This window comes from Rhamphochromis longiceps, linkage group LG5, assembly GCF_057381845.1.
Source record: "Rhamphochromis longiceps isolate RC_006_pf linkage group LG5, R_longiceps_female_GT1.1, whole genome shotgun sequence".
NCBI lineage: Eukaryota > Metazoa > Chordata > Actinopteri > Cichliformes > Cichlidae > Rhamphochromis > Rhamphochromis longiceps.
In genome coordinates this window covers 4,772,357-4,844,445 of record NC_140561.1, presented here as the reverse complement: position 1 = coordinate 4,844,445, position 72,089 = coordinate 4,772,357, and the positions used below count along the sequence as shown (strand labels likewise).

Sequence of the window (72,089 nt, the reverse complement as noted above, 5' to 3'; positions counted from 1 at the left end):
AGTGCCCATCACTCAAGGCCGCTGCCTGAAGAGCCTTTCCATCTTCTGATTTAATCAGTGACCATGAGTGAACTTTATTCAATAAGCAGATGCAATCACATGTCCATTCCTAAAGTGCTCATACAGAAGAGTCTTTGCCTTTACATATCCAGCACCATCAGGCGTATGTTGACAGCTTTTAACAAGTTCATTGGGCTGCCCCTTGGTGTACTGTGCAAGATAATGCAGGCAGTCGCCAGCATCGCCAGTCTTTGCTTCTATGACCTGTTCAAATAAACACATAAAATCCTAAAAATGTAAAGGATCGCCATCAAAGGTTTGAATCTCTCTTTTGGGCAGTGAAGAGAGACTTTGATGATGGGCCGACATACAAGTTAATTCATTTTATTTTTCCATAATGGACAGCAGGTTTTCATTGGCTACAGGATTAGCAGCTTGTTGCCGAGACAAAGGTTGGATTGGTCTAAAAGTGTCAGAAGGTCCCATAAGAGTGGGTGCAGGTCTTTCTCTTTTCATACTCCGTTGTGTTGTTTTTACTTGAAGCTCTGCATTCCCAGTGACTGTCTGTGGTAAGCGTCTGTGGAACAAAAGTCTCTGCATCCGCATTAAGGATTTCGACGCTGTTTCTTTTTGTTTTAAAATATGATTCCATTCCAATGGATTTCCGTGAAGCAACGCTCCGCACAGTGGATCCAGTTCTCAGCACATTCACTTTTTCAACAGTTGCAGCTATATCTGCTTCAAACTGCTCATATCTGCTTGAAGTTGTTCTTTCTTTCTCCTCAATTGCTCCTCCTATTCTTCAAGAGAGTGTTTTTCTTTGAGCATATGTTGACGTGCGAGCAAGGCAGTCATCTGCCCTGAGATGTGCAGATGAAGTGGATGATACACTTGAGTTGGACCTACTGCCTTGATTTGACACACTATCAGATGGCAACAAAGTGCTCAAAGTGCTTTGAGTGCTCAATCATCAGTTTATGGATCAAACTTAGCATCCATCACCAGCATACAACCTTCCTCTCTCTATTTATCCAAGTCAATTTCATGTTCACACATTTAACCATTGTTAATAATTCATGCAAATCTACTTCCCACTAAACAGCTTTATCTAATGTGTCTATATCTCTCTGGATAGCTGCATCATGCTTGAAGAACCCTGAACACTTGGCTGTTCACAGACTGCTCAGTGAACTGGCAAGTTGTTACTTTCTCTGTTATCTTGAGGATTGGTTTGGATTGTTTATTGTCCAATAGGAGAACAGCTAATATTTCTATCTTTCAAATTTCTAATGAGATTTTCACTCAGTATCCAAACATGTTTAGAATTGTTAAGTTTTGTTTTGATGTGTCAAATGTAGATTAAATAAAGGTTACTATAAGTCCCATAAGTAGAAATAGTAAGGGTGGCTTTAAACAACACTTTTCTTAAAGACGAACTGCAAAGTCTCATAAGTTTTATACTTCTGAGTGTATTGTAATTTATTTTGAGACAATTCTGCTTATAAAAGCGCTGTAAAGTGGTGTTGTGGTAAAAAAAACCCCATTGATGGCTAATTACACTGTAATTTATATAATAATAGTTTTACATCCGATATATAAATTAAACCTGCTACTGTAAATTGTTCTTATAAAATAGATACTTTAGATTGTTCGTTTTCAATTTTATCCATTTTCACCTAATCACATGAAGTTTAGATTGGTGAATCCATGTTCTAAGCTATTGTTATAAATGGTAGATTTTGTTGCGAAATCAATCAATGTAGAGCAGTGTCACAAACCACGGAGGCCCCAGAAAAGTGCAATCAAACGTTGAGTTTATTAACAGCCCGGAGAAAACATCAGCATATGTCTTCTGACCAAAATACATGTTGTGGATACTTATAAAGCAGTGGGGTACACGCCCCCCCATGGCGTCAATGACAGATTAAAATAGGTTCCAGACATTAGTCACAGTTAATCGTACATCTTTAATACCTATAAGCAGACATAGAACTTCTCTTTTCTATAACACCTTCCATACAAGGTAATACACTTCAAGCCCTCAGGGACTCTGAGGCTAATTATTGACTCTGATCATCAGCCCAAGGAGGATCAACGGAGGGGCAACTGTAGGGATGGGTACCGGTGTCCGGTGCCATCATGGCACCGGTTCTGACATAAACGGTAGTAACCAGACCGAAAAGCAGCGCACATTTCGGTGCTTTATTTCGGTGCTTTATTTCGGTGCTTTTTTTCCTGAGCTGTGATACACTTTAGATTCTAGCCAATCATTTTACGTTTCTGAGGATAGTAGGCGGGTCCAGGTACGTACGTTCTTTTAGAGCAGAGCTACAGATTAAAAATGCCCAAGGCAAAGCGGTCAAAGTCTGGCTGTACTTCACAGCAAAAGATGCAAACTCAGCAGCCTGCAACAAGTGCTTTAAGCTGATACTGTGATACTGTCAAAGGAGGTAACACCTCAAATCCGATGAAACACCTGGCGACACATAGCGTTTTTTTTAAAGCCGAGAAATGCGCCGTATTTGATAGCTTGCTGCGAGACCTCACACCGAGCACATCTACTGCGGGTGGGTTGCCTGTTATCGGACCCGGAGTTAGCAACATCCCCCAAAAACCCGAAGAGGAGAGTCCTGGCCCCTAGCCCTGCCAGTGTAGCAGAAATGATGACGGATGATGATGCAGCAGCAGCCGTTCTTCTCTGAGTGAGTAGCTTAATGTTGTTCGTGTGTAATTTACGTTGAGTAGGCTAACCACGTTATTACATTAATGCACGTAAGGTGAACTAGCAAACATCATCCTAGCTACATGCAGCTGTCTTCTTGTTTGATGGCAGATGCTCCCTTCACCCTGGCCAAAAAGGCTAAAATGACCAAAGAAAAAGTGGAAAACAGTTAAACATGAGAGGTTTTTGGACAAAGTTTATGTTTTTTCCATTGTTTAAGCACTGCTTCCAGCCAAGAGTGATACCATATATGCCCCATAGCTGCAGAAAAGGCTAACATTGTTATCTTTTTACAAAAAAACAGCTGAACATGAGAGGTTTTTGGACAAAGTTTGTGTTCTCCATTCTTTAAGCACCGGTTTGAGCACCGTTTAAGCACCGGCACCGTTTCAAAAGTACTGGTTTGGCACCGGTATCGGATAAAACCTAAACGATACCCATCCCTAGGCAACTGTGCCATCCTTCCGAAAAGCTTTGTTTCCAGTAAATTGCATGCTCAAACAATGTTTTGTCTCACTCCTATTTCTTCTTTTTGCATGTTGAAGCTCGACTTGGAACCTTGTTAAGATTCAACCATGCAAAATATGATTTTTGATCAGAATTCAATTCAATTCAATTTTATTTATATAGCGCCAAATCACAACAAAAGTCGCCTCAAGGCGCTTCATAGATACAGAGAAAAACCCAACAATCATATGACCCCCTATGAGCAGCACTTTGGCGACAGTGGGAAGGAAAAACTCCCTTTTAACAGGAAGAAACCTCTGGCAGAACCAGGCTCAGGGAGGGGCGGGGCCATCTGCTGCGACCGGTTGGGGTGAGAGAAGGAAGACAGGATAAAGACATGCTGTGGAAGAGAGACAGAGGTTAATAACAGATATGATTCAATGCAGAGAGGTCTATTAATACATAGTGAGTGAGAAAGGTGACTGGAAAGGAAAAACTCAATGCATCATGGGAATCCCCTGGCAGCCTATGTCTATTGCAGCATAACTAAGGGAGGATTCAGGGTCACCTGGTCCAGCCCTAACTATATGCTTTAGCAAAAAGGAAAATTTGAAGCCTGATCTTAAAAGTAGAGATAGTGTCTGTCTCCTGAATCCAAACTGGAAGCTGGTTCCACAGAAGAGGGGCCTGAAAACTGAAGGCTCTCCCTCCCATTCTACTTTTAAATACTCTAGGAACAACAAGTAGGCCTGCAGAGCGAGAGCGAAGTGCTCTAACAGGGTGATATGGTACTACAAGGTCATTAAGATAAGATGGGGCCTGATTATTTAAGACCTTGTATGTGAGGAGCAGGATTTTGAATTCAATTCTGGATTTAACAGGAAGCCAATGAAGGGAAGCCAAAACAGGAGAAATATGCTCTCTCTTTCTAGTCTCTGTCAGGACTCTTGCTGCAGCATTTTGGATTAGCTGAAGGCTTTTCAGTGAGTTTTTTGGACATCCTGATAATAATGAATTACAGTCGTCCAGCCTGGAAGTAATAAATGCATGAACTAGTTTTTCAGCGTCACTCTGAGACAGGATAGTTCTAATTTTAGAGATGTTGCGCAAATGGAAGAACGCAGTCTTACATATTTGTTTAATATGTGCGTTGAAGGACATGTCCTGGTGACCCTTCAAGCACGCTGTTGTTCAACCTCTCCTTAAAAAGCCTAATCTAGATCCATCCCTACTCTGTAACTATAGGCCCATTTCCAACCTCCCTTTTCTGTCCAAAGTACTGGAACGAGCCGCCCTCACGCAGCTCCAGCTATTTCTTGACAACAACAATCTCTATGAGAAGTTCCAGTCTGGTTTTAGAGCTCGGCATAGCACAGAAACCGCCCTACTGAGAGTTTTTAATGATTTGCTTTTAACTGTTGACTCTTGTGCTGCTGTCTTAGTAACCTTGGACCTGACAGCAGCCTTCGACACTGTAGATCACAACATACTGCTAGCCCGCCTTCAACATTGTGTCGGTTTAAAGGGCACTGTCTTAAAGTTTTTCCAGTCCTATTTGAATAATAGGAGTTTTTCTGTTCACCTTGGTGAACTGTCATCTCCCAGAGCTCCTTTAACCTGTGGCGTACCTCAGGGGTCCATACTAGGCCCCCTGTTGTTTATTCTGTACTTGCTCCCTCTGGGCGATGTGCTCCGTAAACATAATGTGTCCTTCCACATCTTTGCCGATGATATTCAGATCTACCTCCCTCTGAGGTTGAACTGCAATGTTTCTTTGCAGCCGCTACTCTCCTGCTTGTCTGACATTAAGACTTGGATGACTCTTAACTTCTTACACCTTAATGAAAGCAAAACTGAAGTCATTGTGTTTGGGCTTCCTAAAGATCCCAACTTCTCTCTTGACTTTTTGGGACCCCTAACCTCCGATTGCACTTCTTCCATTAAGAGTCTTGGAGTTATTTTTGACAATGCTTTTAAACTTGATAAACAAATCAGCTCTGGATCTTTTTATCATTTACGGATTTTAGCCAAAGTCAAGTCTTACCTTTGCAGGAACGATCTAGAAAGAGTGGTCCATGCTTTTATTACTTCACGGCTTCTATGCTGGCCTAGATCGTTCCTGTCTACATCGCCTTCAACTGGTGCAGAACGCTGCCGCTCGCCTGTTGACCGGTTCAAAAAAAAGAGACCACATCACTCCGGTTCTCTGCTCTCTCCACTGGCTCCCAGTTGCTTTTAGGATTGATTTTAAAATCTTACTGCTGGCTTTTAAGGTTTTAAATGGCACTGCACCTTCTTACCTGTCAGAACTCCTTAGTACTTATCGCCCTAGGAGATCTTTGAGGTCAGCCGATCTGATGCTTTTAGATGTTCCCAGGTATAAATTAAAGACAAAGGGAGAGAGGGCGTTTGCTGTGGCTGCACCCAGACTGTGGAACAGTTTACCTCCTCACGTCAGATTCTCCAAAAGCCTAGAAACTTTTAAAACTGCTCTTAAAACTCACCTCTTTTCATTGGCTTTTAGAAAGGTTTAATTTATTTGTTTATTTATTTTTTATTTGATCAGCGAGGTGTTTTACGAAATTGTGTTCTATTGTATTTTTATCTGTATTTACTGTACAGCACTTTGGTCAGCCTTGGTTGTTTTTAAATGTGCTCTATAAATAAACTTGACTTGACTTGACTTGACTGGTCAAAAATGACTCCAAGGTTCCTCACAGTGTTACTGGAGGCCAAGGTAATGCCATCCAGAGTAGGAATCTGGTTAGATACCATATTGCCGAGTACAATAATCTCAGTTTTATCTGAATTAAGAAGCAGAAAGTTAGCGGCCATCCAGGTCTTTATGTCTTTAAGACATTCCTGCAGTTTAACTAATTGGTGTGTGTTATCTGGCTTCATGGACAGATAGAGCTGGGTGTCATCAGCATAGCAGTGAAAATGGATGCTATGTCTTCTAATGATGCTGCCTAAGAGAAGCATGTATAATGTAAACAGAATTGGTCCTAGCACTGAACCCTGTGGAACTCCATAATTAACCTCAGTGTGTGAAGAGGACTCTCCATTTACATGCACAAATTGGAGTCTATTAGATAGATATGATGCAAACCACTGTAGCACAGTACCTGTAATACCTACAGCATGTTCTAATCGCTCTAATAGGATATTATGGTCGACAGTATCGAACGCTGCACTAAGGTCTAGCAGGACAAGCACAGAGATGAGTCCACTGTCAGAGCCCATAAGAAGATCATTTGTAACCTTCACTAAAGCTGTTTCTGTGCTGTGATGAGCTCTGAAACCTGACTGAAACTCTTCAAATAAGCCATTCCTCTGCAGATGATCTGTTAGCTGTTTGACAACTACTCTTTCAAGGATGCTTGATATGAAAGGAAGGTTGGAGATTGGCCTATAATTAGCTAAGACTGCTGGGTCTAGAGATGCTTTTTGAGTAAAGGTTTAACTACAGCCAGCTTGAAGGCCTGTGGTACATAGCTGATTATTAGAGATAGGTTGATCATATTTAAGATCGAAGCATTAATTAATGGCAGGACTTCTTTGAGCAGTTTTGTAGGAATGGGGTCTAAAAGACACGTTGATGGTTTGGAGGAAGTAATTATTGAAGTTAACTCAGAAAGATCAATCGGAGAAAAAGAGTCTAACTTAACATCAATGGTACTAAGAGTAGCTGTAGATAATATTACATCTGTGGGATGATTACTGGTAATTTTTCCTCTAATGATAAAAATTTTATTTGTGAAGAAGTTCATGAAGTCATTACTAGTTAACGTTAAAGGGATGGTTGGCTCAAAAGAGCTCTGACTATTTGTCAGCCTGGCTACAGTGCTGAAGAGAAACCTGGGGTTGTTCTTATTTTCTTCAATCAGTGATGAATAGTAAGATGTTCTGGCTTTGCGGAGGGCTTTCTTATAAAGCAGCAAACTATTTCTCCAGGCTAAATGATGATCCTCTAAATTTGTGACATGCCATTTCCTCTCCAGATTACGAGTCATCTGCTTTAGGCTACGTGTTTGAGAATTATACCACGGAGTCAGGTACTTCTGATTAGAGACCTTAGTTTTCACAGGAGCTACAGTATCCAGAGTCGTACGTAGTGAGGAGGTGAAATTAAAAACTGTACTACTACTAATAAAAATGAATTCACAGAGACTATAATGACAATAAATTAAATTTTTATTATATTTATAACTGAATATAATATAACAAGAAGTAATGATTAAAAAAAAAAACGAAGACATTTTAAACTTGTTAAACATACAAGAATAAAAAATTCACAATAATTCATTAAAATTTAATCTGATGGCAGTTGCTTGTTACCACAGAGACAGCAACAGTCTCTGTGGTATTATACATATTATACAAAACCATGCCCCACATATCCTGATTTGATTATTAGCTCATTAGCTATACAATTACAGTGAATTTATTCATTTACGTAATCTAACTAAAAAGTCAGACTAGATCATAGCAGAACCAGCTGCCCTCTCTCACAAAGAGTCAGGACTTCACTTTGGTCTATTTAACTTTCTGTTAAACAGACCATATGTGAAAGTTAGAAGTAGAGATGATTAACACTAATACAAGCTCATCAATGTGTCGTCTTTACTGTTTTAAGTGTACATCAAACAAATTCATATTCAAATGTATTGAGTATGTGTCAGGGCTCGTGTGCGGAGGCGAGGAAGGGATGACCCACATGCAGGACTCGTGGTGCAGAACGAGGTTTATTGAATATGTAGACAACAGATGATAGGATGGATGGCTGGCTGGCTGGACTTAGCGGACTGGTAGACTGGCTGGCTAACTGACTGACTGGACGGAACACACGACAGAAACAACATCATCAATGACCCGACACTGAGAAGTAGAACAGAGGGCTTAAATACACAGACTGGTGATAATGATGATAATGAGGGACCGGTGAGTACACAGCTGAACATAATGAACTAATGATAATGGGAAGAGGATTGAACATAATACACACAGACCAAGGCTAACACAATAAAACAGGAAGTGGAACAGGCAGTAGATAAACAGTGAGTGTGAACTGAAAACACTGGGTCACCGACCCAGGAACCCTGACAGGACCCCCCCCCTTCAAAGGCCGGCACCCAATGGCCAAACGAAAAACCAGAACAGGGCGGAGGGGGCCCAGGACGGAGGGACGGAGGCCACACAGAGACAGTTCGGGTGGGCGGCCACGTGGCCCGAGGCGAGACTGTTCCGGTGGACCGACCGTGCGGAAGGCAACGGCGGTGACGTGGACACAGTTCGGGAGGCCGGCAGTGCGGAAGGCAACGGCGGCCACTCAGGCGAAGGCGGTCCGGAGGCCGGCCGTGCGGAAGGCAACGGCGGCCACTCAGGCGAAGGCGGTCCGGGGGCCGGCCGCGCGGAAGGCAGCGGCGGCGGCGAAGGAGACGGAGCAGTTCAGGGGGCCGGCCGCGCGGAAGGCAGCGGCGGCTCTCCAGTTTTAGGCGTGCTGGCCATGGCCCGGTGGGCACAGGACCAGACGAGGCAGGATCAGGCGAAGCACAGGCCGGAGCTGCAGCAGGCGAAATAAAAGCCAAAGTCGAGGCCGGGCCAGACGAGGACGAAGGCTCCGAGGCCGGGCCAGACGAGGCAGAGGCAGGGTCCGAGGCCGGGCCAGGCGAGGCAGAGGCAGGGTCCGAGGCCGGGCCAGGCGAGGCAGAGGCAGGGTCCGAGGCCGGGCCAGGCGAGGCAGAAGCAGAGCTAGGTGACAGCGAGGCATGAGGCTGGTGCGGTTCCCCTGAACCCCCAGTTGACGAAGAAGGTTGCCGGACGGGCTCCTCGGGCCCTCCAGCTGACGAGGCATGAGGCTGGTGCGGTTCTCCTGAACCCCCAGCTGACGAGGAAGGTTGCCGGACGGGCTCCTCGGGCCCTCCAGCCGACGAGGCATGAGGCTAGTGCGGTTCTCCTGAACCCCCAGCTGACGAGGAAGGTGGCCGGACGGGCTCCTCGGGCCCTCCAGCTGACGAGGCATGAGGCTGGTGCGGTTCTCCTGAACCCCCAGCTGACGAGGAAGGTTGCCGGACGGGCTCCTCGGGCCCTCCAGCGGAAACGGTCTCAGAACCAGTGGGCACTGGAGCCCCTGGCACACACAGGACAGGGCCAGCGGGTGCGGAAACCCCTGGCTGAGGAGCGGCCGGGCCAGCGGGTGCGGAAACCCCTGGCTGGGCAGCAGGGTAGCTCACAGCAGGCTCTGGGTACTGAACAGGTTGGTGGACAGGAGGCGACTGGGCTACTGGTGACTGGACAGGAGGCGACTGGGCTACGGGTGACTGGACAGGAGGCGACTGGGCTACGGGTGACTGGACAGGAGGCGACTGGGCTACGGGTGACTGGACAGGAGACTGAGCTACGGGTGACTGGACAGGAGCGGACTGGAGAGCAGGTGAGTGAACTGACGGGGCTGGAAGCTGAACAGCAGGTGAGGCTGACGACGGAGCTGAGGTTGGTGTGGCTAATGGCTGGGCTACAGACTGAGCTAATGAGGGAGATAAAGCTACAGCCTGAGCTAGTAAGGCCGGTGCCTGAGCAGGGGACACTTCAGCCAGCCTAACCAGGGATAAAGCTAGTGCGTGAAAGGCTGGGTCAGGAGGTGGATGAAGTGGTGGACTGATTAGCTCTTCCGTGCCTCCAGAGCGTGAGGGCACTGGCTGGAGAGCCTCAGCTGAGTCTCTAGGGGGGGTCAGGCTGGATCCTGGCCGTCCTCAGCCTAGGTGCTGGGACAGGCACGGGAGGTGGCTGGACACCAGTCACCCCCACTCGAGAAACCGAAGCGGGTGTGGCGGTAGACTGGGTCGCAGCTGCCCTCCTCCTGGGAGCTGGCACTGGCGTGGGGGTAGACTGACTGACGGGAGTGGAGATAATGACTGGGTGTGTGATGTTAGCAGGTTTATTGGGGATTGTTCTGGTTTTCCTGCCACCACTATTTACAGTCTTTGGGAGAGCAGAGCAGAACAAATCTTCCCAGTCCACAGAATCTTCCAGGAGGGAAACATCCCACGAATCAGAGATGGGGTTATTGTGCGTTTTGAGTGAATAATCAGATGGTGAGTGCGAAAAACAGTCACTGGAGCTCACCATCGGGAGTGGCTGAAAGTGGTCCGTTTTATGGCGGCGTGTGCGCCGATTTCTCCGGGAGGAGGAAGCGGGCGGGGTACATGTCCGAGCCTCTGGCACGGGAGCCTCTGTTGAGCCGAGGTGGAAGACGGAGCCGCTGTGCCGTGGCGAGGTTGAAGGTCCGGTGAATGAGGCAGGTGATGTGTGAGCGTGGAGCAGAGTGGCGAGAGAGGGAGCGGCCGAAGCGCGGCGTGAAACGTCCACTCTCCGCGGCAGATGCTCCGGTGCAGGTGAGGCAGCAGGTGGGGGAACGCGGCGTCTCCGAGGCCCGCCCAGAGCCAAGCGAGTGCCCTCGAAGACGTGCTCTCGCTCCGCGAAGAGCCGCTGTCTCTCCTTGAGTTTTTCAGCCCACAAGGAGAGCGCTACCTCCTGCCGCTCGTAGAGGTCCGAGTCCGCTGGGTCAAAAGCGTGTCTTCTTGGCACGGGTCGGGTCATTCTGTCAGGGCTCGTGTGCGGAGGCGAGGAAGGGATGACCCACATGCAGGACTCGTGGTGCAGAACGAGGTTTATTGAATATGTAGACAACAGATGATAGGATGGATGGCTGGCTGGCTGGACTTAGCGGACTGGTAGACTGGCTGGCTAACTGACTGACTGGACGGAACACACGACAGAAACAACATCATCAATGACCCGACACTGAGAAGTAGAACAGAGGGCTTAAATACACAGACTGGTGATAATGATGATAATGAGGGACCGGTGAGTACACAGCTGAACATAATGAACTAATGATAATGGGAAGAGGATTGAACATAATACACACAGACCAAGGCTAACACAATAAAACAGGAAGTGGAACAGGCAGTAGATAAACAGTGAGTGTGAACTGAAAACACTGGGTCACCGACCCAGGAACCCTGACAGTATGCTTTATACATAACCATACATTTTCTTACACCCTTATCCAAATCTGGATCGCAAGGGTTGAACCCATCTGAGCTGATTTCTTTTTAGAAATGACAAATAGTCTGAATCTGGAAGAATTTTAAGTTCCAAAAAGATACCAAAAATGTGAAGCAGCAATATAACGAGGTCACAAGTGGACCATTTCTAATTTTCCAAAATATTTGCATGACAAATTTATTTGCTATCAGAATAAGAATACTTTATTAATCCCTAGGGAAATTATGTGGGTTACAGTTGCTTCAGTACAGTAACATTAAGAAAAAGAGAAACAAAAACAAAAACAAATTACCAAATAATAAATATCCAGGGTTGACAGATATAATTATAAATAAATATCAAGAAAAATAGACAGCAACATTACCAAGTAGAAAGGAGCGTGTGCAAAAAGATGTAGCTATTGCCGTGTTTACAGTGCATTAGATGGAGGAGTTGTACAGGGAGATGGCCACAGGGAGGAATGATTTCCTGTGTCGTTCAGTGGTGCTTTATGGTAATCGTAGTCTCTCACTGAACGTGTTCCTGTGGCATGTGGTCTCTGGCTGCAGCTGTATCATGTTGTTGCTACCTCTAACTTCTCCTACACATCCATCAGGCTGGTTTCTGTTTTTGTTACCAGACTCTGCTTACAGAATTAGAAATGATGTCCCAGGAAAAATCTGCCAGATGGTAATATTTATCTGTTGTAATAACATTCGTTTGTTTGGATCCTTCTCAAACACCAAAAGAACATAAAGTACACATTCAGAAAGAGGAATTTTTGTCTCTTGGTTTCTTTCCACATCATAATATTCAGTTTCAGATTCAGAGTGGGGAGATCCATTCAAATATATGCTTGAGATGGGAGAATCATGATGATTTGTAACCTCAAAGGAAAAAGATCCTCCATACTACAGCGATTTATTGCCATAAAGCAGACAATATATTACTTCCTACAGAGAGGTGTTTTACAAAATATTCTGGTGGGAAAGGAAGTTGTGCATGTTGTTTTTGCAGAATCAAGAAGCAGTTCACAATTCTTGTTTCAACTTTAGTCAAATATCTCAAGGCACTTGTGTCTTCTGTGTACACTTCAGTCCACCAGGAAAATGTTATACTGGGAAAATATAAATCCTCATTGTGTTATGTTCCTGTTTATAAAACAGTCCTGGTGTGATAGCAGCCAAAGCTCAAGTGGTTAGTCTAACAAGCCTGGTACGTACATACTGGCTGCTATGCGAGTATGGGTCACAGATCTGATAAGTCATTTAGTGAAATTCTTATACGAAAGCCAGACCCATGTTCCTTGCCCTTAACTTCCTATGTTATTGTGCTGCTTAAGATAGGAAGTTAGACCCCATTAACGTCGCAGTTCCAGAGAATACTTAACAATAGATGACATCAGCAGATGTAATGCTTACTGTCAGACCTTGTTAATTCATTTCTTCGCAACTTGTTTTTCTTTTGTTTTGTTTTTCTTTTTGTTCCTTAGACTCTCTTACGATAAGCTATAAATGTGTTTTTTTTATTCTACTGAGCTTTTGCATTGAAAACCATGCAAATGTTATACAGGCAAGGAATGTGCTGTTACTATGAAATTACGTGACCGAGCTGTTATAGGCTACATACAGTGGGGCAAAAAAGTATTTAGTCAGCCACCGATTGTGCAAGTTCCCCCACTTAAAATGATGACAGAGGTCAGTAATTTGCACCAGAGGTACACTTCAACTGTGAGAGACAGAATGTGAAAAAAAAAATCCATGAATTCACATGGTAGGATTTGTAAAGAATTTATTCGTAAATTAGGGTGGAAAATAAGTATTTGGTCACCTCAAACAAGGAAAATCTCTGGCTCTCACAGACCTGAAACGTCTTCTGTAAGAAGCTTTTCTGTCCCCCACTCGTTACCTGTATGAATGGCACCTGTTTGAACTCATCATCTGTATAAAAGACACCTGTCCACAGCCTCAAACAGTCAGACTCCAAACTCCGCCATGGCCAAGACCAAAGAGCTTTCGAAGGACACCAGGAAAAGTATTGTAGACCTGCACCAGACTGGGAAGAGTGAATCTACAATAGGCAAGCAGCTTGGTGTGAAAAAATCAACTGTGGGAGCAATCATCAGAAAATGGAAGACATACAAGACCACTGATAATCTCCCTCGATCTGGGGCTCCACGCAAGATCTCATCCCGTGGGGTCAAAATGATCATGAGAACGGTGAGCAAAGATCCCAGAACCACACGGGGGGACCTGGTGAATGACCAGCAGAGAGCTGGGACCAAAGTAACAAAGGTCACCATCAGTAACACACTACAACGGCAGGGAATCAAATCCCGCAGTGCCAGACGTGTTCCGCTGCTGAAGCCAGTGCATGTCCAGGCCCGTCTGAAGTTTGCCAGAGAGCACATGGATGATACAGCAGAGGATTGGGAGAATGTCATGTGGTCAGATGAAACCAAAGTAGAACTTTTTGGTATAAACTCAACTCGTCGTGTTTGGAGGAAGAAGAATACTGAGTTGCATCCCAAGAACACCATACCTACTGTGAAGCATGGGGGTGGAAACATCATGCTATGGGGCTGTTTTTCTGCCAAGGGGACAGGACGACTGATCCGTGTTAAGGACAGAATGAATGGGGCCATGTATCGTGAGATTTTGAGCCAAAACCTCCTTCCATCAGTGAGAACTTTGAAGATGAAACGAGGCTGGGTCTTCCAACATGACAATGATCCAAAATGAGGAATGGGCCAAAATACCAGCTACTGTGTGTGCAAACCTGGTAAAGACCTATAGTAAACGTTTGACCTCTGTTATTGCCAACAAAGGTTATGTTACAAAGTATTGAGTTGTATTTTTGTTATTGACCAAATACTTATTTTCCACCCTGATTTACGAATAAATTCTTTACAAATCCTACCATGTGGATTCATGGATTTTTTTTTTCACATTCTGTCTCTCACAGTTGAAGTGTACCTCTGGTACAAATTACTGACCTCTGTCATCATTTTAGGTGGGGGAACTTGCACAATCGGTGGCTGACTAAATACTTTTTTGCCCCACTGTAAGCACACCCTTTCCTGAAAATGTGCACATGACATAACTAGCAGCTGGGCTTACTGCCAAGTTGCTCCACATCTGGAAAGAAATGTATGGTGCGTTTGTGAAAGGCATTAAAGAAACAGGTATTTACTGAAGGACATCAAAAATACATTGAGACCACTGGATAAATGTAATTTATGTTTAATACAAACTTTCCTGCCAAATTATACAAATTTGAACACTCTTAGCTGAACATGTTAAAAATGTCAGGGTGTTGCAGTGGTTAGTGCTGTCACCTCACAGCAAACAGGTTCCTGGCTGGGCCCTTTCTCCAACTTGGACCTTCTCAGTGCGATAAATAAACTATTTTTTAAAATGGCTTAAAAATAGTATGCCTAAAGAGTGTACCTGTAACCCATCTCAATTTCCTTCTAATGCTTTGATGACAACAGCACTCAAGATGACTCAAGATTCATGGACTTCAACCTGACACATGGAGTCCAGCATGATCTGATAATGTTTGAAAGAGCTCTTTTATAATACGTTTCACGTTCTCAGAGATCCTCGGCAGAGCCAGGCTGTCTTTGTCCTAGCTGACTGACAAAACCTAAAACTCCAGTCAGAAATGGTGTGTATCACCACTGTGATTATCAAAACTGAAAATACAGACAATATCCTCACTCACTTTAAATTACTATCCCATTTGGCATTAGGTTAGTAATAATTTATTGATACAGATATTTTTCCTAAAGAAAGAAGCTACACTGGATCTGTAGCCTCAATGTTTATGGCAACCATCTTCAATACCATTCCTACAGCGTTGGCCAAAACAGATGAATAGGCAAAGCTGCACTGCAAACAGGAGATCCAGGGTTACCAATTGTGGTTAGTGTACAAATAGTACAATCCAGCAAAGACTGAAAGCGAGCTTACTGCAAACAGGCAACCTCATGTGCTCCAAGTGCGTACTCTGAAGAGCACAAACCCAGGACAGGTCCAGTATCAGCAAATGTCCAGTTTGTTAATTAAACATTGCTTTTAGACAGTGAAGACTTGGGTCACATTTTGAAGTTTAATGCTGGCTGCTTTGAGCGACCTGTTTTTTCACCAGTGTTTGTAGAAGCGCTCAGCATTGCCATTTAATTGATACAACATGCTCTGTTGTATCAACAGCCTCTGACCTCGCCTCCACCCTCTTTATTTCAGTTTGGCTTGGTCCAGGTGCACTTGCTCCTACCTGATGCCGAGCAGTAAGACGTTAGGATGGCTCAGTTAAAATTGAAGTCTGTATTTAAAGAAAGAAAAGAGACAGGGGGAAATGAAACAAATAAAGTCCACAGACACTGTTTGACTTAATTAGCTAATATATTTAATTTCTAACAAAAAATAACGTGTTTGAGTTATTTTAGCCAACACGTAATTGTACTAAATGTACTAAATCACTTATCTGCTACCTGCTGCGAGGCCAAACAGATCAAACCTCTGGCTCAGGCTGTTGTATCCTCACACCCACACTCCTGACACTGAACCAGCCCCACTGATATGTGAAGAATGAGGTAAGTTATTTTAAGTAAAAAAAACAAAACATGTCTAATTGCAGGATGTCATTTGGGACTTTTTTCCCCATGCACTATTAATGTTTTAATTTGATTAATTTAATTAATAATCCATTATCATTATAACATCACATAAAGTGCATTTTTGGACAAGTGTGCATTGCTCTGCATATGTTTTGCACACTGCCTGTGACTGCTGCAAAATCACATTTAAACTTATTTTGTTTGGCTATACTTTGTTTAATTATTACCCAAAGGATTATTTAAGTTATGTTTTCCAATACCTAATATTATAAAAAAAATACTTTCACCATTTTATAGATAAGAATTTAAATACTCTTCCATCCAAAAAGTTAACATATATTTGTATTTATATTTTATAGTTATATTTTGTGTAAAGTACCAATCACTGTAAAATAAATAAACAATAAATAAATGAATAAATAAATATTTTTAATGTAATGTTATCAATAAAAATATTAAAATGTAAAAAATGACTTGCACACATCTCATCAGTCATGCATAAAATAAAAATATCTATTTAAACAGAATATTGATCCTTGTCTGCAAAGTGTTACAGATTTAGGGCTGGCATGGTTTGCAATAGTAAAGTGGTCGGGCCAAAAGGGATTTTTTTTCTCTTATCTGGGCCCCAAACCTTAAAACAGTCCTGCTAACTAGATTTAAAGATAAGACATGCACAATTAATTAAACATAGAAAAAGCACAGGAGAGGCTACGTTCAACTAACACACAAAGAATCCATTATTATATTTCTAAAACACCAGACTAGAATAGTCCTAGAATAATCCTAGAAACATAATAATAAATCAAAACTAGAGCTCAAGAATAACAATGAAAAGTAAACTAAAAACTTGTAATACAATAACCTCACAATAATCACAATAACCAGGAAAGGACCCAACAAAAACCAGACCATGTCACACTTTCTTTTATTGTAAAGATGATCAAAATCCTGATTGTAATAAAGCAACCATTTGAAAAACAGAGGACTAGTGTTTAAAGTGCGTCTTTAAAAACGAAATAAAAATAATAATAATGCTATTATGTCTGTAGAATTGGGGGGGGGGGGGGGGGGGGGGTCTACAAGTTAGACCTTTGCAAATGTAATAACCAGACAGTTTCGCGTTTTTCAGTATAAAAATACTTGACTGTAGCCCATGTAGCCTATATTTGCCCGTATTCTTATTCCTGTGTAATGGTGGTTTCCCCATAGCAGAGATGGCAGTATATTCGTTATTAATTCTTCGCTGTGATTTTCAAATTTTGCAAAGCAACACAGTGGACCAGACTGAAACCCAGCAACTTTTATTCCCACGGTGCATGTTTGACACGCATACTTCAATGGAACCGCGTGAGGGTTCCGCATAATGTGCATCGCCTTTGCTACCCATCTGTATGAGATATAATTAGATTATTTCACCTTTGTGACACGCGGATTCATTTGATGATATTACTTTTTTATTTAGGTTAAAGAAAAAAAGAAGAAGAAATAAGAGAGCACTTGAAAAGTTTTAGTGGTATTTCTACTTCAGACTGTCCACTCCAGTTTCATACATAGCTGTTGCTGTATTGTGTCCGTTTTCTCTAAACAAACGGCAGTAATTAGGCTGTGCCAGACTCTTAAAACAAGTGCTGTTAAAATCCCTTTTATGGTTTGAGTCTGAGTCGGTTACATGTTGAGGTGAAAAATACAACTCATGGTGAAGTATATCAAAGCTTCATCTAACAGTCCAAAGCAGTGTAGCACATAACACAAATAAGTGTCAACAGCATACTTCCTGCTGCACTGTACAGAAGAAAGATTTGAGGCTTACTAAATACGCAGAAAATAAAAATATATAAGTTGTTACAATGCTTAACACTTGGAACAGTTCAAAAATAGAGGTATATGAGCTGGAGCTTCAGCTTTAAGTCTTTTCGGTAACATCCAGGGAACCATCCGGACACTTGACTTTCTCTGTGCACTGACACCTCAGTGACCTACCCCTCGCCAGTCCTCCCTTAAGCACAATCATCAGTCGCAGTCACGTACTTTGTTCACGGATCTGTGGAAGTGCTGGCGGTGCGTGACATGTATAGACGAGCAACTCGCGTAAACTGATTCTGCGCCCTATCCACTCCTCTTGTCGAAACTGGTGCACATGTCTGCGGGTAAATCCACGTCCGCTTCTATGGGTTTGCGGTAAATAATTGCGCTTTTGAGTCCGGCAAGAGACATCCTGGTCCGATTACTGAAGTCTTGAAACTTAGTCAGGAAATCATCATTTCCTACTATATAAATCAGCGGGTTTATCGCGCTGTTTAGACAAGCCAGGAATCTGCCGACCTGGTGTGCAATGTAGATGTCGTCGAAGAGGTGGTGACAAAGCCCATCTTGTTTCAAAATCCTGGTAGTGAGATTTACATTTCGAAATATATGGTAGGGAATGAAACAGACGGAGAAAAGTATGACCAGAATCACGACCAGTTTCAAACATCGCTGCTTCAGCAGTGGGTTGACATTGGCGTTCTTTCCCAGAACCACCACGATGTGTCCATAACAGCCCAAAATGATGACCAAAGGCAGGACAAACCCGGTGACCGTCCAGCTGATGCTGTATGGCAGGTAGTATCTGGTCAGGTTGGTTGAGGTGGTGTCAAAACACGAGTTTGGTTTTTTTTCATCATTCTTGTCAAAGAATATATCAGGAGTAATTTGAATAATGACCAAAACCCAGACCAGAGCGCTTATGGCCAGAGAGTGGCGACTGGTGATTTTCCCCATCACTTTCATCGGGTGCACAATGCCCAGGTACCTATAGATGCTTATGCAGGTAAGGAAGCCGATGCTGCCATAAAGGTTGAGGTTGAAGCAGAAGCGCGTCACCTTGCAGAAAGGCTGGCCAAACTGCCAGTCACTCTCACGCGCGTAATAGTAGACGAGGAACGGCAGGGTAAACAGATACAGCAGGTCCGCCACCCCGAGATTGAACATGAAGATGTTGATGTTTCCGTTTTTCTTCCAGCTCACACATACGCTTCTCAGTCCACAGATATTGGACACCGTCCCGACAATGAACACGGTGATAAAGACGGGCGGCAAAAAGCTGTGCGTAAAATTTAGATTGATTAGGTTGCCCTCACAAGGTCCTTTTGTGTTGTTTACAGACATCTCTCGCATTGATGTAAAACCTTTGTCATATAAAATCTCCTACAAAAACACAGCAGTCAGTGATCGGCTCGCTCAGAGCAATGACCTCCACTGAAAGCTAATCGTGGAAAAAAAAACAAAACCCACAAGTGAATATGCAATTTAAAAAAAGTATCCGCCCACTTTTTTCCAGCTATGGTAGCACACTCATAATGACGTAAAGAATGGGGGGGGAAGTAAAAATAAAAACAGACACGCACAAAGTACAAATTAAATCATGTATTGCTTTAAATCATTTGACATCACAGATGCAGTCAGCTCTCTGCTGTGTAAAACGACACTAAAGGATACAGCTAGCTATCTCACCGTACCTTATAATATTTAAATGACTTCGATGGTATGTGGCCCAACCAACTGAAACACATAAAAACAAATGAAATGAAATAATATTTAAACAAGCTACAGAAACGTTTTCAAAGATCAAAGAATATGGATTTATTAAAAGATTAATCAAAAAACTGTTCTGTTGTACAGAATGTCACAACATAGACATTCTGCTTTATGACATTAATTTCCCCAGGCGTCTCTACTCTGTCCCAGTTCCCCTTTTTTGTATGTACAGTCTCTATAATCCTTTGTCACACTGTCTGTGGAACCAGTCTGGCCATTCTATTCTGACCTCTGGTGCCAGCAAGCCACAAACTAGATAAGCAATCGTTAATCTACTTGATTTAATCAGGCTAAGATATAATATATGACACACTGGGTTCTTATATGTTCTTATTTCAGTTCTATTTACATGTGCGTATTGAAGTAGACCAATGACACAATGGAAGTCGAAGTACTATACTAGTAATGCTCATTATTTGTCGCCACCTAGTGGCTTACCCCAACACATACATACATGGTTGTTCTCATAAACAGGTAACGCTATAAAACGAGACAACATTCGAATTCACAGCAATTTAGAATACCTAAATAATCTAATAAGTATGTCTTGTGCTGTGGGAAGGCACAGTACATGAGATAACCCACATGGTACATGCATAATATGGAAATGCCACGCAGACCCCAGCTAGTTTGAGCTCAGGCCCTTCATGCAGTTATAGCACTGTGATCTGCACTGTTGCCTAAGTTTTGCCATGAACTGCTGAACCTTCTTGTTATTGTGTGTGTGTGTGTGTGTGTGTGTGTGTGTGTGTGTGTGTGTGTGTGTGTGTGTGTGTGTGTGTGTGTGTGTGTGTGTGTGTGTGTGTGGATAGATAGATGTATGGATGTATGGATAGATAGATGTATGTGTGTGAGTGACCTGTGACAGAAAGAGATTGCCTTCACATCACAGCCAAGACAGACTAAAAGGTCCTGATGTTAGTAAAAATGATCAGTGCTAAAACAGAGCTTCTCCCTGTTTCCTAATAACAAAGCACTGCTATTCTTAATCAAAGAAATCAAAATATAAGTTTGATCAATACATAAATGAGAAATGTAGTGTGAATAGTAAAAAATGACTGTTCTTATGTCTGGTCTTGTTGCAGTCTTGGGCAACTGCTTTGTCTACCAGTAGACAGTAGTAGTATTCATGCCCATTTCTTTCTGTGCCCCACTCTGCCATGTACCTGTTAAAGTGTCTCAACTGCTCTAGAATCAGTTAGTGGTGTGCCTTATAACTACTGCATCAGATGCTTTGCATTGTATTTGGTGATGTAAAGCTTGGATGCAACTGCCCAGCCAGTGAAACTCATTGCATGAAGCGCTCAATGAACTGTTCTTGAGCCAGTCTGTAGGCCACATGAACTTTGGAGGTCTGTAGTGATGTCGCTGACCCCGCTCTGTGATTTTACATCGCCTACTATTTTAATGACTGTTGCTGTCCTTCCCAGTTGTTTCCACTTTATTATAAAACTGCTAATAGTTGACTATTTGACTGATATTTAGTAATAAAGAAATTTCACAAGTGGACACAATTTCACAGCTGCACAGGTGGCATCCTGGCACTGAAATTCACTGAGCCCCAGAGAGCTATCCACCTAGGCATGTAGAAGCATGCTTGATTTTATACACCTGTAGCCATGGAAATGATGAACTCCTGTATTCAGTGAGTTGGATGGCTGAATGAATACTTTTGGCAATATAAGATTCCAGTTCACAACAGTATACCATGGTCATGGAGATGTTGACTATGTTTTAGTGCACATGGATAAGATGACATAATGCATATTTGTTTGTCTCCGCCCATTTAAAGATTATTGGTACACATGTAAGAAGAAACAGACAGCTGCTTTTCACATTCAATGTCCATTCTGGTTTTTCAGCCCATATGCAGTTTGTGTCTTAGCAAATGACGGTTACAAAACCTCAGATTGTGAAGATAAACATAATTACTGGGACCCTCTGGTGCACTGTGACAAAGTAGCTATGCTTGAACTCATTTATCACTTCTCCCTCTACCATATTGATAATTTATCCCTTGTTTGTTTGTTTGTTTTTTTACAGTTGACCATAATGCTTTAATTTAGACATTGCTGGTGTAACTTTGCTTTACATACTTTCCCGGGTTAGTTTGTGGTAGCATTGGTTACATCCATTACATCCATGCATATATTTCTAAAGCAAATACTATACTAACCATCAAGTCTTTTGAATTTTCTTCTGTTCACAGGTCAATTTCTAACAAATTATGTTTGCTTATGTTGCTTTGGTTATACTTACCATGTTTATCCATTTGTTCAGGTCCTAGATCTAAAACAGGTGCGTGGGAGGGGCCGCCCCAGTACTTGTTTATATAGGGTCATGATGTCATTGGTGCCCAACTGGGTACAACCAACTAGAGGGTTTTTAATTTTGTATAGTATTATTTATTTTATTTTTAGTTGTATTGTATGCAGTGTTTTACTTTTCAGGCCATTTAGCTGGGTAAATTAGTTTGTCGACTGGATGCATAATCGTATTCCTGTTTTTTGATTAGAATTGTAGTGTTTGTTCCAACCTATTTTTCAATGGTAGAGACTAATGAGGTTCAGGTGTGTGTAAAGTCCTGTTGAAAGCAAGTGAGATTTTGCCTACCAGTAGTGATGGCCAAATGAAGCTTTCTGAAGCACTGAAGCTTGTATTGAAAAACGGTTCATTACTCGAAGCTTTTCAACACAGTCCTCTCTGGTGACATCTGGTGGCCAAAAATACGAAGAGCAGCTTGAATCCACAAAATAAAACCAACTGCTTCATTATGACTGATATTGGGCCGCCGTTGCTTTGAAAGTTTATTTTTGGGAGGTTAAGAAAATGTGGTTTATTTGTTTAATAAATAATTTTGACCAGTAAACTCTTCTTGTTTAAACATGCACCATGGCGTGGTCTTTCTTTGCTTGTGACTTCTTGATGTTGGTAAATACAATAATTGAAAAATACCACGTTACATATAATATACATATGATAATGTACAACACATTGTGGAGTATGCTTCTGCTGTGAGCATATATAATATATATAATATTATATATTAGGGAAATTTTCCTAGACATATTTTTGACCTGGAGGTAGAATTGATTGTGAAATGGAAAGGGAAAATGCTTATGAACAAAAACATGATGCATTTAAAGTAGCTCTTTCTCATTTTTATTTAAGAAGAGAATTTGTTCCACTGTGCGATGGCCGAACCTGTTCCTTTTCGTGGAGATCATTTCTCCTGCCTTAAGGCAAATCCCTTCACATGGAACAGAGGAGGCTGGAGTGCAGAGAAACTGGTAGAGATGCAGTTATACAGTCTACCTGGGCCCCACAAACTATCAGCTGAAGAGAATAAATAGATTACATTGCTGCACATTTGGCAGACTAACATTTTCAGATTAATTAAACAATAAAATATATATTTTTATAACATTACATGTAAAGAGTCAAGTGGAAGTTTTTCTAAAGTTATTTAATGATATTTATACTATGAAAGCAGATTTTTTTTTGACATTTTAAGTTATTTCCCATTATAAGATATAATAAACACGCACAAAACAAAAGCAAACGGCCAGAACACAAAGCTGGAAAACCCACCCAACTGACCAAAATCAACTCAAAATTCTCCCACACAACAGAACCTCCTCTATTCCTCGCTGGCTCCAAATCTCTCAATGGAATGATCAGTGGTTTGCTATCTGTCACCATCAAAACACCACAAATCCCGCGAATGATTCGCTTCCTTATAAACCATTGAATCAGACACCGAAGCAGTTAGGTTCTAAATGAAGCTTCGGACGTCACTGATCACGTGACTCTGGCCAAACGAATCAAGCTTCGACACAGTGCTTCTGAAGCAGTGTGTTGATTTTTTTCACACACGCACCGGAGCTTCAGCTTCAAGCGGACCATCACTACCTACCAGGTTTTAAAATGGTATAATAGAGATGCCGAAAATAAAAGTACACTTAAAAGAAACTGATGTTGATGCTGTCTACTTATCGCCTTCCTAGCCACTTGGTCTACACTACCTCACATGCACACAGATGCGGAAAGTACAGTTGTGGTCAGAAGTTTACGTACAGTCATCACAAATACCGTCATAATTTGGGGCTTTTAGTGATTTTTTTGACTGTTTGGTTGTCCTTATCCTTGGGTGCTCCTTGGTTGTCCTTGGGCTCACTCACCAATTTCTTCTTATCTGAGGGTGACAGTTTGGGTCTTGCAGACCTTGGCATATAGTGGTGACATATCCAAATAACTTGTAAGCATTTATGTGCAATTGTTTGAACTGATGATCTTGGAATCTGTTTGGAAAGTGTTTGAACTGTCACATTCCAGCTGTGAAATGAGCACTGGTGTGCAACAGCTTGTCAATTTCAGATTCAGTTCAGGTTCAAAACAGAGTTCAGACAGAGGTCGGGCTCAAACTGCAGAAGACAGAGTGCCTTAGTAAGTGCCACATTTATAATGTGGCACACATCTTGTTGGTGCTGTCACTTGGTGTTCGCTTGCTTTGTGGTAGAGTATCACTTCCTGTTCCTGCTCAAACATAGTGGTGTTTCTGAGTAGTTTATCTGCTTAGCAATTTAATTAAAAACTTTTCCTTTTTCATAGTATAATCTAGTGATGGGCAGATGAAGCTCCATGAAGCACTGAAGCTTTTCATCCAATTGGTTCACCCCAGCGCAAAGCTTCTTGAAGCTTCATTTGCTCTAGCAGGACACCTACTGGACGTAAAAATATTAGTTGGCATGAATTTGAAGAGTGTGGCCTTTTGCACACAGCCTGTAAATGTCAACAACAAAAGGAGTGTGTAAAACATGTATATTGTAGTGATGGCATTATACTGTGTATATTTATACTAGCAGTATGGAAAATGATTATTTGGAAATGCTTAAAATGGAAATGATCATTTACTGTGAGGTGAGGTGTAGTTGGAGTGTGGACAGTGGTTGTGAGAGTTGCAGTCGTTCACACTGTAGGTCTTAAAGCTCAATTCCGATTTTTTGATCAAATCCGATTTTTTTGTCTGCTTGTTCACACTACAAATAAAATGTGACAGCAAACGTGCTCCTGTGTAAACCCTCAAAGCGGCCCGCTGTGCAAAAGAAGACGTCACACACAACGCGCTCTGTTCAGACCCAGACCAAACAGTATTGTTTGACTGATGTAATCAGTATTGTTTTACTGATTATATCTTTATATTAAGATATAAAGACTTGTTTCGGACTTTACGTTCCCCAATTTTGCTTTAAGTTATTTTGTTATTTACATATGGCCTAATGATCCTTATTGCTGTTTTAGAGGAGCGGTGCTTCAAAGGATAGTTGCAGATTTCTGTCAGAATCTGCAGATTATACAATATAAATAAAATGTTCACGTTGTCTTCCCAACAGTTTCACTGACACCTACACGGGATGGACAGGAAGCATTCGCGATGTCTTCTCTGGCGCTGATAATCGGCGTCTGTCTTGTGTCAGTGATGTAAAAGACAGATTTAATGCGACATGACCATCAAACAGCAGTCGCTTTCTAAAACATCAGATATGTATCGGATTCAGTACCACATACCAGAGTGACCCAGGTCGGATTTGAACATATCGGATTTGTGCCGTTCACACTGTCACACCATGATCGGATATGGGTCGCATAGGGTCAAAAAAGTCGGATTTGACGCGCTTTTGCATGCAGTGTGAACGTAGCCTTAGTCCAGAATACAGCAACTAGGCTGTTAACAAAAAATAATACAGAATTAATTTTGAAATTCTATTGACCGCTTTAAAAGCCCTGTATAAATGTTTGATCCCTTCCTGAATTTGTAAGTTTTTCTCTCTTATCAAGAGATAAACAGTCTATAAGTTTTATGGTAGACAAAATATTAACCAAAATCCTGAAGAAAAAAAAGCATGTCCCATAAAGTGTATTAATTGATAATTGATTTTCATTGAATGAAATCAGGATTTGATACCCAAGCAAAATATGGCTAGCAGCTGATGGAGAAACACTTGTGGGCAAGCGATATCACCTTTCTTAGTTGCGTACCAAATTTGTATACATCCCAGGAGGGATTTTGGCCAATTCCTTTTTACAGAAACACTCCAGATTCTTTAGGTTCCCTGGCTGCCACTTGATAACTTCAAACCTCAACTCCCTATAAAGATTTACTATTGGTGAGGTCTGGACACAAGCTATGACCTTAATGTGCATCTTCTTTAGGCACTACTTTGTTGTTGTCAGTATGTTTTGGTTCATTGTCATTCTGTCCACAATCCATTGCATCCTGGCTGAGGGTGGAAGATTCTCATTCAAGATTTTACTGTACATGGCCCTGTCCATTGGTGCAGAAGACAGTGACGTTGTCTTCTGCCTTTAGCATAACAGCATAGTGTTTCCACTTTTGTGCTTGCCTGTGGGGATGGTGTTGTTTGGGTCATATTCAGCATCTCTATTCCTCCAAACAAAGCATGTCCAGCACAGTTTTGGTTTCATCTTACCACAGAACTTCGGATAAATTTATTGCAAATTATTTTTTCTGGATTTTTGGTCTCTCACTTCATTAAACTTAAACTAAAATAACATTTAAAGACTGTTCATTCCTTTTTAAATTGGCAAACTTATGATTTTAGTTTTAGTTGGCACGGTGGTTAGCACTGTTGCCGCACAGCAAGAAGGTCCTGAGTTCAATTCCACCATCAGGCCGGGGTCTTTCTGTGTGGAGTTTGCATGTTCTCCCTGTGTTTGCGTGGGTTCTCTGGGTACTCCGGCTTCCTCCTACCGTCCAAAGAGATGCAGTTAGTGGGGATAGGTTAATTGATTAATCCAAATTGCCCATAGGTGTGAATGTGAGCACAAACGGTTGTCTGTCTCTGTGTGTTAGCCCTGTGACAGACTGGCAACCTGTCCAGGGTGTACCCCGCCTCTTGCCCTATGACAGCTGGGATAGGCTCCAGCGCCCTCCGCGACCCTGAAAAGGATAAGCGAATGGATGATTTTAGTTTCCCCCAATATCTCAGCACTTTCTTGCATACTCAATATGAGTATATTTGCCTATTTCAAGACCTATTCTACCTACCCACCATTTCACGACTTACTGCTCTGGAAGACTTTTAGAATTCATATTAACTTTAATATATATACAGAAGACAGTTTACGGATGGACCATGGACGGAAGTAAATTGATACATTTTGAACGGGTTTTCAGCTTCAAGTTCTTGGGCACCCACATCTCTGAGAATTTGTCCTGGCCAACTAACACCTCCAGCCTGGTCAAGAAGGCTCATCAGCGCCTCTTTTTCTTGAGGACACTGAGGAAGAACCACCTGTCTGCTGACATACTGGGTAACTTCTACCGCTGTGCAATAGAAAGCATCCTGACCAACTGTGTCACGGTCTGGTATGGGAACTGGTGAAAACCGCCCAACGCATCATAGGGACTCCACTTCCTGCTATTGAGGATGTCCACAAGAAGAGATGTCTACACCGGGCACGCATCATTCTCAGGGACTCCTCTCATCCTGCCAATGAACTCTTCCAGCTCCTCCCCTCCAGATGTCGCTACAGGACCCTTCAGAGTAAAACCAGCAGGTTTAGGAACAGCTTCTTCCCCACAGCTGTCATCGTACTGAACTCAGTCCCTTGCTGAACCTTCTCATCCACACTTACTCAACCCTCCTACGCCCCTCCTCCCCCCATCCCTCCCGATGACCAAGATCATGACTGTCATTCATTCTCAGCCTCCACCATATGCTCACACTGGATACTGCTATAGTTCAGGACACTGACATAGCATAGTCTCTGTTATAGAGCGTACACTGTTCAGTATTATAGTCTTTTCAGAGCGCTACACCTCTGCTACTGTTTAAGTAGTGAAAGCTATATTCATAGCACTCGGTACATCTGTACATATGTATACAACACTACATTTGTCTGGAGTTCATCTGTTCATTTGGTCTCTGTATAGCAATATAAACATCTGTATACTTAACTGTATTTTATTACCCTGTATTTATACATGTGTAATGACAATAAACTTGACTCTTAATCCTAATATTTGTCATCAAAAACTTCCCCTTACCTACCAACACTCCAGTCGCTGTGATGTCAATGTTAAGAAGTCACACAGAATAGAGGCATTTCCAACCTTTATTAAAACAGTTCCTTTATGTAGTTGGCAATAAAAAAAACAAAAACACAAAAAAACCCCCACAAACATTTCCATTTATTCAAATGGCTTTAGCAGTCAAAGGCAGAACGAAGGACTGCTGCAAAGGGTCAGCCACTTAAACTCTGGACCTCATTGTGTTCAACTGTTTGTAGAGATGTGAAGCAAAGGGCTACAACCAAATTAGCCAGGGCTGGATTGCATAGAAAACAAGTGACTCAGTCACTGAAGTTTAGACAGGCATAATAGTTCCATAACCTGAACAGCAAAAGAAAGCACAAAGCGGGAGCAGAATGTATATGGATAATATTTTAAGAAGAGTCATTTGAATCAAACAATAGATCAGAAGTCTTGATTTAAAAAACAAACAACAACAACAAAACAGTCATTTCAAGTTTCCCTCTTCAAATTAACTCATCTCCAGTTTATCAATAAAACATTTAAAAAAACAATAAAACAAAGGAGGTGAGCTGAGGTATGTTCATCACAGAAGGTCAGGAAATTAACATTTGTTTTAAGAGCTTCATGACCTATCCGGGGCTAAATAAATGTAATCATCTCTGTCAGTGTTAATAAGGGTTTTGTTATTTTTAATTTTTAAACACACTGAACAAAAGGAAAAACAAAGAAACAAGGCAGCAGCAGATTTTTCAAAACCTATGTGATGTTCTTGTAATGCAAATCTTTTTAAACATGCCATCAAGGAAAATTAGAACAGACATTGATGAGTGGAAGCAAAAATGAAATCTACCCAGAATGGCTCAATGAAAAGGGGAAACAGGAGGTAGCACGATTACAAAGACAACTTTTAGTCAGCTCAGTGCAACTCTGCAGCCAACTGAATCCAAAATATTGAGCTGGGGGTCATTGCACTAACATCTCCCTCTGCTTACAAATGCAATCATTCAAACATTTGATACCAGGCACAACTAAACTGCATAAAATTTGAAAGACATCAGCAGCTTTGCTTCTTTGCTCAAACAGCACAACTGCAGTTCCCAGTAAAATTGTGACTTTGCATGCCAAAAGCTCCAAGAACAGAAAAAAACAAACTGCTGAGTCACCATCTCATTTGAAATTAATGGAAAACTTATTTGGGTAAAATTACATTCATGGTTCCCTTTTCTATAATTACAATTAAATACTGAAGAAGCTAAATTATCAAGGCCCATATACCCTGGATCATGTAGTTGCATGCAAAATCAAAGATGGTGAAGCAGCTGGTGCAAATTTGAATTTAAAGGTATGACACATGGAGCGGTGATGTGTCACTAAAGTTCAACTTCAATGAGAGATATTCAAAAAAGAAGCCAAAATGTTGTATAGGTGGTGCAATCTGCAGTAAGAAAGCATGCAGTAGTGACCAGGAGGGGGTGGAGTGTAATGAATAGGTCCCACTTCCCAAATGTGAAGATACACCCTTTTACCTTCAGCTGAGTAGATCTGATTGTCGTGGATTGTGATGGACAAGCACATTGTAGATTAAATGATTAGTAAATTTTGAAAGGACTAGCTTGGACTGACACCTTGGCCTGCAAGACAGCCTACAAGCAGCTTGGAAAGATGGCAAATGGGACCACAACACAAATTCAGGCTTAAAACATCTGGAATTATTACAGTGGCTAACAGAGTTTACCAGCTATTATTACTTAATTCTAGAATTTAAACCCAACAGAGAAAAAAAAAAAGCAGCTGACATGCTTTTCTATCATGTCCTAAGATCAGAAAGCTGTCACTTTTTAGAGAAAAAACAAAAACAAAAACAAAAAAAACACCCCCAAAACAAAACGAAAAAATTCACACACACGCTCCACCGCATCAAGTGAAAATTTTCCAGCAGCAGTTTTTATCTTACATCACAGTGTTTTCATTAAATATCATCAGAGTTCCAGGCTGGCGACCAAAGTGTCGCCATTTCAAGTCAAGTGTGAAATGAAAAATGTTGCTGCATCTCTTTTATCCGTTCCATCTATTCCCATCGTGAAGATGAAACAAATCATTTATCAGTAGCACTGGCAAATGAATTTAATCTAACAAGCAAAAGAATTATGATCCCATTTCACCATCTACATTACAGGAGAAACTGCTCTTTACTTCTTTATCTTCACAGTCTTCAGGTTGAATGAAGGCAGATGCACCAGCTTTGGACAGCAACACACATCTGCAAAGAAGCAGGAGAACCAGTGAACAAGCAGACAGATGCACAAAACCTTTGGTTTATTACACGTGGGACATGGAGGTGGACAAGCTTGGGACAAAGTGACAAAGTTTTTGTTTTGTTTTTCTAAAGTCCTATATTACAAATACAGAGGATAAATTCATTTGCTATAAAGTTAGAAATTAAAAAAAAAACCCTGTAATGTCTGGCACATTTTGCCATCAGAATTATGATCTGAATGCACCGTTGTGCCAAAGTTCCTTGACTGTGTGTGAGAGAGAGAGAAATTACAAAATGTACTTGATTACAAGTGTGGCTAGTTGCAATAACAATCCCCAGGAGCCAAAGGCAGACAGAGATAGATCCAGGAGATCGGGCCATCCACAGCCCAAAAGAGTACCTGAGAAGACCTGAGACCACACATTTTGGCAACAACTGTGTATCCAACCCAGCAGAAGGACGAGAGTCCCAAAGAACCAATTCAATTCAATTCAATTTTATTTATACAGCACCAAATCCCAGGCGACTGTTGCTGGGATCGACCAGAGGCAATGGGCAGCTGACCTCACTAGAGGCCATGTGCATGTGCCTCATGTGCCTCGGGGCCTTGTGACATCTGTCTAACACACATTTGTGACTTCAAATATTCTAACCAAGCGTGTCAATCTTAGCTGATTTCTGGAGTTAAAAGATCAAACTGCACACTGCTTTTCTCCTGACACATTTCTGTTTGGTAGCAGCACATCTGCCATTATAAATAATAATATGTTTAAAAAGTGTTTTCCTTGTCCCCTGGAGGATTTCAGATCGGTGCCAGGTGTTGTTCAGATTCAGAAAAACATGTATGGCATAGAGACAGCTGGACAGACCTCAGTGACATACATTCTACAAGGCTGATCTATGTGCAGTGGCGAGTATGTGAAAAGAGCAGCAGATGTGCTGAATCAGTACCTGTTGCAGTAAATAGCTCCCAAATTTATTACAGCAATGCCCACTGCAGACTGCACACACGTTAAGCAATTGACACATTTGCTTCCAGCAGATGGACAATGAATGTAAACTGAATTACACAGAAATATCTTCAAGGGCAAAGTCAGCAGTATATCAAATGAGTGAATATCAATACTGTAACCTACAAGAACAGTGAGTAAGCTGACTCTAGAGTCAAGACAAAACAAATGTTTGACTTGGCAGATCCCAGGGTATATCATAAAAGAATCCATCTCAGCCAGACCAACCCCAAATCGCTGGCAGAGATGACAATGTAACATTATGGTGGTCAAATAAAGGAATCTGTGAAAACCTGGTTTATGTGATCAGCTCCCAAAAACCTTGCATCCCCTGGTCATATTCACACATTAAAAATATGTGGCAGCATGGCAGACTGCACAGATGTGTTTATGGTAGAGCTGAGAGGATCCAAAAACTCTGCTGAATTCTGCAGCACAAACAGGCCCTTTGTTAAATGTGACTTAACCATTACGCCTTTCCCTGCAGACTGCACCCAGTTATGCAGTCATGCATTTCCACTTGTACTGTTACATAAGTGACTTAGATAGCTTTAACAGGGATTTGGAGCTTCATCCTGCAATCTGAATACGCATTGATAATGAGTGCTGACTTATGAGTGTTGCTTCATGCAACACGAGAATCTGATAGACCCTTTGCAACATACTATTCAGAACAGGTTTATTGTATACTCAAAACGCTCATCACACAGGACTACCTTTTGGAGCAATTGTGTGATGGAGAGCTTACCTTTACATGAATATTTGGTGATTTTTAGGTCATTGTGAACTGTAGCTAAGCCAAAGAGAGTTAACTAGGATGTCAGCAGAACAAATACCATCTCTCTCTCGTATCTCTGTACACACTGAGGCTGCAATTCTTCCAGACCTATTGGGTCAGCAAACCTCTACAAGTCTTCTTGTCCCTCCTTCCTTGCTGAAGAACAACTAGCACACCATCACGCACATAAAAATGCAAAAATACTGGCAGCTTTTACCCTTCCTTTCTTTCTTCTTGTTGTTTTCACATTAGTAGGAGACAAAATAACTGACAGTATTGTGTCTTCTGGATGTTGGAGATTTGGTGTGTATTCATGTGTTTTTGTGCATGCGTATCTGTGTGTTTGACTCTAGTGAATCACTATGTGTGTTAGCCTTGAAAGGAGCATGCGGTGACTGCAATGAAGAAAAACAAACATATACGCATTCTCTGATGTTTATCCAATGATGCAAAATTTCGCACTGCAGAAAAAAAATCTGTGCTCGTGACTTTACTTGCATAAATATTAATTATTAAACTGTAAATGAGTCAGCCCATTTGAACTCATGACAGTCTTGCTCAGCATGGAAAACGTGCAGGGAGATGAGCAGGGGATGGCTGAAACAATGCATGCAGGGGTGGTGGGAGTCTTCACAACACTTAGAGGAAGAAAGCAGAGCAAGAGACCGGAGGTCAGCTGGGTTTGTAGTGCCCCCACCCCCCAATGTCACATTATGCAATGGCAAACACAAGCATAGTGTGTTGTACAGTCACGGCATACAACGCTCACCCATCATGTGCACTGACCATGTTCAATAAGGGAATGTATGCTCCCTTTATAACCAGCCATCTGTGGCTCAGAGGTCAAAGGATAACTGGGGCTTTGGTCACTCAACCAGTGGTCTTGGTTAGCACCACCACAATACACACAGGCATTTATACATGTGAGAACAAATATCCAGAGTCCAGTCACTAAATAAAGTATGTAGGCACTACACAAACAAATGCCCCGCCCACTATTACAAATAAATTAATTCTGTATAATAGGTCCCAGTAGCTCACACCTCAAATGTAATTTGAGGCAAATAACGTACAGGAACCAGATTGGAACAGAAATGAGAATTCTCATATGAATAATATAGATTGTTATTAAAGCACAGGTAGGCAGCAATAGACGATCCAAAGATGTTTCTCAGAAGACGATCCGATTTTCTCTTTAATTTGACAGCAGGGCAGAGCCAATATTAAAAGAAATACAGCAGTGGTCCTTCAGATGCTTGGCTACAAGATGAACAGCCAAAAGCAGTAGTACTCTACATGGAGGAGGAGACTAGATAAGCTCAAGGCAACACATTGGGAAGGCAGCCAACTATCTGTAATGTAGAGAAGTGTGATGAAGAAAGGGATGCCTAAGAAGTACAGCAAACTGTCCATACCGGAGTCTTTGAAAACTGCAAAGCGAAGAGATATAGGAACAGAAGCCAGGAAAATAAACCAGCTGTTCTCCACTGAACCATCCAAGGTGTATTCTTAATGGCAAGGGAACAATATGAGAACAGCCCCACCAAGGCTGGAGACAGAACAATCCTTGAGAAGGGAAACCGTGCACTGTATATTAGGCCAGTAAAGTAGGGAATCCACACACAAATATGAACCAATCTGACAACATGTAAAACTCTTTTACAAATGCATACATTAAGAAAATGATCAGATTCATGAGTTGAACTTCATAAATTTTGCGTACATGATCAGTGTTGATTCAGGTTTGGATATATGCATTAGTAAAACAGTTTTACATGTGGTCAGATTGCTTCATATCTTTGTATGGATTGAAGCACATGCGGGAGTCCTTAAATGTTACACATAAATCACAGAACATTTGTAAGGCTTAGTTTACCCTTGTGGATCATATCATACGTACTTGCTACCTTTGTGAGGCAAATTTGTCTCCATACTTTACTGGCCTGATATACAACGCACGGCTTCCCCAAACACACTTTACTTGGACCGTTTTCCTGAATACATATGGCAACTTATTATTGACACCATAAGTTTACTAGTGGATGATCCACCTCAGTCAATCAGTTGTTCATGTGGAGTCATATCGAACAGTCTGCGTTTATTTTTTCTGCTGTCTATGGTTTTTACTCTATGTTGGCTAGCTGGCTAGGTTGCTGATGCACTGGTGTTTTATATCATTCAGCTACTTAACCAAAATCATATCATCCTATGGAATGATAACTCTCAGTCTCCACCTTTGTGGACTGCAGCACTTGATCTGCTCTGGAGATCCACAGTGAGCTGGAGGGTCACTCTTAAGCTGGGCATACACTGCGATTTTTTCAGTCGCGTTATTCAGCTCCTGCTCAAACTGTGCGACTGAATCGCAGGAGTTAGAAGTTCGTAGCTCATAATGCATGTTCTCACACTATATGCCCGACGTGCTGATGTAACCTGATTGCTCACAGTGTGCGTCCATACACAACACGTGGTGTTCTTGTTTCCGGAAATGTAAGAGGAACCCGGAAGTGGGGAGACTGCAATCTGTGTCCAGATCCCACACTGCACTGCCATGCTGCTCTGTCTTTTTCACTTCTATTTCTGTGTTTGCGCATGCGCAGCGTGAGAGGTTGCGTTAAATCAGCTTGTGACACTGCTTCATCAGTGAGATGCCCTCACGAGGGGTGACCAGGATTTCAAACAGGTTTGATTTTCTTGTGACCATACGACCGTTGATCGGGAGATGGTCATGAGGTCTTAATCGCCTCTCATTACCCCATGTATACTACACGATGCACGACACACAGGTGAAAAATCGTCTCAAAATGGGCCAAAAAAAAAAAAAAAAAAAAAAGTCACACAGTGTATGCCTGTCTTTACAGAAGCTGCAGCAGGTGGAAGACTGGTTTATGTGCTGAGCAATTACCACTGGGGCGAGCTGCAGTTCAAGACTGGAAGGTTCTATTCCTTTACAGAATAAGAGACTTACTGGAGATCGGCTGGTGATATTTCCCACTTTTCTGTCAGAAGGTACTTAGTGAATAAAAAAAAATTCAGTAGTAATATTGACTAAATAATATTTAGTAATAAGTTTAAGAATTAATTAGGTAGCCCAAGGCCTTCCTATCTTGTACTTTTCCTTGGCGGCTGGTTCCTTTGCTAGTTTTCTATTTTCTTGGTCCTCAACATCAAATAAAACCTGTGCAGTCAATACTAAGCATATTTGATGTTAAACCACAATAATATCTTGATTTCATATGAAGTAGTATTGACATAGCATTGGCAATGCTTTAGAGAAATTCCCCAAACTGTCTCAGTCTAAAGGATGATCTGAAGTTACTTCATATGATACTTCTCCAGTACATTACAGAGCAGGCTGAACATTTCAGATAGCAGTAATGTACAATGAGTTCAGATCGATTTTTTTCTTTTCAATTCACTTTGACTCAGCAGAGGGAGCAAATCTGGACAAGGAATGCTGTTAGCTAAACAATACAAACAGTACTAGCAGACGAACTGAAGGCAGAATAACCGTCAGCAAAACAGAATGCTGGAGGGTGATTAAAACGAGACGTGTACCTGTAGAACAGTATGGCTGAGGGTCATGTAGTACACATAACTTGGTCCATTCTGGCTTGCAGCTCAAAAGCATCTGGTCGGTCCTGAGGGTTGACAGCGAGCATGTCCTGAAGCAGCTTTTTCACTCCATCTGACATACATGACCTGCGTTTCTGTGGGATGCTCAGTACCATCTTTGGATTCTCGAGAAGTGCCTCACCAACAGGCATAATGTCACCTCCCTGTCGCACATAGGTACCCAATAGCTCCCTCTTAGACTCAGAATCAATAAAAGTAATTCTCTCCAGCATGGCCCAGATGATGATGCCCAGGGCAAATATGTCAGCCTTGGCTGTGTAGTGGCCCTCCCACACCTCAGGAGCCATATAGAAGTCTGAGCCACAAGCAGATGACAACCAAAACTTGTTGAGGTTGACGTTTTTGTTCTTGTCTTCACAGTCTTTTCCCTCACTGGTGTTTCCTAAACCAGCGCAAACTTTACTCAAGCCAAAGTCTGCCACCTTCAGAACTGGAGTCCCTGATTTCTCTGAAATTAGGATGTTGTCAGGTTTGAGATCTCGATGAACAATATTGTTTTCGTGCAGGAAAGCAACAGCACTTGTTAGTTGGAGCATGAAGCTGCTGTTTGTTCGTGGGTTGGGTCGCCGAGATAAGATGAACTGGTTGAGGTCTCCTCCTTCGCAGAACTCCATGACGAACCACAGGTAACAAGGTTCCTCTGGGGGGCCAAGCACTCTCTCACCTGTAACAGCGAGACACTTATCAGATAGACAGTAAAAACAAAAATGATAAAAAAAAAAGAGAGAAAAAAAATGTAGAATGACACAGTTTATCAAAGTGATGTGTATGTGGTATGACGAAGTGCCTTAGACCTGCATTCATTTTAATGGCCAGCAGGCATCTCGATGTGCAAAAAGACTTCCAGTTCTACAGATGGGAAACCGTTAGTCATCGAGTAATTTAATGAGTCATCAATTACTCAAGTAATCGGATAAGAAATACTCCAGTCACTCGATGAATCATTGCAGCCCCATTCAAATTATATATGACCATTTAACATGATTTTCTTTATCTCCCTCTCATTTTGCCCCCTCCACAGCTTTCCTCCACTTCACCTCAAAACTCATCTCCTAAATTGAAATCAGGGCTCTAACACACACACACTATGTGCATAAAAATCCTTATTTACTCCCGACATTGTGCTAAAACTCAGTTTCCCTCTGACAAACAGTTTGATTACATTTTTGACTGCAGTTGGCTGAAAATGTAATCTACTGATATCTAGCAGTGATACACACTGTACACAATCTACAAAAGGTCTATATACAGGGCTGCACTGGTAATCTAGCATACTGGGGATTTTTCTGGTCGGCTGAAGAATATATTTTTATTTTCCTTTGTCGATATAATTATACAGGCTACAGCACTGACAGCAGCATGTGCATTCATTTTCATTACTGACACTGAATTACAGAAATAGACGCAGCAAAATGTGTCAAATTTACTGACATGTTGGGGCTGCTGCACTGGCTGGCTATAATTTCTCTGTATCTGTTATTGTATAATCTGCTGTACATTATAAAGCGCCTTGAGGCGACTGTTGTTGTGATTTGGCGTTATATAAATAAAATTGAATTGAATGATCCCTTTGCAAGTTATGGTCCTCGTAAGTGTCCAGATGTATGATAAACAGGGTATGCTGTACTAGGGCTGGCCCACATCATACCGTTCACATTAATACCGGTAAAATGTTAGGCAACGATAAGAAAGAGGAATATCGCGATAGAATATGGGTAAAATGCGCCTGCGCAGTGCCTTTGTTTTCATGCACACATGGTGGAAAAAGCATAGCAGCGACAGAGAATGTGAAGGGCGAAAGCGGATCGTTGAATGAAACAGATGAACCAGAATTGGTTTGTAAAAATGCTGCAACTTTGGTGGTGTGGAACTGGTTTATCTTTCGCCCGTCAGATACACAACAAACCACAATTTTTGGTAGAGCATGCTAGCGGGCCGTCGTTATTACCACACAGCACGTTTAAAATCAATCCTTTGATTTTCCTGAAAATTGACAGTGTAATCCCGTGTGCCTTATGTATGAATTCTGGTTGTGCTTACTCACCTTGAAACGATTTTATGTACACGGCGCTCGAAAATCTGTCAAATGTTTTAGTATGACTTTGCTAAGCTACTAAGCCGCACTGCTTGATGGACTATCGTAGGCAGGAGCCTCGCGCAGTGATACGTACTGTGCTTCAACATAATATTACCGTATTGTGTGTGTATAACCTCTTTTTAAGTTTTGTGGATATTATACATGGTTATGCTGAGGATATGTCGGCCAGTTTCCACTGGAAATGCCTTTTGGTTAAACTGTCAGCGAGGAATTTGCACTGTTAAATTTTATTTATTTATAGAACTTTAATGCACATAAAAAACAGCTGCTTGTTTAAGTGAAAAAACATTAATGGGGTTTCTTTTTTTTTTGCACTAATAAAGTTGTGGAGTATTTTGTCTAGTGTCAATTATATCGTCAGTTATATCGTTATCGCAAATTTCCAAAAGCAGGGCTCGCAAAATCGCTAGCCCGACGTCCCGCACGCTGCAACTTCTTATCTGGTGCGCGTCTTATTTTGACAACGAATGCCGGGTGTGTTGTTGGTTTTCCCTCGATCGACAAGCGCCTTTGTTACTGGGACCAGTAATTTTAAAAAAGGCCCCCATTAGAATCCATGAGAAATGCATTACTAAAAATAAACCCGAAAAATCTGTTTAGAACAGCGTACTATGTTGCAAAGAGTGAACTACCACTGGCAAAATTTAGCAGTCTTTGCAAACTTCAAAAAGCAAATGGCCTCGATCTTGGTTCCACTTGTCTCTTACCCGTGACTTCAGTGGAAATTTCAAATTCAGGATCTGACACAGACTGATTCATGTCCTACACAGTAGGGCTGCTCAATTAATTGAATTTTAATCACGATTATGATCTGGGCTTTCAACGATCATTAAAAATGCCTGAGCCGATTATTAGCCCCTCCCTCGTGCTTTACTCTCGCGCTGCTCCGTGTGGCAAATCGAGCGCACCTCTCTGCATTTCGAACACGTGTCACAACAAGAGGACCCGAGGGAAGCTCGGAAAGCTAAGCAGAAGTTATTTGGAGAGGAGAGTGACTGCCGTTGGTTGAAAAGAGAGGTAAAAAAAAGAAAAAAAAAAAAACAGACGTGGATCAAGTAGACATAGTGTGTAAACTTTGCTACAGTGTCGTAGCTGCACCACAGAGCAACACTGCAAAGTTCACTAAACAGATGTTTACATTTTTCATTTATTTTTTATATTGCAAACATTTGCACTGTTATCAGTATTTGCACACTATTTTATATTATTTTTTGACAGTCTTTAAAGTCATTATTCAATACATTGTTATTGTTAAATAAATATCGTCAAATAATCGAGATCTCGATTTCAGTGAAAATAATCGTGATTATCATTTTTGCCATAATCGAGCAGCCCTACTACACAGTTCTTACAAGTTCATAGAAATTTCTGTTCAATTAGAACCAAGTATTTAAGTTGATGATTGTAATTTTTATACAATGTTGTAATTTGTGTTTCAACAATTTTTTGATTAATGTTTTGTTTCCGTTACAATATTATACTTTAATGTATAATATTATAACGGAAACAAAACATTAATCAAAAAATTGCTCTCTTTTTTTATTCGGGCTACTTAAATTTTTTTTGGGCTACCAAAAACTGAAGAGTCCCTGCCCGAAGGGCTACCAGGGATTTTGAAATTTTGAGAGCCCTGAAATGTATATTGTGATAAATATTTTTGGTCATATCGCCCTGCTCTATGCTGTACTGACAAGTTGCTACATTATTTGTACTCTCTTTTAAGTGGTTGTGTATTATCGAGTCTATGTTATAAATGTCTTTAGGAAAACCTACTTTTAGATGCTTCCCTTGTCACGTAGTTTGACTTGCCAGAGTTTATGCCTGCTGTCCTTCCTGACGCAACCCCAAAGGGGATTTGCGTCTCTGCCTGAAATTAACCTTTCACTTACCAAGAAAATGTGTTACCAGTACACTGTGGGAATATTTTATGTCACTAAGAATTAGTGTCAAAAAGGTGTTGAACAACCAGTCTATAGCTTATGTTTTCTTGTAGAAAAACAAAAGTTAATAAATTTTATAAATACTTTGTAAAGAAATGGTAAATGGCCTGTATTTGTATAGCGCTTTACTAGTCCCTAAGGACCCCAAAGCGCTTTACACATCCAGTCATCCACCCATTCACACACACATTCACACACTGGTGATGGCAGCTACATTGTAGCCACAGCCACCCTGGGGCGCACTGACAGAGGCGAGGCTGCCGGACACTGGCGCCACCGGGCCCTCTGACCACCACCTGTAGGCAACGGGTGAAGTGTCTTGCCCAAGGACACAACGACCGAGACTGTCCAAGCCGGGGCTCGAACCAGCAACCTTCCAATTACAAGGCAAACTCCCAACTCTTGAGCCACGATTGCCCCATAACACAGTTTTTAATCCAAGGCAAACTGCCCACGTCTTCTTTGATCTTCTTGAGGCAATAATCTTTGATGGGGTTTTTGTACTTGTTACATAAGTAAACTAAGTAAATGGTGAGACATATCTACACCCCCCCCCCCCCCCCCCCCTTATGAAAGAAGAACACAGATGTGGTGTATGTTAATACACATATCAAAAGCCACTTCTACTGAGAAAACCTACCAATCAATGGACTGGTGGGCCTGAGATAAACTGTCCTAAGATAACATTGTCACTGTGCGTTTAAAGAAAGCATCGCCAGGGAGGTGATAGCATCGCCAGGGAGGTGATGGCACCGAGACAGGCTAAACCAACAAAGCAAAAACGGTGTAAGTGTAAACTTGTCTTAAGTGCACGGATTGTGAGTGGAATGTGAAAATTACCTCTAACACAAGCAACGCAACAGACTCCATTTTAGTGTGTCAAAATCTACCCATCCCCCAGCGAGTCTGTGTCATGGCGACAAAAACAACTGTGCTATAATGACAAAGCTAACCCTCCAAACTAACCTTTGCAAGCATAAGAACCTTATTATGGGCCTTTAAAAGATGGCTACAGGCCAGCACAAGGCACGAATCACAAAAAGTAAAACCAGCAAGATTAAACAGCCTCCTCTGGGTAACAATCAGGTCACCAGTGATCCAAATTGTGACCAAGCCAGAACTGAAACTGATAACTAATGAACCCCAATGATTAGTAATTGAAGCAAAATATGACGAAACCGTGGCACAAGCAGCAAATCCATATCTAAATCTGACGCAGTGCCCCGTCCTTAGAACGTAAAGTCAAAAGTACACTGAATAATCCTCTTATTTTGGTTACATTAACCTAAAAGCAAAACATGTTGCTACACAGCACAACTATCTAATACCTAGGATGCTATTTTATTTCGGCACTAATTGTGAACACATCTTTTATCCAATTTATCTAATCTCAGCTCAAACAGGTAAAGCTGTAGGGCTAAGCGAGAGCGACCCCCACCTTTTAATGATGTCTCCACCAGGCGCAGGTACTGCTTGGACAGTTTGTTTCCATGACTCATTTTCTGTGCCATACCGTTCCTCTGCAGCACGCACTCCTCTAGATGAACAACATTTTGATGCCTTTTTTCTAGACTTGCTAGCGCCCAGAACTCCTGCAGGGCGAGCTCCACGTTTTCCGGCGCGTCGCACCGCAGTTTCTTTACAGCAACTTTAGCACCCGATCTCCGGGCCAGAGCTTCGTACACCACGCCGTACGTTCCCCTTCCCACCTCCCGCAGCAGACTATAGCGGGGCGCCATGACCTTCTGCTCCAGGCCGTCCTGCTTGAAGAGGCTGGTGTCCTCCTCCATGTCATGGTCCTCTTCCGTGTTTCCCACGTTCAGACACCGAAGCACGCTGGACTCGTCAACTCCCGCTTCGGTGGTTTGTCTGCAGCACGCTCGCGCACTCCTTGTACGTCTCCGCCAGTTATCCCCACCGACGGTGTCCGCGCGACAATCGCTCATCCTTTCAACAAAAACGGTCACATTTTTCCAGCAACAGTTCCCGTGTGTCTCGTCACCTTTCTACAGAGAACACAGAAAACTTCCACAGCAATGTGGGACGATATCGCACGAAACACAAACAGGAAGAAACGACAGTGAGGAAACACTAAGCATTTCCGGCAAAGGCCTTCACAATAAAAGGCAAGGCCTGCGTTACATAACAGTCTGTCCCTTTCTCTCCACACACACACACACACTTCCTTTTTTTCTGCTCCTTCCGTGAGAATTTTACTATTGGTGTTGTAGCTACAAAACTTAATGTCACAGTGAACATGGAAAAAGGTGACTGGCCCTGCAAGTACTTAAATTGTATTGAATTATGAATTATGCATGTTGTAAATATTTAATTTGCTGATATTAACAGAAAATTTAATTTCTGTTTAAACATCTGTTTAACATTTAGATTGATTGTTTATATTTGCTTGGCTTCTAATCCTCCTGCATGATTTCAATAGATGATTTCGTGGGCGTGTCCCTCGCTGAAGGCATACTTCCATCCCCGTCCATGACCTGGATAAAAATGTCATCCTTAAGGAAAAGTGGGAGAGTTGATCGCAGCTGTCTTGAAATTGCACTGCAGTAAGGGACAAATTAAGCTTTACGAAACACTGAAGCTTGTACTGACATGGGTTCTCTGCTCGAAGCGTTTCCATATATACTACATTGTTAATCTGAGTATAGCATCAAGTCAATTAAGCTTTGTATTAGAGGAGGTTATTAATCAGTTTCAGCTGCTTTGTTGTTAATGAAATTACCACTATTCTTATCCTTGCACTATATGGCAAGGATAAGAAACCCACAACAGAGGAATGGTGGAGGCCACTGACAATTTTCTCCTCATCTTTTCCAGCAGTTTTTTCATAGGTTTATATTTGAATATGATCAATGTCACTACTGGTAGCATGAGATGATACCTGGATGCTCCAGAGGCTGCAGAGGTAGTCCAACTCCTTCAGGATGGTACATCAATGTGTTTCATTTTCAACAGGTTTGCTGTGTGTCCAGCACAGCATGGAGAGGATTCCAGGAGATGGGAAGTTACTCTAGGAGAGCTGGACAGGGCCATAGGAGGTTCTTAACCCACCAGTAGGACCAGTGTCTGCTTCTTTGTGCAAGAAGCAACACAGGAGCACCAGAGTTACAAAGTGACCCAGGCTGGTTTAAATACAGTATATCTAACCAAACAATCAGAAGCAAACTTCACAAGGGTGGCCTGAGGGCCTGGTGTCATTTAGTGAGCTGCCCTGTACTGTGGAGCTTGAATGGCATTTGTCATAAAATACCAGAATTGGCAAGTACACCACTGGCACCTTGTGATTTTCACAGATGAGAACAGGTTCACCCCGAGTGCATGTGACAGACATCAAAAGGGCTTGGGAGCTTATTATGCTCCCTTTAACATTGTTTAACAGGACTGGTTTGGTGGTAGGTCTGGGGCGGTATATCCAGGGACAGACCTTTACAGGCTAGGCAACAGAACCCTGACTGCCATTAGTATGGGGATGAAATCCCATTGTGAGACCCTATGCTGGTGGCATAGGTCATGCACGACAATGTCCAGGCTCATGTGGTGAGACTATCCAGGCAGTTCTTGGAGGATGAAGAATTTGATATCACCAACTGGCCCCCAAACTCATCTGAGCATGTTTCAGGCCATCCAATGCTACCTCAAACTGTCCAGGAGCTCAGTGATGCCCTGATACAAGTCTGGGAGGAGATCCCCCAGGGCACGATCAGTTCAGAATCTTTGGATTTCATATTTCAGCTGCTGTCCTCTTGAGTAATATTTTTGGTGTTGAAAAGAGATGGCATGAGGGCTAACGAAGAAGCTTTGTTTTGTAATGAGCTTTTTTCCTTTTAAAAAAGCTCATTACAAAGCACTGTCAGGCTCAATAGTGCACACTATTTTGAGTACCATTTTGAGTGGCTCTATGAAACTTTGGCAAAATGGACTAGCATGCAAATTGTTTTTACTTTTATTTTTTGGATGTCTTTGAATTTTTCCCTCTGTAAGCTGATGATTTTAATTTCCATCAAAATAAATGTGGCACTGTTTCATTTTTAACAGTCCTTATCACCAAAGATATCCAGCATGATTGAGTTTGGATGTGTTTACATTTTTTTGAGCAGTTTATTAATTATTTATTCAATACAGTTCATTAGCCAATCAAAGACAAAACCCACAGTGAATATTGATCAATTTGAGAGCATTATTACTATTACACTATATATTTGAAGACAGAGTTCAATGTGAAACATGGTATAAAGGAGCAATATCATTTAAATTCAAACTTATAATTTACACATGTCAATACATACAACAATACAACAAACAACCAGGATTTTGGTCCAAAATTCCAGCTAAAGCTGATCCCTGAAGATACAATATAAAAAAAATGTAAAATGAAAAAAAAAAGCAATATTATAATATTTCCTTAAAAACAGTGACAGGCTCACTGAATGGTGAGGCTGTTTAAGTGCTAAACCAAGGTTTCAGGTAAGAAAACAAAATAATTCATCAATAAGCAGGAACTACTGACAATTTGATAGTTCATACAGCTCAAGTATACCTAAATTAACTTATAAGATCTATAATAACATGCCAAGTCTCCTGCTAGCGATACACAACTGAAATATCCACTGTGATACAAAATTCAATATTTGCAATTCATGTAATGAAGTGTTGTAGGATTTCCTACTTACTATTCATATTTCAAATGAGTAAGGTGAATGTTATAAAAGAAATATTTCCAATATAAACTTAAAAACAGAACTGAAAAAAAAGAAGAAAACTAATGACATAAAAAAAATCATAAAATTGTACTAGCTTCCCCGTAGGAGCTCTGGTCTGCTGCTGCAAACTTCACAAAGCACAGAATCAATCAGGTGGCTGAACACACTGAAATCTTGTCTGCACCTGTCACTGCATTGTGAAGAGTGTAGTGGTTCAAGAGATGTCTCCAAGTTGGACTGCACATGAGCAATTCTTGGTCACCTTTGAAACAATAGACACATGTTAGAGACTGCTTCGTTCATCTTTGTAATGTTGCTGAATTTAGAAACATCCACTTTTAAAAAGTGATGCTGAAAACTAGATAATGATCTGGTCATCAAACTGACCTGTATAAAAACGTCTCGCCAAAAATACAGTGGCAATACAGCTGATTTGCATCATCATTTACCACCCAAAAAGCAAATATGAAACAAGACTACAACTGCTAATATGGCCTCCTGCATACAAGCTGCCTACAAATTGCAGACAACGCACCAAAGTCAGACTTTTTACTCAGGTGAGGTATTTGCCATGTACAAGTAGCATTGTGAATGTTTAAAATTAAAACTTATTATGACTTATGAGTATCAATAATGAAGAATTGAATAGTTTACTCTACACAATAATAAATTATATTTATAACTGAATACATTTTAGGTTTTAATTACCAAAATGTTTTAAAACATGCTTTAAAATAATCGTTATTGGTTATTCAGTGAAACTAGGTTAGGAATATGACAGTGGTAGTAATTTCAAAAAATCCACAACTCAATTAATAGTGTAAACAAGAGTGATTTTCTTAGACAACTATATATTAGGAGCTCAGCAACGTCTGCATAATTCTTAAAAACAGATCTGCACAGCTGCATTATCTCACCAATGATGCAGAGTCCCTCCTTGGCCCTGGTGATGGCTACATTTATCTGATTGGGATCACCAACAAAGCCCAGATGTTTGGAAAGCCAGCTTCTTTCTGGTTGTTTCTCAATTTCTTCATTTGGTAGAGAGCACACTGTAGATAAGATGACATAACGCCATTCACTTCCTAAAAGACAAGACTGTTGTCACATATTTTGCTATCATTAAACAGCATAACTGACTTTTTCCTGTGTCTATCCTTTGACACTTTTGAGTATTGCTTATTATGCAAACTGATCCTAATCCCCCAATTTCCTAGTTATTATCCTTTGTTGTAGTTCTTCTGGTTTCATGATTTTGTGAGAAATTCCTGAATCATACCCAGAAAAAGAATTCCATGTCAACTGAATTAAATGAAGTCAGTTATATTTGCTTTTATATTCCAAAACAAACTGCAAACTACAACACATGGGTCTTTTTTAAACTGAACAGTTTTTTTGTTCTGTTGGCTTTTTTCCAAATTATGTTTTGTTTATCTTATATTACATTTTGATATAGTTTTAATGTTTTATTTATTCTAAATATATTTTACTATATTTTGAAACATATTCTGAAGCCTTTCCTCTTTAGGAAACTTTAGGAAAGGTTTTGTGGTTGGGTAACAGAGTAGCTCACCTTGACTTTTTGTGATCGTGGTAACTGGGATTTGTTCCATCTTCTTTTTCTTCAGCTCATTCCTGATTTCTGACACCTGGGCATTATAAGGTGATAAAATCACAATACTTTGCTGTGCAATTCTGGCAGTCTTCACTAGCTTTTCAGCAATGGTAATCTGCAAGAGAACCAAATTGAAATAGTTGAGCATCCATTAGCTTTACAGTAACTTTTGCTTTTTTATATTTAAATGTTACTGTTTAAGAGGAAACAAAAGAACATCCAATACTGTACCACTTTGTTTCTCTCTTCAAGATTAGCTTTAGAGTTTTGGTTGCCTTGGGCTGTGTTGACAACTAGACTTATTGTCTTTCCTTTGACATCCCCAAAAACAATGGGTTTTGTCTTGTGGTCAACTTGAAAGACACTCCTCTGCTGTTCCACTCCAGTTTTCAGGTTTCCATTATAAAATTCATTTGATGGGAACTCACATATGTCCTCGTGCTATCAAAGTAAATAACAGTTTAGTTAGAATTTGAATGTGGTAGTCAATGTAGTGTATAAAGAGTGCAATCCAAAAGTATGAGACCACTTGGCAAGATACTTATACTAATAAGTATACTAACAAATTGTTAATCTGGCATTGTCAATTAGACTTAATATAGGCAAGATACTCTCTATCTAAACAATTTGAGTGACGAATGGAGTGAGTAAGATTTGAGTGAATCTGTGAAACCTGTCAGTAGTAAATAGTTACAGCGTATTTGTTTGGCCCCCTTTAACTATAGAGCTGCAGAGACTCCAAAAGTTTGTTCAAATCTGATAACTGAGGCCATATTTATACCCCCACATAGTCAGTGATGTTTTACTTTTCCAACAATGTTTTGATGAAAAATTGACTGACATGCAGGTCAAGCATCCAGGTGAATAATGACAGCAAAATTATTGATTTGAACAAGCCTCTGTTGAGTAGATCAAATTCACCTGAATCACTTGAAACCTACTTCCATGGCAGGCTACAAATGTGTTCCCACGGGCAATTTTACTAATCTGCTGTTTAAATTCTTGTTCTATTCCCCCCACACACATACAGGATTGCGCATGTGTGTGTACTTTATTAAGTTTAGCATATATAAAAACTTTAATATGGTAAGATTAGATTTTTGATGTGGTCTTAAACTTTTGTAATCCAGTATATTTATTATGTGCTATACATCGTGTAAAGTTAATGTTCTTACCATTCTGTACTGGATGTCCAGCATAACTGCCCTCTTCTCATGGATTGTATAGTAGCGCTCAAACAGAGACTTGGCCATTCCAAGCTTCCTCACAAATTCGTTCCTCACAATGGGTCGTAGCTGTTTGTGGTCCCCAATCAAAACAATCTGAAAGTTATATTGGTGATAGTGTAAGACAGAGTGAGTAACTAGCAATAGAGTGACTACTGTCAAAGCAGCGATGAGGCACCCTCTTTTTTGGGGTCTTATTTACAAAAAATCATACCCTGAAGTTAGGAGTAGTCATAAATGAAAATGAAGTAGTAGTCCTAGGTGAACCACTTGAACCTTGTTTTACACTTCTAACCAACAGAAAACTGCTTAGTGTGTTTCTGTGCAAAAGTATATCTTTTTTAAATGTCTTGTCAGCAATATGAAGCAACATCATTTTATCTTTTACTTATTAACCACATTTAGTACTGATGGGGGTTCTTTTTATAAACTTCTTTAAACCCCCTGGTTTCAGTCCAAGAGAGCATGCTTTTTAGTTATTAAAGAAGACAGAATGCAGAAAGACCTCAGAACAGGCAGCAGTGGTTTCTATAAAGGCCTAGCAGGGCAACTCAAGGAAGGAAACACAGCATTTGATGATGTCCAAACCTTTTCTGGTTTGTTGCAGACTAGTGGAATCAGGGCCTGGGGTTCAGTGGCCATAGCACACTCATCAATTAGAATTTGACGTGCAGTGACAGTCTTAGTCAAGACTGGGGTGGAAGACTGCGTACATGTGCACAGTATGATGTCATGCTGTTGTAGTTCATATGCCCGAGCGTCTCTGAGAAGGTTTTTGTATCTAGGAAAACAATCCATACAGTTCCTTCAACTGATTTTTATGCAAAATTGATTGCTTTTATTGCAAATAATAGTTTCACTAACATTTATTTAAAAAATGTTCCAAAATCTTCCAACAATACATTAATTTAAATGGTCAAAAAATAATGTTTCAGGCACTAAAAAAAAAAACAAAAAAAAAACAACTTACTCTTTCACTTCTTCAGCAGTCAGTTCTCCCTTTTTTTCAAAAGCAAGTTTAATACGTTTATCAAAGTCTCTTATTTGAACTGAATAAATGTTTTGGTCCTGACGCATGCGGTGATGCATAGTGATATCCCTAAATTAATGTAAAAAAGGCCAGTGTTATATTAACAATCAACAAAACAATCCAAAAGCAGTTAGTCACCAACTGATATGATTGCAGTACCTGAGCTCTGGTTTGGAATGATCTTGGCGAAGGGTTCTTTGGGAAAACTGCAGCTTGCAGTCTGGAAAGGGGAAATCAAGCATCTCCACTTCTTGGCTGTAAACCCTGAGGGGCCTTAGGCTGTCCTTAAACCTCATTAAGTACCCTGTGTTACAGCAATAAAAGACACACGGAACACGACGGGTTTTGATGACCACTTCAAAGATGAAATTGAGATTAAATTCTGCAGAGAATCAACATAACTTGCCTGCTACAACATCAACAGACTTGTTGGATGGCCCACAGTAGAGAATGACCTTTTTCTTTTCCTTATCCTTTGGGTCATCCAATTTCATTTTGTTTTTAGAGTTGTGCTCAAAAAAACTGTGTACAATGTACACACCTACTACTGTTTTTCCAGTTCCTAAGAGGCAAAGAAAATGGTTTAAGACTTAGCAGAAAATATGAACCATCAAGGTACACAAGTTGACACACCTACCAGGGGGTCCTTGTATCAGTGTGAAGGTATTATTTAGAGCTTTATCTACTGCACGATGCTGGCTCTGGTTCAGCTCTGGCAGTCCATTTATGTTTCTCCTCACAATATTTAAGCTTGATTTAACTGAAAGACAATGCAAAAGATTTAAATAAATTCTGGGTTTGGAGCTTGTAATTTTCTGCGTAACTAATGTGGATATAAGTATCAAACTATTTATTGATGAATGATGGACATACCCTCTTTTGGAATGCGCTGCCCTAGTGCTATAGCCTTAACAAAGTCACATGCCGATGTAATGTTGACTACAGCATTTTCTTTCCGGCTACATAAATAAAGAAGTAAATCAGTGTCAATCAAAATAAGAAAATTTGTAACTGAAAAAAAGTTTCAACTATCCAGTAAGCAATGTAATATAAAACTGAACTACAATTGAACTTACATATCAGGGATGAGTTTTGGAATGATTTCAACAGTGAAATGAGTGTTTTTCTGAAAAACACATTCAGGAATGGTCTCCATAGGCAGGTGACTAATGTAGAACTCCACTTTACTTCCACCATTTTTTAATTTTTCTGCATTACTTGTGAAACCATGGGCTACCCATGTGAACTCTTTTGGGTCTACCAGGGTGGAATTTTCCACGTTTGAAGTTTCCACATTTGAAGTTTCCAGTTTGAGACCTCTTTTCCGTATGCACAGAAAGCAGTTTCGAAGGTTAAATTCAATGGCCCATTCGTTGATCCATTGTAGCGGTAAGAAAAAGCTTCCTTTGAGTATGCCTTCCAACTCTTGGTTAAACTTTACCTGGAGGTTCTCAATGATAATGATATCACTTTCATTCACTGCATTGGCAGCAGATTCCATCTCACACAAAGGTTTCCAGATCCGTATATACTCCTTGGTATCATTGTAATGAGTCCTTGAAGGAATATCTGCCAATCTGGAGAAGCATGTGATAGGGCTGTTGACATGGTCAACACACATTTCAAACTTTGGTTTAATGTGTACCAACTGAACAGTGGGCATTTGATAACCTCTTTTAATGCTTGAAGTCAATTGGACCTGTAGGATGTCACCTGGCTGCAACTCGAGTTGGATGTCAACAAAATGCTCAGTTTGCATCTCTGGTATTTCTTGCTCCTCAGAGAGACACTTTTCAGCCTGAACATAGTAACCTTCAGAGGACTGAGGCAAAACAGTTTGTTTTCCCAGTTCCTTCAAATCAGCATCAGCATGCATTATGAGACGCTTTGCATGATCTAATTTTCCATTGTCAATTGCCTCAATAGTATCTTTCCATACTCTCAATGGAACCTCAATGCAAGGATGACTATCTGCCATCATTTTCAGCTCTTGGTGGATTTGCATGGCATCAGCTGAATAGATCCGCCTTTTCCATTTAAGAGTGACACTGTGTTTTTCTTCATCGTAAAATGGTTGATCGTCTAGTTGCAAATCTTTGTACATAATTTGCAAATTCCCAACAAATATGTTCTTGTTAAAGGGAAATGCTACTGCAAAACTGTCTTCTTCAGGATTTGCATGAACAACAAAGGCTATCTTTGAAGCACTTTGTTTTTTCATGCTCACTGCATATGAAATTTGCTCAGCCTTCTGTTCATACTTCTCGGCATTCTTGAGGCTCTCCTGAAATTGACTGCACAAAGCCATGATCTTTGATTTAGTGTATTGAACATCTGTATTACATATGTAAGAATGCAAGAGTCTTTGCAAGATGACATCCATGTACTGCCGTATTGGTGAGGAAGCTTTTGTGTAAGACTTTAGGTTCAGAGAATAATGCCCTATTTCTGCCTCAGGAGATGATTTTGAACAGATGAAGTAAGCTTTACTGAAGCACCTTCTGAACTTTTGAGTGACTGGTTGTACCAGAGGGTGGATTTCGTCAGCAGCAACTAGATCTATCATTTTGTCTGTATCATCTGTTCTGGTAGCTGCAACAATTTCTTTCCACACTTCAGGGAGTATGCGAAAGTTTTGACACTTTGGGCTTTGTTGTTCATGGTCTACTTTGTGCCGCACGAGAAAAGACAATGGTATAAATTCTCCACATTCCTCTTTGAATTCTTCTACCTTTACAGGATCTGGTTTTGCCTGACAGCGAAGTGGTGTGGAATACCTGGTTTTGTCACAGCTGATCAAAGTCTTGGATGCATGTTGGTTAAATAACACAGCAAGCTCTTCAATCATCAGATGTGCTTTGCGCTGCCCGGGCAATCTGTCAGCATCGGTTTGAGAATAAGCCCAATCAGATTCAAGTCTTATCTTCCTTTGAGCTTTTGCAAAACAATAAGCAACCGTTACACAATGCTCAACAGTATCACATTTGGGGGTCTCTTTATAGCTTTTGGAGATGATGTCCTCTGCCTCTAAATATGACAGCTGCTTGTCAGAGTTGATTGTAGACAGCTGAAATTTGGGTTTTCCTGTTATCTTATTTGTATCCTTTTCTGCTTTGAACATCAGTGAGACCACCCTGCGATCTTGACCTTCTTGCAGACTGAGTTGAATGCTCAAGTCCTGGGGAAACATGTAAATAGGTTTCTCCTCAGCACAGTAGTAGGTAGTGCCACTTTGTTCTGCAGCCCTATCTAAATCATCACCTGGCTTCACAACACTTGCCACATCAGCAATATGGAGTCCCAATTCGTAATGATCTTCAAGTTCCCTGACGCTGATAGCATCATCCAGGATCTTTGCTTTTGCAGGATCCACAGTAAAAGTGATTATCTTACGCAAGTCCTGTCTGTTTGTATTGTTTTCATCAGTGTTGTAAACAGCCTTGTCTGATTTGCATGGATGGTATGCAACTTTGAATTCTTCATTCAGGATCTTTAGTCCAGAATCCAAAGAGCTGCCAACTGGAAGAATATCTATGATGTACCCCAATGGAAAAAAATTGTCTTTGTTCCAGCAAATCACTTGCACCTTGAATAGACTGTTCTGTTTTAGATTTTCATCAATATACTTTTGTGTTGCAACTGTCCATTCTCCATCAATTTCCTCCCATATTGGCATATAGTTGCGCTGCTTCTTTAAAATCAGTATACATATTTTGGGCTCCGATTTTTTTATCGGTATCATCATCCTTCTGATAAATTTGCTTTCAGAATTCTGTCGTGATTTGCTGTGATCTTCATCCTCAAGCAGGCACAGAAGTACACGTGCTGATTCTTCTTTCTTGGTGATGCTTACAACTTCTGTTTTGTGGAGGACCACTTGATCTCCAGTAAAGGCCTTACCAAGATTTGCCTGTCCCACGATGCTTATTTGTTTGGTCGGATTATGAAATGGTATGACGTAGCCTTTCCTGTGTGATTCCCTGAAAAACTTCCCATGTTTGTAAATCTCCGGTTGTTTTTTACACATCTTTAAAAGATCTGTGCCAGTATCGGTGAAATTGTATAGTGCCCTTGACCCATCGTGATTTGAAAAGGTCATCTGAAATTCCAAACTGTCTTCATCTGCTTTCAGTTGCTCATAATCATCTTTCAGCTCTTTAAGAATCGCATCATCTAGAGTATGGCTCTCATCCACATGTTCGAACTTCTGAAACTTTACAGTTTCCATAATATCTTGTTCAAAGAACTCTTTAGTGAAATGTTGTGGTGCAACACTGTTGCTGTTGATGCAGTGGTTTATGAAACTCTTCCAGATTCCTGAACATTTCCCAAAGCAACACAGGGCGGCAGCATCTCCAATTACAACCACGTGGGATTGAGCCCTTGTCATCGCAGTGTTTAAAACACGGGCATCATTGAACATCTCCAGACCAGGCAGGTGAGATGTTTTTAGGCTGTCACGTGTTTGCACAGTTGTCATTATGACTGCTCTGAACTGTTTTCCTGTTGACACATGCAAGGTGTTATTTGAAAATGTTAATAATAGCGATGTTAGTTTAGACTACCTTTCTGTCTACAGTAATGAAGAATCTGGCAAGGGGTCTTTACCTTGAACATTTGCAAGTCTCTCAACTTTGATGTTTGCAAGGTTTCTGCTTGAAAGTGCTGTCCTAATTCGAGGAACCTATAAATCAAGGAAATCAATGAAAAAACATTAAATGTTATTAATCATATCTTTACATGTGTGTCTTGAAATTAATCTTAAAGTCCTGTATTTATCATTACTGTGATTAATGTTTATCTTTTAGTCTGATTATAACTGGACTCAACACAAAAAGTTATTACCTGAAATCCCTCTGACAGAATGCAGATTGAGCTTTGGTCCTTGTGACCCCAGCTTGCTGGCCAGTGTTTAAGAATATCTTTCACTACTTCAACCACTTCTGTCACCTCTGCGTTGTTATACCAAGACATCGATACTGTCTCCAAGAGGCACTCTCCCCTGACATGGTGAAACTTCAGAGCATGGCAGTTTGTAGGAGCTGGAACATCTCCAGCAGCTTTGATGAAATCATTTTTACCAACGTAAAAATGGGTGGCGACAAACTCCACAATTTCTCTGGTTGAGCGATAATTTTCATGCAAAATGATTCTGCTTTTCTTAGCAGCATCACAGTTTTGGCCTTGATAATAGTGGAACAAGCGAGTGAGGAGTGTGTGATTGGAACGATCATGGTCAGGCACGGACAAAAGCTTTGGTCCCATTTGCATGTGATCTCCTGCTAGAACAACTCTTGTGTTTGACCCAGCAAGACCAAGGGCCATTAGGGCTTCACATTCTAGCATCTGAGAGGCTTCATCAATCAGAATGTGGGTGAAGTATCCCTCTGGAAGATTTAGGTCATGAAAATGTCTTGCCATGGTTGTGGTAGTTATGATTATGTTGTGCTGATCTAGAGCAGCTTTTGTAGGTGGTAGAAAATAATGTCCTTCTTCTGAAAGGAGACAGTATTTCAAAGTAATGCTATCAGTAGCATGCAAAGCAGTCCCTTGTTTGTTTGCTTTTATTCTGATTGGCCTGATTCCACCATTTTTCTTGCTGATGATTGGATGGAAATGTTCTCTGACATATAGATCTGCTGAACTGAAAGGAAATGACAAGTAAATGTTAGCATTTGATTATATTTTTTTTCTGTGCTTAAGTGCCTTCTAGTTAGTGACCTGCTCTATCTACTCAGAAATGATTTGTTCTTTAAAGAAATGTATAGTTATTAAAATGTTGTTGAAAGTGTAATGTTAACTGAGATATACCAACCCTTCACTTTAGAACAAAGTTTAACCCAATTTTAGACTCTGAATAAGTCTAAAATTATTCAAACTTTGAATAAAGAGAAAACTGCCCAGACTGATGCATATATTTTCAATATATTACCTGTTGGTGTGGGTGCAAATTAGAACTTTGTTCTGAGGATCCTTACAAAGCTCTCTGGCTGCTGTTGCAAGGGTGAATGTCTTCCCAGTTCCAAAAGGTCCATAAATCAGGAGGGGTGCCACAAGGTTTTTGACATTAGAATTCCCTGTGATAAATTCAATTGCTAATTGCTGCTTTGTGTTGAGATTTTCACAGGTAATGTTACCAACAGGAATTACACAACTTTTAAGGACTGGCAGCACAGTCTTTGTATCGGGAAGAAGATCGACAGCCCTGTGCATGGTGCAGTAGTTGAGGCGGTCCAGCTGGAATTGCACCTCCATTTGATATGATTCATTTCTTTTTAGTGCAAGATCAAAGCAACATTGCTTTGACAGTAGCAAAAAAAGTTTATTCTCAGTTGTTTTGTATGGCAACACGCTTGCTTCATAGACTTTAGAGTTTGGGCGAGAAGTTAAAGGGGCTATCAGGGCAGATCGGATGCTTCGTTGTAGTGTCAGTCCCTCAGGGCTGTCTTGTGTAATGTGACAAGGAATCAAGACAACACCAAAAAGTTGCCCCCAAGGAGCCTCCACACCAAACTGCAAACTGTATAATGTATCCAGTGCTGTAATTTCTCCACAAACATTTAGTCTAAAAAAATATGAAAAAAAAAACTTAGGCAACTGAGTATATGTGCAAATTCAAACAGAAAATTTTAAATGATATACAAAAACCTGTTACCTTGAAACAACCTGGTCTTCTGCACATTCTTCATTGTAGAGGAAATGGTGCATTCTTTCTTTGTAGTTTTCATTATTCAGTGGTGTTTGAATGTTGTGGGAGGATTTATACAGGAAACTAATCTGTGGAGGCTTGTACATCTTTAATAACTCATCCTGTTCTTCTGTCCTCGACGAACATGGGATGATTATCCTGTTCCCTCTGTGCCAACGTTCACAACTCTGAAATCTTGCTCCACTGCTCACAGCTGGTTGTTCAGTGACTACTGAATGGCCTACTCTGACTTTGAGTTTTTTCAAGAGCACTGGTCTCATGTCAAAATCAAGCACTAACCATTGTCTGTACAAGCCTGGGTTGATGGATGTGAATGATAGGGTAATGTCATAGGTCCCATCCTCCCTGAGAAAAGGTTCACCTGATGAGTAGATGCAAGGTTCGGAATCTGCATCACCAAGGGTGAACGAAGCTCCTGGTTCTTGCTTTAGCAATGCCACATGCACAAGCTCTCTCTGTTTGAACACAAATTTGGATACTGTAACATAATTCGAACCTTTCTTGGGCAATACAAATTTTGCATTGAGCAGTGAAACCAGACCACACAAAATTAGTGTTTTGGTAAAAGATCTAACTGTTAAAGCCTGAAAGTCTACTTTGTTCAGTCTAAAATACCATTCAGATGTTTGGGGTTACTCAGAAATATCCTTGTTATTCAAATAAAAGCAAAAAATAAAAAACTATTTAAAAAAGAAAAAGGAAAAAAACAACAACCTTTTTTCATTTTTCTTTTTTACATATTTTTTTATTCAGACATATAAATTTACTATTAATCACCAATGAACCATTATTTAAAAATCATAGTAATTAATGTTTCTTAATGGACCCTTTAAAACACCTTTGAGGTACCTCTCCGCAACACTGAACGGGGAGTCAGCCTAAACCACATTCAGAGACTTTAGCATCTCATCACAAAATCTCATTCACATCCTACACCTTGCCATTGAGGAGTTTTGCAACTACCACAACTAACTACTGGAAAATTTGCAAGATTTCCCCCAGGTAGGTCTTCAGACTTTGCCTTCTGTACTGAGGATGCGTTGCTTGGGTTCAGAAGCTCCCCAGTATTTTTCCACTATTAAACCAAGTTCCTGTTTGGGATCACCAGTCTCCATGTGTGAACAGCCAAGCCCTGTTTCTCCTTCTTGAGTTACCAGATTGTTTGTTAGAACTTGAGGCCAAACAAAAAGCTTTAGTTATAGCTCCCCTAGACACTTCATACATCCATGTTTTTTCTTCAGTAGTAACTGAAGAAAAACTGTTTTTTGCTTCAGGAAAACCCTGTGCCAGCCAATCCTTTTTCAACCTTACAGCTTCCTCTATCACTGCTGTTTTCTAGCAGTGGTAAACTTCTCAGGCTTCTGCTGTAATAGGCTACCTCTGTAAAGGAGATGTTAATTAAACATGGTCTACTCAGACTGCAGGTCCCCAGCCTCCCCCAGGATGCAATTGGACTTATTAGACCCTATCAAGGCTCAAGCATTCAAACAGTGTTTAGAAAATGTGTTGTTTCAAGGCTGGAGGATTCTGCCATTAGTGTCATTATTCTGAGATACATTTTATTAAACGAAAAGTTTGGCTTCTTTTATGCTGATTGTGTGAGTCCAATTTTGCGCAAATTTCACTATTTTCGTGACTGTGGTCCCAAAATAGTGAAACCTGTGCTTGGACACAGGGAACACAAATTTCACACTTGAAACAAAAAAACTGCAATGAACATGTTTTCTGAAAATAAAAAAAACATTAAGTCTTACCTCTGTCTCAATTTGAAAATTCCATTTTAGTGTTGCATTAACCTCTTGACACTCCACAGTTGAATCTTCATCGCAAGAGATGCTGACATCGTCAACATGTTCAGACATCTGTTCAGCATTTGAAAAAGTGAAAGACATCATTTAGAATAGTCAAAAGATGAATAAAAAAATTCTACTCATAAATCAACATGTAAAAAGTAAGATTCATTGCATTAAGTCAGCTAATTATGCTCTGGGCAGGCTTGCTGTTCTATATATTTTATCAGTCTGTTGTTGCGAGCACCATCTTCTTTGGTGCAGGCATTAAAGCAAAGGACACAAACAGACCAAACAAACTCATCAGGAAGGCCGAGTCTGTTGTTGGCATGAGATCGCCACACTGGTGGAGGTGATCAGTGACAGAATGGTGGCAAGACTTGCTGCCATTCATAGATAATGACTCCCACCCCTCCATAACACACTGGAGCAGTCTGCACATGTTGATGTTTGTGTGCAAGCGGTTTATGTTGTAACTCGTTGTTTAAAAATTGAAAATTGACAGGCTATTTCCTCAAGAAATTATTATTTTTCCATCCTTGTAAAAACTTTGTGACAAAATGTAAAGCACAAGTTGTATTTATCACTTCTGGCTATAGCATGCCTGGTCACACTTTGTTGGCTTTAGCACAAATTTCAGCCATACCATAAGTTATTTCATTCTAGAACCTGGACTGAAACAACAACCTTGTCAGTCAAAAATGTTAAGGGCTGCAACATGTCACAGTTGCAAAAAGTCATTACCCTTATGCTTAATTTCAGCCTGTGTGCTTTCAGTAACTGGAGAAAATTCCTGTGATGGAAATGCTGCCAAAGACTGTAGCATACCTTGTTGATCCACCAACATACCCTATCAAATACAAAATTCTTCAAGACAATATGAAGATTGTTTACAGTGGATTCAAGCCTTATACTTACAATGTACACTTCATTACTGCTGTTTTTGTATTCCTCCAAGAGCATATCATTATAAGACATGAGACCCTGGGCTTGAATGTTATGTTTGATCTCCTTCTCTTCTGCAGCACGCATCATCCATTCCTGCAGCTCTTCCATAGAATGAGCTTTTGGGCACTTACTGCCGTACTCACAAGTTTGGGGTCTAGGATCAAATGACAAGTTCGACAAATAATAAGTGAAATGAATCAGTCAAATTAGCAAAAGAAATGGAAATGGTCCTTCAATGATTTTTACCACTATAGACATAAACAATTAGGTTTAAATTCTTTATATTTTTCTGTTGTTCCCTAACATAGAAGATATAAACTTATCTGATTAGAGTGAAACAAATAAAGTAATTTGAAACACATTTCCCTTCGTGTAATGATTGTTACTATGGTATGACAGAACATGAAAACAGTTTATGATTATGAATTTTGCTCCTTGACAAAAATACATTTTACAATATACATCGATATCAAATAATTAAATAGATTTTGCTAAATATTTTTAAAGTAAAAAATAAAAGAAAAATGTTAAGCAATGCTTTGTAAACCATCTATGAAAATAACATGGATGTCATTATCATATTCATAATATCCATTGATTCACTTATCCTTTTCAGGGTCACTGGGGGGTTGCAGCCTAGCCCAGTAGTCTTAGGGCTAACTCACATTCTTAGGGCTCACTCACATTCACACCTATGGGCAAATGAGAGTTTTCAATCTATCCGCACTAACTGCATGTCTTTGGACTGTGGGAGGAAGCCGGGGTACCTGGAGAGAACCCACACAAACACAGGGAGAACATGCAAACTCCACACAGAAGGCCTGATGGAGGAATTGAACTCAGGACCATTGCTGTGAGGTAACAGTTCTAACCACCATATGTCTGTGAACGTTCTCAGTCATCCAGGTCATCGTAGTCTAAGGAGCTTGGAAAGAAAAGCGTCTGGACTTCTTTAAGTTGCTTGAAGGCATTTCACCCACTCCTCTATACATGAAACCCTGGCTGATTGTGACCCACACCCATTTTCACACCTTGGCTCATCTGATTAGGTCATCAAAGGACTCCCTGTCTTTTGTCCCTCTTTGGGGGGATACTCCCACTTTTAAAACTGGGACTCTCCACCATTTGACTTTTAGAACTGAAGAAGCTTCTTGGATGAGAGGTGAAACGTCTTCAAGCAACTTAAAGAAGTCCAGACGCTTTTCTTTCCAAGCTCCTTAGACTTCTAATCACCATGCCACTGTGCTAACATTAGTTTTAGAATGCTTATAAGCTGGCAAATGAGGTGCTGGAAGCATAACTCATGAAACTATGTCCTATTTCAGTTCTGCTCACTTGCTGTTTAGTTACATTTAGACATCAGAACCACTTTAGTTAAAATATTCAGTTGATCTGAATCTGAATACTTGTTCCACATCTGTTTGTCCTTGCTTTGAACAAATTACATGACAGAATGAGCTTAAACTAAACTGAACTGAGAAAAAAAAAGCTTTGGTGTATTTGCTTAAAGCCTTCTTACAGAACCTTCATGGTGAAAGAAACTGGAGCCATTTACCTCTCACAAAGCCAAAGCTCAGCTCGCCGGTTGTGTGGCACCTCGCGTCCTCTCCACCTGGTAGTGGTGTCCTGGGCGACTAACTGGGCATGTTCCAAAGAGGCGCAGTGCTTATAGAAGCTCTCTGGGGAAGAAAGACTCAGGTGGCAAACTTTGCAGTACATGGTCACTTTCCTGGGCTGTGTCTGCGCTGGTTGACTCAGCTGAAGTAGGTGACGCCGAACACAGAGCCCGGTATGCTCTGCTTTCCACACAGCCATCTCCACCTCACTTTGGGCAGACTGGCATTCACTGGCAGTGTGCCAGCAGGGCTTCCCTTGTATTACATAACTACAATATGTAAACTGACAGTTTGGGGGAAGCGGGCGCACCTGACTGTAGACATGTTTCCTGCTGTTCTCTGATAGGTGATAAACTAAGACTGGGTTCCAGGCATGTGCTATGTCTGCCGCACAAAAATCATTCCACCTTTTGGTTGTTAGTTTTTGTGGGTGTTCCTGAAAGCAGTCTTTACAGACCTCAATGAATTCACCTGAAAAGTGCCGGAGCATGCTTTCAGCTGCATGTTCTGGTGTTAATGAGACAGACTGTGTTAAAAGTCTGATTAACTCATTCTTATCCATTTTTTTCTCTCTAAGATAGTTCCAAACAGTGGCCTCTTCAAGGCTTTTGGCATAAGTGCATCCTCGACCCTGCGTGTGTTGTGTGCATCTGGAGTCCTCAGCAATATATTTACACACTTTGTAACAAACAGTTTGAGCAAGTGTAGGTCGCTTAGAGACAAGCTTCCATTGGTCGGAGGCTTTGCCTTTAGCTAGTAGCAGAGATCTTCTACACTTGTGCACAACTGACTGAACGTTGTATGTTATTTCATTTACCTTGACAGAGCACAAATTACACACAGCTTTTAAATCTACATCTGCCAAGAGGTCACCCAGAGGTTCATCAATGTTAGCCTGACAAGTTCCTCTCTCAGACTCAGCAATGAGATTACAGAGAAGTGCGTGATCCAATCCCTGGTGCTTTTCAAATGTCCACACTGCAGCTTCCTCATCACTTCTGGCAAAGGTGCACCGGTTCTTGTGCTGGGTGCAACCACGCCCCTCTACATAGTACCAACAGGCCATATACTTATTTGGGTTTGGAAATATTGGCCGTCTAGAAACGGGCCTCCATTTAATGCCACCTTTGGCTTTGCAGAGCAGGACATTGTGTCCGCACTTGTGTTGAACTGATTTCAATCTATATGTAATTTCTTGTTCCTTGACACAGCACTGAGTGCAAACAAGTTTGAGGTCATAGACCAATAAAAGAGGAGACAGTCTGGAAGCACTTGCTGACATTTTGATACAATCATAATCTTTAAACCAGGCACTGAATACAAAAATGTATAATGACCCTTGAAATGTCTTGTGGGTGATGAATCTCTTGCTTGGCCTGAATGTGTCTGGAAAAAAAAAGAGAATTATAAGAAGTGTGTTCAGTCACTGCAGAAATTATCTACTAAGACTCAGCCATTTAATCTTCAGAATCAGAAACTTTATTGTCATTGTCATGAGAACAACGAAATTAAGAATGGTCCCCGATCATTGCATCATCCCTAGCAATATCAAAATATAAATAAAACAATAAAATTCAATAAATAAAATAGATAGAATACTTAAAATACTAATAAGATATAACAGTAAAGATAGATTAGTGAAGTACTTAGTTGGGGATGTGAAGAGAAGCAATGTACATTTAATTTAATTCTCAAAACTACTATTATTGGATACAAAATGTCTCATACTTCATAGAAAGTGCATTTCAAGTGTTTTTGCAACTTAGATTTCCACTTCCATGCTGATGCTAGTAACCAGCACTGGCAAACTAAGTGGGGCACATTCCGGGTTAGACAGACTTAAATAAACCGTTTACTTTCAGCAGCTCAATTTAAAAATAGCCATGCAGTTTTTAGTCTTTATAGAGGTATATTAATTCACTTCAGTATATTTTCAATTGCATGTTCTGGTGTTAACAAAACAAAATCTCATTGACTTATTCTTAGCAATGTTTTCCTCTGTAATATATAGGCATTTTATTGGTGTTAGATTCTGTTCAGTTAAATTCAATTACATTTTATTTGTATAACACTAAATCACAACAGTCACGCTTTAAATATAAAGCACCTTGAGGTGACTGTTGTTGTGATTTGGTAATAAGGTAAACACTTTGAAATAATACAGAGAAAACACCAGAGCTGAACTGCTTTGAGCATAGTGTCTGTGAAGGTTCTCAGTCATCCAGGTCATCGTAATCTAAGGCTACGTCCACATGTAAACAGGTATTTTTGAAAACGGAGATTTTCCGTTTTCGTTTAAAAAAAATAATCCCGTCCACATGTAAACGCAAAAATGAAGGAAAACGCTGCTAAGAACATGCCAAAGCAACAGGTGGCGATATATTCCTAACTGTGTAGAAATGTTGGCCAATCAGAAGTCTAGAAGCCTCGGTGGGAAATAGTAAACAAAGATGGGGCATAGAAGCAGAACCGAGTCGTATGTGTGGAGGGACAGTAACTGTGTGTGTATATGTAAGCATTTAAACAGTGCAGAGAGAACAATTAACAGTAACAGTATTGTAGAAATTCACTTCACCGAAACAATAACGTTGTCACGGTTTGCCAGGGCAAGCCGTGTGGAATATTTAGGACCAGGACGCGGCAGCTCTGGTGCAGGTGAGTATTTATTAACGAAGGGAAAAACAAACAACAAAGGCACTGGGAACATGAAACTGGAACCTAAACTGGGTAAAACTAACAAAGGCAAAACAAAACAGGAGCACTAGAAGGCCAAAAGACAAAAATAAAAACAAAACACGAGTCCAAACCAAAAGAAAAGAAGCACACCAGAGCACAGGAAAACAGAGTCCAAAACAGAAGAGGTCAGGGGGCCGGCCAGCACAGGAGTCCAAACAGTTCAGGGGGCCGACCGTGCAGAAGGCAACGGCGACGACGACAGCACTGGTCCGGGGGCCGGCCGTGCGGAAGGCAACGGCGACAGCACTGGTCCGGGAGCCGGCCGTGTGGAAGGCAACGGCGGCCACTCAGGCGAAGAGGGTCCGGGAGCTGGCCGTGCGGACGGCAACGGCGGCCACTCAGGCGAGGAGGGTCTGGGGGCCGGCCGTGCGGAAGGCAATGGCGGCCACTCAGGCGATGGCGGTCCGGGGGCCGGCCGTGCGGAAGGCCACGGTGGCCACTCAGGCGAAGAGGGTCTGGGGACCGCCTACGACGGCGATGGCGCCTGGCCAGTTGCCTGGCCAGCGGCCTAGAAAGCGGCCGTTTAGCTGCAGACCCAAATGAGGCAGGGCCAGGCGACACTGAAGGCGGAGACACGGAGGCTGGACCAGGCGACGCTGAAAACACGGAGGCTGGACCAGGCGACGCTGAAGACACGGAGGCTGGGCCAGGCGAGGATGACGAGGCTGCAGCTGGACCAGGCGAGGATGACGAGGCTGCAGCTGGACCAGACGAGGCTGACGGCTCTGCAGCTGGACCAGACGGCGCTGCAGGCGGCAGCGTGGAAGCCGGAGACGGAGGCGCTGCAGGCGGCGGCGTGGAAGCCGGAGCCGGCCGTGCGGGAGGCCACGGCGGCCACTCAGGCAAAGAGGGTCTGGGAACCGCCCACGACGGCGATGGCGCCTGGCCAGTTGCCTGGCCAGCGGCCTAGAAAGCGGCCGTTTAGCTGCAGACCCAAACGAGGCAGGGCCAGGCGACACTGAAGGCGGAGACACGGAGGCTGGACCAGGCGACGCTGAAAACATGGAGGCTGGACCAGGCGACGCTGAAGACACGGAGGCTGGGCCAGGCGAGGATGACGAGCTGCAGGCGGCGGCGCTGCAGGCGGTGGCGTGGAAGCCAGAGCCGGAGGCGCTGCAGGCGGCGGCGTGGAAGCCAGAGGCGCTGCAGACCCTCCAGTGGAGACAGGAGACAAAGGCCGGAGCGGTCCTTCGGACCCTCCAGCGGAGACAGGAGACAAAGGCCGGAGCGGTCCCTCGGACCCTCCAGCGGAGATAGGAGACGAAGGCCGGAGCAGTCCCTCGGACCCTCCAGCGGAGACAGGAGACGAAGGCCGGAGCGGTCCCTCGGACCCTCCTGTGGAGACAGGAGACAAAGTCATCACTAAGCCAGCAGTCATGGAGGCCACTAGCTGACACAAAGGCGACTGGCAATGCACTGAGCACGGGCTCTGCCCAGGCAATGCTGACATGGTGCAGTTCTCAGGTGGCTGCTTAGACTTCAGGGGTCCAGAATCAGCTGGGGACTGAGACCTAGCCTCTGGGGAAGCCCTGGAGTGCAGAACGGTGCCTGAAGCAGCTAAAGCGCGAGAAATTCCCTGACTGGAACTTAGACTTTCTCCCTGCGTAGAGTGAGTGTGTGAGACCGGTGACACTGGAGCCAGAGCTGCGGGTAGCGGGGGCACTGGAGCTGCGGGTAGCGGGGGCACTGGAGCTACGGGGGCCTGAGCTACAGGTGACTCTGGAGCTACGGGGGCCTGAACTACAGGTGACACTGGAGGCACTGAAAAGAGGGAGACACTGGTGGCCGAGCAGAGTGTGGCTGCGGGGCAGCTAGCTGAGAAGAGTGTGCGATCGGCGTTTCCTCCCCGCAGACGGCTCCGACGGGCCGGGCAAGATCACATCCGGCGAGTCGGGCAGCGAGGCAGGAGTGGCTGAGAGAAGGTGCGGTGTGTGCTGGAGAAAAGCCTGCATGGTCGGAGGAAGCGACTTCAGAAGCCATGGCAGGCCAGAAAAGAGCCATTGTAGCCGACTTTCCACAGTGCGGCGAAGCTCCTCTGGAGGGTTCTCTAGCCACAGCCCGAGGAGAATCTCCACATTATATGTAGTGTCGTCCCGGAGCTCCTCGGACGGATTTACTGCCGCTGGGTCCATGGTGGCTGGTTCGTACTGTCACGGTTTGCCAGGGCAAGCCGTGTGGAATATTTAGGACCAGGACGCGGCAGTTCTGGTGCAGGTGAGTATTTATTAACGAAGGGAAAAACAAACAACAAAGGCACTGGGAACATGAAACTGGAACCTGGCTCAAGAGTTGGCAGTTCATCTTGTAATCGGAAGGTTGCTGGTTCGAGCCCTGGCGCAGACAGTCTCGGTCGCCTACTGGTCGCCAACTGGTTGCCTACTGCACACCTCAGAGTGCCCGGTGGCGCCAGTGTCCGGCAGCCTTGTCTCTGTCAGTGCGCCATGGTGCCAGGCATTGTTATTCAATTGATCACAGTGGCAATGTAGCATGCCATCACCAATGTGTGTGTGAATGACTGAATGATTCACACACAGAGTTGGGGAGTAACGATTACTTTTTTCAAGTAACAAGTAAAGTAAGGGATTACTATTGCAAAAACGGTAATTAGATTACCGTTACTTTCCCGTAGGAACGCTGCGTTACTAAAAACGTGATTTTTTTGCGAGAATGTCTCATGACAGTGACGTAAGCAAGTGTGACGTTCGTGACAACAGCTGTGTGCAGAGCAACAATGGATAATATATCAGTGCGGGCGAGAGTATGAGCGTGCAGCGTTTAAAGCGTGGAAGTACTGATCTTACTTTGAGTTTGATTCCATAAAAAGTGACAAAAACATTAGTGTCCGTTGTGCGTGGGAAGAAAACTTCTTTTTACAGCAAAAAAAACCCCCCCTAAACTTCCGAACAAGCACCGAGTAGCTACCACGTAATGGGAAATTCACAGAGAAACTCGCGGATTCTTCCTCTGACTTCTGCGGCACACCTGCACCAGGGTAAACCTCCGCCTACCCTACTCCTGCTTTACAGGTGAAAATAGAGCAAAAGGACCGCTAGTCTTTGACTTTATTTATTTTCTGCTGTGTTTTACTTGCATCTATTTGAAAGAGTGAGTGTAAACACACAAAAAAAAATGTGCTGGAATGTGCAGAAAATAGGTTTAAATATTAAACAAATTTCTTCCAGTCAGAGAATGTTGCATATAATTACATTTATGCTTGATGCATGAAGTTAAAAGATTAAAACTAATAAAACAAGTTTTAAAAAGAGACTTTTCCATTTGATTACATTTTGTATGATGATTATGCAGAAAAAGTAGAATTGGGCTGAAAGATCTATCGCTTTATCACCTATTCAGGTTGTAAATAGGGCTGCCACAAACGATTATTTTGATAGTCGACTAGTCACCGATTATTTTTGCGATTAGTCGACTAATCAGATCATCATCCATTGGACGTACAGCGTACAGCTTATTGCACCAGAAGCATCTGGTCTTATATAACTATCATTAGCTTACAGCTTGAAGTGTTTGTGCTAACTAAAAATAAAGACAAGATGGTAGTTTATTAATTTTTAATGAAATTTGCAGATTGTTTCGGTGAAGTTTAATAAACTCCTTGCTTTCTAAAATATAACAGGACACCGGAGTATATTCTCCAGCGTCTCACACTTCTGACAATCAGCTGTCTGCTTGACAGTTTTAGCTGTGCAAAAACTATAACTTTAATCTCAGCCAAACCGATTTACTCAGGAACAAATAAAATACTAAAGAAAGCCAAACAATAACATTTTTATGTTATCTAAGTGACTTATATATATGTTTAACCTGACTAGCGAAAGACGGCGGTGGGTTTGAAAACGATTTGCCGGGAGTCCGGTGTTCTCACGGCTCTAGTTAGCCTTGCCCCCGCCTAGCTAACGAGCTAGTAGGTAACAGACGTCTCCGAAAACGTCGGAGCGCTTTTGAAAATACGTGGTGTCTTGATAAACTGAGCAGATATTTGAGATTTACACGGCTACATTCTCGCCTGAAAATATGTTAAACGTTTATTTTGTGACCCAGAAAGAATAATAAGAGTAAAGTTAAAACTAACTAGCTGCCACCATTGTTGACAACTGCGCTGGGCTGCGCTATGAATTCTGGGACACAGCTTCTTCTTCTTCGGGGTTTAACGGCAGCTGGCATCCTTGTACATGCAGTGCTGCCATCTTCTGTTTCAGTCCGTTATTACACTCTTAAATCCTGCTACTCATTCCTGCGTCCTTTGTGATCTTACAAAGCTTCAAACGATGCGTCGACTATTAAATCAGTCGTCGACGATTTTAATAGTCGACATAATCGTGACTAGTCGACTAATCGTGGCAGCCCTAGTTGTAAATCGTGTTTTTAAAAAGTAACTAAGTAATTAATTACTTTTGAAAATAAGTAATCAGTAAAGTAAAGGGATTACTTTTTTGGGGAAGTAATCAGTAATTAGTTACTGATTACTTTTTTCAAGTAATTTGACCAACACTGTTCACACACACATTCAAGATGACTGAATGCAGTGTAAAGCGCTATACAAATACAGGCCATTTGCCATATTTAATATTAAGTACAATTTTGATTACATTCAGTTTACAATATTAAGTAAATGGATTAAGTAAATTGGAGAATCACTTCTGGACTGTAGGCAAAGCAGTTTAGCACCCAGGGTCTTCTTTGTAGTAGGAGCTATGGCTGCAATAAGCACTGTCTTACTGAAAAATGCAAGCCCTCCCCAATTATGCTTTAATTGTGTATAACATATGGGTTTATGAAATTTGCAAATCTTGCAAATCTTGTGGTTTCTCAATTTGTTGAGGGGTTGTACATTGTGTAATGTGTTGAAACAAAATTATGCAACAACAGTTGCCCTTTGAGATCTGGATTCAAACCACACCAAAAATCAAAGTTAAGTTTTTCCTAGTTTTTTGAGAATCACTAAGCACTAAGTCTACCTAGATATGCAGTCTATAGTCTACTTAGGGTGGTAGAGGAAGCTATTGCTTTTCAGAAATTTGGTGGCTCCAGGTATTTTAGTTTGTTTTTTCTATTGTGTCTTTACTGCGACAGTGCAGTGGAGATAAGACCAGACAGCTGGGAGCTGAGAGAAAGAGCAGGGGGAGGCAAACGGCAAATTGAAGTGAATTTGAACCCCGGCCTCTGCATTAGCCTGTCAGTTTGTAGGTCACTTACTCAAGATGCTTACTAAACTCCCTCAGATTTCTATTAAGAATTCTCTCTGTCTGTAAAGGATTCTCGCATTTGAGCTACCAGTGTTTAACCAGAAACATCATAAGAAAATATAACTCATAAACCCAGAAATTAAATCTATGGGGCAAAACCATATTTATAAAATTAGACCTGTGATATATAGACAGTTACCCTAATGACCACTGAAATTTAAACTTATTGAGATAATGCTTCTAAATAACTGCCTAAGGAAGTGCCCCGATGCGCTTCAAGATGGCTGCCGAGTAGTGACATTTGCCACCACCATTATTAAAACGTCTGTATTTATATACAATAAATAACCACGTAGAAAAAGTAAAGCGGGTCTAAAGTCCGCTAGATGGCGTAATTACACATCTTTAAATACAATACCAGGTGTAACGTGGGCTTCCCCATATAATAATAATAATAATAATAATAATAATAATAATAATAATAATACCATTAATATTTTCACTGACTGATGTCCTATGTCACCTCACCCCACCGTGAGTTTGATTGTTCGGTCTTGGACAGCATCGCGTGGACTCAGCTGGAGTCTTACTTAAGTTTCATTTCTCTTCTTTTGCGTCAGCAGCAATAATGCTGCTCCTTTTAACAGTAGCTTCCTGCATTCTTTATGATGTTCCTGCACGGTTAGTCTGATGATGCAGGGGCTTCAGCCTCCCTCCCATTTCTGTTTTTCTGCTAGCTGAAAACTGATTATTGACTTCTTTAAAAAAATAAAAAAAACAAGACTTCACCTGAAAAGCGTATGATGTTATGAAATACATTGGTCGTGTCATCACACAGAGCATAATTTACATTATTACTATTATAATGGTTCCAGAGGAACAAGAAAAAAAAAACACTTATTATAATAAAACTTATAAAGAAACTAGAGTTACTGAAGTGTGACATTAACAGTCGGTTTCGCACTGTCCAATGTTTTATAAACAATTTGATAACCATGAGAAAATGCCGAATACCGGCCATTAAAAAAAAAAAAAAATCCACATTCACGTTTAGAATCATTTTGTATACACATAATGAGACTTCTACTGCTACTACTACTACTACTAATAATAATACCACTAATAATGCTTACCGTTAAACCAAGGTCCTATTTGTCAACTGATCCCAATGTGAGTCTGATCGACAACAGCGGGACTTGGATAGCATACCCTGGACTCATCTTGGCTGCAACCGTCGGTCTCAGTTAAGTTTCATTTCTCGTCTCTTCCGTCAGCAACAGTTTGGATATAATAAACACGACCTTAACCCCACCCACATTTGTTCACAGACAAATGCTTGGTCATCGAAAAAAAATGTTGTTTCTATTACCTGCAGCTTCCTGTATTCTTTATGTTGTTCCTGCATTGTTAGTCGGGTTACTCCCCATTCCTGTTTTTCTGCTTGCTGCAAACTGATTATGTACTTTTAAAAACATTATTATTAAAGACCAAGGGCGTAGATTTGGCATTCACCCAGCGGTGCAGAAAGAGTTAAATTACGTTCTCTACTGGAGTCCTATATCATGTGACAAATATGGCCAATGCGATTGGCTGTGCCTTTCAGGGAGCTGTGTTTAGTTTTAGCAGCGGCAAGCCTGCGCTGCAAGGACCCGCAAGGAGGAGAGGAGGATGGCAGCAAAAAGGAAGAACCTGGATATAAGAAAGTGTTTTTCAAAGAAACCTGTAAGTCACTTAAAGCCAAGTTCACTCATAAAATCTGTCCATCATAATAACGTTACAGGCTATGCAAGGCAATACATGCCCCTCTTATTACTCTTTCTGGGTTGCAAAATAAACTTTAAAAAAATTTTCAGGCGAGAATGTAGCTGTGCAAACTTCAAATATCTGAACCTGGGAGAACAGCAAACTCCCAGCACATCGTTTTAGGCTTTGGCCCACATCAGTCTAAAATTGTATGTAACCATGAATAACGTGTTACCATGTCCACCAGGAGAGACTGGACAGTATAGATGTAAAACAAATATGCCAGCAGTTTATCTCAGTTAATAAGAGGAGAAGGCATGTGTTTGGCTCCTTCACATAGTGGACATTTGTCATGATCCTGGGCCATGTTGGCCCAGCAGTCTTAGTATTCATGTCTTTTTGTATTTTGTTCCTTATTTGATTTCCCCTTGTGACTTTTATCCCCTGTGTGCCCCTCTATGTATCTGTGGGCCCTCGTCTCCCCTCGTGTTTCATTCCATGTTTCCCCAGCCCACTATGCCCGTGCTCTCTCTCCTCCTGTCTGCACCTCTGTGTACTTCCTGTTTTACTTTGACAGTCTCTCGTCAGTATGCCTCATGTTGTGTTCACTCCTGCCCTGTCCCGTTACGATTATCTGTGTCAGCTGTGTTCCCCGTGTGCTCCGACTTCCCTCGTTAACCCTCTGTGTATTTATGTGCATGTCTCCCTCAGTTCAGTGTCGTGTCGTCAATGTCTCCTCCCCGAACCTGTGTGTCTTTCTGTGTTCCCTCGGTCTTCTGTTAGCATTCCCAGTTTAGTTATGTTTCTTTGTGAAGCCTGCAATGAAGCAGTGATTTTGAGTTCAGTTCCTGTCTCCGTGAGTTTTGCGTTTGGGTCCTCATCTGCCTCCACACAGCCAGTTCATGAAAGACATTGAGTTGTTGTGTGGGACACCAGTAGTCCATGTCTGTTGCTGTAACAGTAGTTCATGTTTAGAGTAAAACATCCAGCTCACTGACTTGATAGGGGCAATAGTGTGCCTAAAATGTTGCATAATTTTGCTAAGAGATCTGTTACTTTGTGGTAATCTTAGATGAGTAGTTTTATTGACAAAAACCACCAGGTCATTCAGTGTTCCCTTAGTGATAATGTATAAGAGATGTTGGTGTACTATAACTGAAGTAATGTTGTTAAGTCCTTAAAGTCATATTCTTTTATTGTCATGACTGTATTTTAAGGTATTTTTATTTTTGTATGATATCTGATTTATATGGAATATGGTTGAAGTAAACTAAAGTATAAAATACTTAGTCAGTTATTTGTTTAATAGTAACTTAACATTATATAATTCACATATAAAACTATGAATTGTAATTTTAAATGGTTTAAAAGCATGTAGAATAGCATATGTAGGCAAGTATATTTCTCCTTTTTTTTTTTTTTTTATCAAGAAGCAAAGACGAAAAGGAGAAAAAAAAGAAACAGGGCAGGGTTCGGTGGTTGAATCATCCATCCCCACCAATGTCAAAACCAAATCTACGCCTTTGTTAAAGACTTTACCTGAAAAGCGCATGATGTTATAATATACATTGGTTGCATCATCACACGGAGCAAAATGTATATTTTTATGGTACTGTGATGAAGTGAAAATGCTGGTATGGTGGGACTGAATAATCTAGATGTAAGGAATAGAGATCCAGAATCATAGGTGCAGCAAAACAGTAGCTTCCTGTATGTATCATGCTCTTCTTGCATGGTTAGTCTCTGAAACATCCTTTTGGTGTAAGAGGTCATTATACTGTGGCGTGAACCTCCTTCCTCATTCTAGAGATGGTTAAACGAGTGTTTTTCTCTGTGCCTTAAAATTTTACTCCAGTTACGGTCTCTAAAATGCCTTGTCCCAGCATTAAAAAACAAAACACACACACACACACACACACACACACACACACACACAAAACCCCACTGATTACAATAACATTTCTCAAGCAAATGTGGTCAGTTAAAAAGCCCACTATTAAAAGACCCCAAGCATTTTACTGTGTGCTTCTTTTCTTTTTAAAAAAAAATTAAATATTTAAATATGAAAGCCCTGTTAGAAATTTGTATATTTTTTTCATAACAGGGACAGTGGCAAAGCATTTTAAGAACACCTGTTTGGCCACTGTAAGATGGGTGTAGATGTGTTTTGGTTTTGCAATAAGAGATCAAGTAAATGTTGCTATAGATAACTTGGCCTGTTGTTAACAGCTGTCCCCTTTACAGCAATCCTCATCAATGTGGAAGGGCAAGAAAAATATATAGATATAAAGATTATCATCTCTGTCAGTGCGCCCTAGGGTGGCTGTGGTTACAATGTAGCTTGCCATCACCAGAGTGTGAATGTGTGTGTGAATGGGTGGATGACTGGTTGTGTAAAGCGCTTTGGGATCCTTAGGGACTAGTAAAGCGCTATACAAATACAGGCCATTTACCATTTATTTACCATTATCACCACTAAATTAAGAGGTCTATATAAAATCACAAAATCTTAAGAAGCAGTTTTGAAATTTGAAAACAATTTAAGATTTAAAAAGCTGCATTCCACATACTACGTGATATTGTTTGATTGCTTTGGCAAACAGTCAAAATCCTTTTCCTCCTGTAGGCTACCACAGGCCTACCACATAAACTATCCTTGTAGGATTGCGTTGATTTTCTATCCTTGAGGATAGAAAAATGGACTGGATACCTCTGAGGAGCGCAGCTGGGCAGGGATGGACAGTTTCAGAACATTAAAAAGGAAATGAATGAAAATAGTAAATGGTGCAGAAAGAATATAGAATATAAACATTAAGAATGCACTTCTGTTTTTCACAATAATAGCTGAAAGAAATGTTGAATGAGATATCGATTTGAGTTAGTGAAACTAGAGCAATCTAAGCAGCTCCATACTTGATGACTTTGGCTCTCTTTCAACACTACCTGACTGTTTCAGGCAGTCAGTCAGTGCTGGGTCATTTTCATGGTCATTTTCTCCCTTTGAGGCATTCCCTTCTCACCTACCAAAGCCCCTATGAATCTGCTTTCACAACTTGTTGACTGAAGAATTGAAGAACAGAACTGTACATATAAAACTGACAAATAAGACCTTCAAGGCAAAATTTCAATCATAGGTCTTGGTCATCAAAATTAATGACTGATGGTGGGCAGTGTTCCCTCTAAGCTGCGCACGTGCGCAATTGCGCACACTGCACTGCTCTCTGCGCACAGAAAATCTGCGTTGCGCACAAAAAAAATCTAACCTGAATTGAAATTAAAATTAATACTTCAACAATCCTGTTTTGCAGTGTTAGTCAGTGACTGGCTGCTACCATTTGGGATTAGAACGATGCCACCTTATCCCATAGTTCAGCCAATAATGCGTATATCAACGTCATTGACAGGCTATGACAGCGTCTTTATGTGCCGACACCGGTGTTTTAGCTGGCAAAGCGACGTGGCTGATGTGGAGTGAAGCCACGCTAATGACAACGTGTACAACCATTTGAGATGTGAGCAGGACAGACGGAACAATTTTGGGTTAGTAAAGTCGACTTT

At 41.3% G+C, this 72,089-nt stretch overlaps 3 protein-coding genes across 6 annotated transcripts; all 3 read right to left on the bottom strand.

Annotated features, from left to right (window-relative positions):
* Window positions 1-17,042: 17,042 nt before the first annotated feature.
* On the bottom strand, window positions 17,043-18,998 carry LOC146669065 (P2Y purinoceptor 1-like). Its single transcript, XM_085407838.1, has one exon. It carries the CDS (start codon window positions 18,996-18,998, stop codon window positions 17,949-17,951), a length of 1,050 nt encoding a protein of 349 aa, XP_085263964.1. The 3' UTR covers window positions 17,043-17,948.
* An 8,545-nt stretch (window positions 18,999-27,543) lies between these two features.
* On the bottom strand, window positions 27,544-41,284 carry LOC146669064 (serine/threonine-protein kinase 35-like). The gene is made up of 3 exons (XM_085405484.1): window positions 40,635-41,284; window positions 35,081-35,822; window positions 27,544-29,737 (listed from the first exon to the last, which is right to left on the bottom strand). The coding sequence occupies exons 1-2, from the start codon at window positions 41,140-41,142 to the stop codon at window positions 35,104-35,106; spliced, it is 1,227 nt and encodes a 408-aa protein (XP_085261610.1). The 5' UTR covers window positions 41,143-41,284; the 3' UTR covers window positions 27,544-29,737; window positions 35,081-35,103.
* Window positions 41,285-43,297: 2,013 nt separating this feature from the next.
* LOC146669063 (3'-5' exoribonuclease HELZ2-like) lies at window positions 43,298-68,298 on the bottom strand. Of its 4 annotated transcripts, none has more exons than XM_085405481.1 (20): window positions 68,158-68,298; window positions 58,788-60,234; window positions 57,203-57,386; window positions 56,249-56,356; window positions 54,441-54,949; window positions 53,718-54,350; window positions 52,631-53,429; window positions 52,394-52,469; window positions 48,862-52,288; window positions 48,659-48,744; window positions 48,423-48,545; window positions 48,192-48,347; window positions 47,945-48,089; window positions 47,726-47,854; window positions 47,344-47,536; window positions 46,705-46,851; window positions 45,761-45,970; window positions 45,488-45,644; window positions 44,832-44,999; window positions 43,298-44,176 (listed from the first exon to the last, which is right to left on the bottom strand). In XM_085405481.1, the coding sequence occupies exons 2-20, from the start codon at window positions 60,128-60,130 to the stop codon at window positions 44,064-44,066; spliced, it is 8,706 nt and encodes a 2,901-aa protein (XP_085261607.1). In that variant the 5' UTR covers window positions 60,131-60,234; window positions 68,158-68,298; the 3' UTR covers window positions 43,298-44,063. The 4 variants fall into 4 exon arrangements, with proteins under 4 accessions (XP_085261607.1, XP_085261608.1, XP_085261606.1 ...); XM_085405482.1 differs by lacking the exon at window positions 68,158-68,298 and adding an exon at window positions 67,922-68,108 and having other exon boundaries at window positions 44,832-44,966; XM_085405480.1 differs by lacking the exon at window positions 68,158-68,298 and adding an exon at window positions 67,922-68,107.
* Between the last annotated feature and the right edge of the window lie 3,791 nt (window positions 68,299-72,089).

Bases quoted from the DNA above. Each gene is read 5' to 3' on its own strand.
- LOC146669065 (XM_085407838.1), bottom strand. From the start codon at position 18,998: ATGCGAGAGATGTCTGTAAACAACACAAAAGGACCTTGTGAGGGCAAC.
- LOC146669064 (XM_085405484.1), bottom strand. From the start codon at position 41,142: ATGAGCGATTGTCGCGCGGACACCGTCGGTGGGGATAACTGGCGGAGA. The intron at 35,823-40,634 runs GTGGGGGTCGCT...TCGCTGTTACAG, and splicing joins GGTGGAGACATCATTAAAAG to GTGAGAGAGTGCTTGGCCCC.
- LOC146669063 (XM_085405481.1), bottom strand. From the start codon at position 60,130: ATGTCAGCAAGTGCTTCCAGACTGTCTCCTCTTTTATTGGTCTATGAC. The intron at 47,855-47,944 runs GTACTGCAATCA...ACATTAATTTAG, and splicing joins CATTCCAAACCAGAGCTCAG to GGATATCACTATGCATCACC. The intron at 45,000-45,487 runs GTGAGCTACTCT...CTTGTCTTTTAG, and splicing joins CACGATCACAAAAAGTCAAG to GAAGTGAATGGCGTTATGTC.